Source organism: Canis aureus, chromosome 33 (genome assembly GCF_053574225.1).
Source record: "Canis aureus isolate CA01 chromosome 33, VMU_Caureus_v.1.0, whole genome shotgun sequence".
Taxonomy (NCBI): domain Eukaryota; kingdom Metazoa; phylum Chordata; class Mammalia; order Carnivora; family Canidae; genus Canis; species Canis aureus.
Window position 1 is genome coordinate 15,359,262 of NC_135643.1, and position 60,948 is coordinate 15,420,209.

General features: G+C 35.5%; 1 long non-coding RNA gene across 1 annotated transcript; it reads left to right on the forward strand.

The window, feature by feature from the left end:
* Nucleotides 1-53,331: 53,331 nt before the first annotated feature.
* LOC144304353 (uncharacterized) lies at nucleotides 53,332-54,519 on the forward strand. Its single transcript, XR_013371253.1, has 2 exons — nucleotides 53,332-53,391; nucleotides 54,256-54,519. It is a non-coding gene; the product is annotated as an uncharacterized LOC144304353 (long non-coding RNA).
* The last annotated feature ends 6,429 nt before the right edge of the window (nucleotides 54,520-60,948 follow it).

A 60,948-nucleotide genomic window follows, 5' to 3' on the forward strand; every position in this document is an offset into this window, starting at 1 on the left:
TTCAATAAATGGTGCTGGGAAAATTGGGCATCCACATGCAGAAAAATGAAACTAGACCACTCTCTTGCACCAGACACAAAGATAAACTCAAAATGGATGAAAGATCTAAATGTGAGACAAGAGTCCATCAAAATCCTAGAGGAGAACACAGGCAACACCCTTTTTTGAACTCAGCCACAGTAACTTCTTGCAAGATACATCCACGAAGGCAAAAGAAACAAAAGCAAAAATGAACTATTGGGACTTCATCAAGATAAGAAGCTTCTGCACAGCAAAGGATACAGTCAACAAAACTCAAAGACAACCTACAGAATGGGAGAAGGTATTTGCAAATGACGTATCAGATAAAGGGCTAGTTTCCAAGATCTATAAAGAACTTCTTAAACTCAACAGCAAAGAAACAAACAATCCAATCATGAATTGGGCCAAAGACGTGAAGAGAAATCTCACAGAGGAAGACATAGACATGGCCAACACGCACATGAGAAAATGCTCTGCGTCACTTGCCATCAGGGAAATACAAATCAAAATCACGATGAGGTACCACCTCACACCAGTGAGAATGGGGAAAATTTACAAGGCAGGAAACCACAAATGTTGGAGAGGATGCGGAGAAAAGGGAACCCTCTTGCACTGTTGGTGGGAATGTGAACTGGTGCAGCCACTCTGGAAAACTGTGTGGAGGTTCCTCAAAGAGTTAAAAATAGACCTGCCCTATGACCCAGCAATTGCACTGTTGGGGATTTACCCCAAAGATGCAGATGCAATGAAATTCCAGGACACCTGCACCCCAATGTTTATAGCAGCAATGGCCACAATAGCCAAACTGTGGAAGGAGCCTCGGTGTGCATCGAAAGATGAATGGATAAAGAAGATGTGTTTTATGTATACAATGGAATATTACTCAGCCATTAGAAATGACAAATACCCACCATTTGCTTCAATGTGGATGGAATTGGAGGGTATTATGCTGAGTGAAGTAAGTCAATCGGAGAAGGACAAACATTGTATGTTCTCATTCATTTGGGGAATATAAATAATAGTGAAAGGAATATAAGGGAAGGGAGAAGAAATGTGTGGGAAATATCAGAAAGGGAGACAGAACATAAAGACTCCTAACTCTGGGAAACGAACTATGGGTGATGGTAGGGGAGGAGGGCAGGGGGTGGGGGTGAATGGGTGATGGGCACTGAGGGGGGCACTTGACGGAATGAGTACTGGGTGTTATTCTGTATGTTGGTAAATTGAACACCAATAAAAAATAAATTTATTATTTAAAAACATAAACTAAAGATGGAGTGACATCAGCAAGATGGCAAAACAGACTGCCTCTGACTTCAGATTCCTACACTGAAAAAGCAACTAACAACTAATTATCTATAGACAAGAAACCTCTGTAAAGATCCCAGAACCTGGAAGTAAGGCTAAAATACCCTGTTGAACCACGGAAGTTGTGGGGGGTAAAACACATAGGAAGGGTGAAAGGGACAGTTTTACTTGGACTGCATCACCCCTAAGGGTGCCATGCTGTACTGGGGATCTATAGTTTCTCCATTGGAAAAAGGGGAGCCCAAAGTGGATATACAGCTTCCTCAGCATTATAGGATGGTTTCAGGAAGCCTACTTTGGTATTGCTTCATGGGAATCACTGGGAGAATCAGCCAGAGACAGAGAAGGGAGGCAGGGCTCATAGCAAAGAGTTTGCAAATCTTGGCAGACTGAATTCCAGCTGGTAATAATGTCCAAGCAGAGACCCAACTCATGGCTATCTTCATCTACAGAGTGGAGCTGATGGCTTCACCTGGCCAATAAGTTTGGTCAGCAGTTCTTAGTTCTGCTCAGTTTTGGGAGGCCATCCCAGCCATGGAGCCCATTCTAGAGCTTTGCTGGACAGAGAAGCAAGTCACTAGCTTAATTCAACCAGGAAGTATGGCCAGAGTTATTAGGCAGCTTTGGAGCACATCCTACAGCCCACCAGGGCAGAAAAGCAAGTCAGCAGTCCCTCCTGACTGCTTAAAAACACTAGAACATGAGACTGCTTCCTCAAAGCACAAATATCAATTCAAGGAAATGAAATAATCATCTCGAATAGAATCTACACCTCCATGTTCACTGCAGCAGTATTCCTAATAGTGAAGATGTGGAAATAACCTAATGGATATAGAAATGAGTCCATGAATGAATGGATAAAAAAAAATGTGTGTGTGTATATATACATACACACATGTACCACATCTACAATGAAATATTTCTCATCCATATAAAAGGGCGAATCCTGCCTTTTGAGAAAACATGATGAACCCTGAGGCCATCAAGCTAAGTGGAATAAATCAAAGAGAGAAATACAAATACTTTATATCATTTACATATGGAACCTAAAATTCATAAAAAGAAGACAATTGATCAGAGTTTGCCAGGAGCTGGGGGATGGGGAAAATAGTGAAATGATGTCAAAAAATATATACTTCCAGTTGTAAGATGAATAAGTTCTGGAATTATAATATATAATATAGTGACTATAGATAACAGTACTGTATTGTATGCTTGAAAGTTGCTAAGAGCGTAGCGGCCAATGTCAGGCCACCCCAAAATATGCCACTTTGGCATACTGATTGTTTTAAATGAAAGTTTCTTAAGAAATAGCCAGTGTAAGGACAAGCAGATCCTCATCTGTCTTCTGAAAGCAGGAAACAAATCTCCCACATAAAAAAATATCCTCCCAGGGCACCTGGGTGGCTCAGTTGGTTAAGGTGTCAACTCCAGCCCACCCTGTTGGGCTCCAAGTTGAGCAAGGAATCAGCTTTAGGATTCTCTCTTGTGCTGCCCCTCTCCCAACTTATACTTACTTGCTCTCTCTCTAAAATTCATAAACGAATAAATCTTTTAAAAAATATATCCTCTCTACACTATGAGGAGAAAATACATCCTTATCACCAATGACAGGAACTATAAAGCCAAGAAATGTGTGGAAACAAACTTTGATACTTCTTTTCTAATCTATTACCTCAACCTAAATTCTGCTTAGAATTTCCTACTAATTAAAACCCTCAAACACCTGTTTTCTTTATCCTGTTAATTCTGAACAAATTCATTGTTTCGATCTAAAACGTATAAAAACTATTTGCATTGGTCTTTACTTTAGGTCTCACTTTCACTATTGAATCTCCATGTGCATTTAATAAAACTTTGGGTTTTTTTTCTCCTGCTAATATGTTCATTTAAATTTAATTCTTAATACAGCTGGAAGATCTTGAAGGGTAGAAGAAGAATTTTTCTTTCCCTGCAAGAGTAAATCTTAAATTTTCTCACCACAATAAGAAAAAAACAAATGGATAACCATGTAAGGTGAAGGTATAAACTTATTGTGGTAATCGTTTTACAATATGTACGCCATCATATTGTACCACTTAGAGTTATACAATGTTATATGTCAGTGATATCTCAATATACCTAAAAACACAAAACAGAGAAGGAAAAATGTCTTGTTCTCACCTGCCAAAGATTATCATGTTGGGTTCAGGAATACGTATTTTTTTTTTGTAAATAAATTTGATAATTATGGTGAATATATATCAACAGACACTTATAAGAATTGTCTTAAATCATTGATGCAAGAACAGAATTTTTCTTTAGAAAGTCTAAGGTTTTATGGTAAACTAAACAAAGATATTTGTTAAGAACATGTCAATAGGAAATGTCTGCCCTTCAGAGAGTTCAAATTTAATCTGGCAAGCAGAAAGATAGGATACTGTAGGTCTAGGATATTCCCATCTTCAAGGCAGTTTAGTTATCCTATAGATAGATCTACTTTGTGTTTTGTTTTTTTTTTAAGATTTTATTTATTCATTTATGAGAGAGAGAGAGAGGCAGAGACATAGACAGAAGGAGACGCAGGCTCCTCGCAGGGAGCGCGACGTGGGACTCGACCCCCAGATCCGGGATCGTGGCCTGAGCTAAAGGCAGATGCTCAACCGCTGAGCCCCCCAGGCGTCCCTACTTTGTGTTTAATTAACAAGTGGTGTATCTTGATAGTAATGGGCTTCAATAAATTATAGTTCCTATAACAGAACCGGCATTTAATCCTTGGCAGTCTAGGTCCAAAGTTCATGCTCTAAATAAATATACTATTTTGACATGAATGGATTGAATAATCACAGAAAGCACCCAAACTAGATGATAAAAACTTCCAATAAGAAAAAATCTGGACCCTAGGAAACAAACTGAGGGTTGTTGGAGGGAAGTTAGGTGGAGGAGGGAGGGTAATTTGGTGATGGACATTAAGGAGGGCTCCTGATGTAATGAATACTGGGTGTCATATGCAATTGAAGAATCACTAAATTCTACCCCTGAAACAAATAACACAGTATATATCAACTAAATTGAATTTAAGTAAAGAATCTTAAAAAGGAAGAAAATGAAAAAAAGAAAATACCATATGATTTCACTTATATGTGGAATCTAAAAAACAAAACAAATAAAACAGACGCACAGATACAAAGAATCAACTAATAGCTGCCAGAGAGGAGTTGAGGAAATGGACAAGATAGGAAAAGAGGATTAAGAGTACAAACTACCAGTTATGAAATAAGTAAGTCATAGGATGGATGTAATGTACAGCATAGAGAAGATATTCAATAATATTGTAATAATTTTGTATAATGACAGCTAATAAATATATTAAGGTAATCATTTCATAATGTATAAAAAATCAGTTTTCTATGTTGTACACCTAAAACTAATATTATATATCATCTGTAAATCAGTTTTCAAAAAGAAGAAAGAATACAGAAACAAAAAAAAAGTTGTACATAAGGTGGCAAGAATAATCTGGATTTACTCCTTACTTTAAAATAATTGGGGTATCTGGGCGGCTCCATGGTTGAGCATCTGCCTTTGGCTCAGGTCATGATCCTGGGGTCCTAGGACGGAGTCCTGCATCAGGCTCCTCACAGGGAGCCTGCTTCTCTCTGCCTTTGTCTCTGCCTCTCTCTGTGTGTCTCTCATGAATAAGTAAAATCTTTAAAAAATAAAAATAAATTTTAAAAACCTTATTTTCTTTTTTGAATACTAAATGTTATTTCTAAAGGCTTGTTTTCTTTGCTGCAGTAGAGATAAAATATCTTTGGATATTAAAGAAAAAAACAAGTTTTAGTGAAGGAAAAATGATGTGGCATTTTTCAACTCTAATTCAAATTTGTTAAAATGTTATACACCATCAAGTAAAGATGAAATTTTCAAAGACTCTTATTATTCATTTGCTATTATTCTCTTTGGTAAGTAATTATGGATTGTATAAATGTATTCTAATACTCGTAATCAAATTGCCAAAAATGAAGAACTAGCACAAGATAATTAAATGACTTGAACTGGATTAGAAGTCATCTCAGTACTACTAAAAAAACACTAGGAAACATTTAATATTATGAGACCTGAAGCAAAGGAGAACAGAAGGATAATAAGTATCTACAAAAATTGAGAATCAATGAATACAATGAAGTAGAGTTTTGGTTTGTTTGTTTGTTTGTTTGTTTTCAGTAAAAGTGTGGTAATAAATAGAGCAATAACAAAAAAATAGTATTCAGAGAAATAACTGGCAAGAAAATTTTAGCCAGAGGGGTGCCCTTGTGGCTCAGTTGGTTAAGTGTCTGCCTTCAGCTCTGGTCATGATCCCAAGGGCATGAGATCGGGCCCCGCATCAGGCTCTCTGCTCAGCGGGAAGTATGCTTCTCACTCTCACTCTCTCTCAAATAAATAAATAAAATCTTTCAAAAAAATTTGGCCAGAGAAGAACGCCTAAAGTAAATATTTTTAAAGACATATTACTATAAAGTCATCACTCTTTTTCAAATATAGATATCCCTAACCATGATGCAAAATAGGATCTCTGTGTTGCAGGATCCTCATAATAAGTGACACAAATATAAATACTGAGGGGAAAAAATTCTCTATAATATGCCACAATATTTTTTTCTTCATGAAAAATTTTCCCCCGTATTTTTTAATTAAAATTTGTTGATCAATGACAGTGCACCTGGCTGTAGACAATCTATGCAAGGGTTTACATAAAATACATGATAGCCAGTCCCCATTTGTTTTGGTTTACAATTTACAATATGAAGAAAAATCAAACTTACAAACATCACAAATGTTTTAAGTGAGAGCACCAATGAGATGCACTCATAAAGGATTGCTGAAGAATGGTTACAACTAATAGGGCTAGAGATACCTTCTAAATTGCTTTTTCTAGCAGTAACATATGGTTTGAAAACTCAGCAAGCATCTTTGAGTATGTTGACTAGATGCCAAATTAAGAATGGAAAAAGAAAATACTCCCAATCTATATCTTGTATTTTTAATTTTCAATTCTTGCATTGCTTAAAATAAAACTTTTAATAAAAAACTAAATTAACTTAAAAATAGGAAGTATTGATCTCTTATTGACTGTCAGTAATCTGGGCACCTATAGCAGAAGACTATAAGGACCGATGGTCTTTCTCAAGAGTGTCACATTCTGTTGCTAGATGGCAATAAGGATTAACATGACATGATTTAGATGAAAAAAAAAAAGAGAGAGAGAGAGAAACCAAAAGAAAATGGAGCAAAAATCAGGTGCCAGAGGCAATTTCTGATGAACAAACAAGTTCAATTCAATCACCAGTGAAAAATCAATGAAGTGAAAATGAACTGCTAAATCACACTCTGGCCATTTTAAAATGTCCCCAACAACACTTGGAATCCCTATCCATTATCTCTATCTCTCCAGGGAGATCTCTCTTCCTCCCCCACAGACTTGATGCTACAATACAGTATTTCAGACTATCTAAAGGCCTACAAAGTTTTATGGTTCATGTTCCTACATTAGACCTGTACATGTTCTACAAGACTTCTAAAATGCGCAGCCCTCCTCCCTTCTATCTAAAAGAAAAAGGAAGGGATGCCTGGGTGGCTCAGTGGTTTAGTCCCTGCCTTTGGCTCAGGGTGTGATCCTGGAATCCCGGGATTGAGTCCCACATCGTGCTCCCTACATGGAGTCTGCTTCTCTCTCTGCCTGTCTCTGCCTCTCTCTGTGTGTCTCTCACGAATAAATAAATAAAATCTTAAAAAAAAATATATATATATATTCATATATATATTCATATTCATATATATATGAAAAAGGAAAAATCCTCAAAGCCATTCCTAAATAACATCTGACTTTCTGGCATTTACTTGAGTATTCAATCCCGAAACATTCTCAAATTCACAAGAAAATTTTTACCTTTGAATTTAACCAGAGAACCAGAACTATTTTTTTATTACAGATCACTTCAAGGGGCTTGTAAAGCTTGGACTCCTTTTCAGAATAATGCTTTTAAATGAATAAACTACATAGAGTTAAATACAAACCAAATTATATTGAAATATAGTTTTAAAAATATTAAAAACAAAATTACATTGATTATTAATATCTAAAATAGTAAGTTCCACTGGTATGCCTAATAACTATAATAATTTTGGAATATAAATGAAAATAAGCTATATTTTAAACTATCTGCAGTAAGTGCTTTATGATATATAAAATGTCTGATTTCTACTAGTGACAAAGTCACATGCACAGCTGATAATACAGTGATGTATATTAATTTTTACCTCTTATAATTCATAATTCTCATACTTCTGTATATGGACCCCTGAATTCTATCCACAGACCCGGGAGTCGATAAACCTCAGATTAAGAATCCCTCTTTTTGTAAGAGAGGCATAAATTGTCACCTTAAAGAGCTACTTTGCACATTCTTTCCTGGAAAGCTCATAATGATTTGAGCATTGTCTGATATTACTCTGCAGATTAATATCCAAATTCTCCCATAAGGTACCTCTTCTCTGTAAACATTAGTGGCACATTCTATTTATAAGATCTTTGAAAAAATCTAGGAAGAAAGACTATCACTATTAGGTTCCTGTTCTCTTGTTGGGAATATGACCCTATATACATTGTTTGGTGGGCTTAAGGTGTTAATAGAAATAATGTGTTTGTTCATTTTTATTACCTACCTCATGAGCCACTACCCACATGTATGGAGATTGATTGGCATCATTTTATTAATAACAAGAAGGAGACTAGTGATTCTTATGCCGCATTGCTTATACCTATTATGTAATGTATTACTATAATTGATACTCTGGTAATTTGTGTCTCTCTGTGAATCCTAAAAGTGCCTTTTTGGAAAAGTTATCACCTAAAACATTTAAATCTGTGGACTAAAGATGCTATAAAATGCTATTCTTCTCACTGAAAGCAGACAACTGCCAAATATAATAATGATAGAAATAGCTACAAATGTAGCAAATTCATTCCTATGTATGCCCCTATTATTCATGTAGCAATTAATTTTTGCAAAGCACTAAATAGAAACATATTAATGGAAAATATCTATCTATATGAAACAGCTAGGAATATATTAGAAGATGCTAGCTGCATTAGAAACAGAATGTGTATCAAGAAAGGCATCCTTGCTCCCTCTTTAAAGGAGCTTCTTAGTCATTCACTAGATAACCTGTGAATGATCACTTGATTATGGAGAATAAAATAGATGAATGGGGATCCCTGGGTGGCGCAGCAGTTTGGCGCCTGCCTTTGGCCCGGGGCACGATCCTGGAGACCCGGGATCGAATCCCACATCGGGCTCCCGGTTCATGGAGCCTGCTTCTCCCTCTGCCTGTGTCTCTGCCTCTCTGTCTCTCTCTGTGTGACTATCATGAATAAATATATAAAATCTTAAAAAAAGAATGGATGAATGCTTTTATTGAATTGCAACCATGAGATTCCCATAACTAAGTTGTCCTCAGTTTTGGTCTTTTATTTACTTTAGGATTTCTCACTGAAGAATAAAAGATGGGAAGAAGTACTTGCCACTTATTCCTTCTCTGCTTCTGTCACAACTTTCTTTTAGGTGATAGAAACAAATAACTATATATTTTGCTATAGTTATTTTAAAATTTACTCCATTTTAAATTAAATACATACATATCAGTCTTGAAATTTAAGTCATTTTATAATCTTTAAAAAACACAGGGGCGCCTGAGTGGCTCATTTGGTTAAGTGTGTCTTCAGCTCAGGGCATGATCCCAGAGTCCTGGGATCAAGGTCCCCATCAGCTGCCTGCTCAACAGGGAGCCTGCTTCTCCCTTTCCCTCTGTCTGCCACTCCCCCTGCTTGTGCTTTCTCCTCTCTCCCTCTCTCTCTCTCTCTCTCTCTCTCTCTCTCAAATAAATAAATAAATAAATAAGTCTTAAGGAAAAAAACAGTAGATACATGCCCCACTCCTCATTCACTTTACTAAGTTATTAATATTAGAAAGACAATAATTTGCAATGTTTCAAAATGATTCTTCTTCTGATGTCTCTGCATTTGTAGCTAATATACATTTGTTGCCACTTCCTGATGTTTGAGTTCTGAATATAACATTTCCACAATTGGAACATGAAAATTTAGATCTCTCATATACAATATTCTCCACTCATACTCACACCTTTCTTCTTCATTCCGTTCTAATATAGAAGCATCCAAATTTCAAGGATTGGTATTTAGGACACACAATATTATAACTTGCCACCACTAAGGATTTAATATTCAACAAATAAATATCAATGACTATACAATTTTTAATTTTACTGGAACAATTAAATTTCTTGGTTTATTTTCCACTTTTCCATTCATCACCCACAGAAACATAAACCTCCTCTCCATGTTGTAATTCACATATAATATGTATTTATATGTAAATGTTTATTATATATAAGTATACATATAACTATATAAACATATTTTTTAAGTTTATTTATTGTTTTTTGTTTGTTTTGTCTTCTGAAAACACTCCCTCCCAGACTAATTTTCTTCTTATACCAGTGGCTGGTTGCTCTCCAGGTATGCTGCTTAGCTGTCATCCTGGGATTTCTCTTCATGTTTATCTAGAGCATCACTTTTACCTATAAGGTGTTTTCCATTTTCTGTATTCTAAATTCTATATAACCTTCTTTTTTTTTTTTAATGATCTTCTTTCTTGATTTAGTCATCATTTTGTGGAGCTTATCCTCTAGTAGCTAGTGAATTGAGTGAGTTTTAAAATTACTTCATGGAGGAGGGGCAAGATGGCAGAAGAGTAGGGCCCCCAAGTCACCTGTCCCCACCAAATTACCTATATAACCTTCAAATCATCCTGAAAATCTACGAATTTGGGCTGAGATTTAAAGAGAGACCAGCTGGAATGCTACAGTGAGAAGAGTTCGCGCTTCTATCCAGGTAGGAAGACGGGGGAAAAGAAATAAAGAAACAAAAGGCCTCCAAGGGGGAGAGGCCCCACGAGGAGCCGGGCTGAGGCCGGGGCGAGTGTCCCCAGGACAGGAGAGCCCCGTCCCGGAGGAGCAGGAGCTGCACCGACCTTCCCGGGGGAAAGGGGCTCGCAGGGAGGTGAGCAGGACCCAGGAGGGCGGGGATGCCCTCGGGCTCCCGGGGACACTGACAGACACCTGCGCCCCGGGAGAGTGCGCCGAGCTCCCTAAGGGCTGCAGCGCACGGGGGACCCCGAGCAGCTCGCGGGGCTCAGGGGCGGCTCCGCGGAGGGGGCTGCGGGGCGGGAGCAGCTCGGAGAGGCTCCGGCTCTTTATCTCTCCTTCCATTCTGAATGAGAGCCTCGCTGGATAAAGTATTCTTGGTTGCATGCTTTTCTCATTTAGGACCCTGAATATATCCTTCAGCCCTTTCTGGCCTGCCAGGTCTCTGTGGAGAGGTCTGCTGTTACCCTAATACTTTCCCCCATAAAAGTCAGGGATTTCTTGTCTCTTGCTGCTTTCAGGATTTTCTCTTTATCTTTGGAATTTACAAGTTTCACTATTAAATGTCGAGGTGTTGAACAGTTTTTATTGATTTTAGTGGGGGATCTCTCTATTTCCTGGATCTGAAAACCTCCCAAGACACAAAAGTCCAGGGCCAGATGGCTTCCCTGGGGAATTCTATCAAACGTTTAAAGGCGAAACCATACCTATTCTCCTAAAGCTGTTTGGAAAGATAGAAAGAGATGGAGTACTTCCAAATTCGTTCTATGAGGCCAGCATCACCTTAGTTCCGAAACCAGACAAAGACGCCACCAAAAAGGAGAATTACAGATCAATATACCTGATGAACATGGATGCAAAAATTCTCAACAAGATACTAGCCAATATTATCCAACAGTACATTAAGAAAATTATTCACCATGACCAAGTAGGATTTATTCCCCGGACACAAGGCTGGTTCAACACTCGTAAAACAATCAATGTGATCCATGATATCAGCAAGAGAAAACCCAAGAACCATATGATCCTCTCATTAGATGCAGAGAAAGCATTTGACAAAATACAGCATCCATTCTTGATCAAAACTCTTCAGAGTGTAGGGATAGAGGGAACATTCCTCGACATCTTAAAAGCCATCTACGAAAAGCAAATATAAATCTCAATGGAGAAACACTGGGAGCCTTTCCCCTAAGATCGGGAACAAGACAGGGATGTCCACTCTCACCACTGCTATTCAACATAGTATTGGAAGTCCTAGCCTCAGCAATCAGACAACAAAAAGACATTAAAGGCATTCAAATTGGCAAAGAAGAAATGTAACTCTCTCTCTCTTTGCCGATGACATGGTACTCTACATAGAAAACCCAAAAGACGTCACCCCAAGATTGCTAGAACTCATACAGCAATTTGGCAGTGTGGCAGGATACAAAATCAATGCCCAGAAGTCAGGCATTTCTATACACTAACAATGAGACTGAAGAAAGAGAAATTAAGGAGTCAATCCCATTTACAATTGCACCCAAAAGCATAAGATACCTAGGAATAAACCTAACCAAAGAGGTAAAGGATCTATACCCTAAAAACTACAGAACATTTCTGAAAGAAATTGAGGAAGACACAAAGAGATGGAAAAATATTCCATGTCCATGGATTGGCAGAATTAATATTGTGAAAATGTCAATGTTACCCAGGGCAATTTACACGTTTAATGCAATCCCTATCAAAATATCATGGACTTTCTTCAGAGAGTTGGAACAAATTATTTTAAGATTTGTGTGGAATCAGAAAAGACCCCGAATAGCCATGGGAACTTTAAAAAAGAAAACCATATCTGGGGGCATCACAATGCCAGATTTCAGGTTGTACTACAAAGCTGTGGTCATCAAGACAGTGTGGTACTGGCACAAAAACAGACACATAGATCAATGGAACAGAATAGAGAATCCAGAAGTGGACCCTCAACTTTATGGTCAACTAATATTCGACAAAGGAGGAAAGATTATCCACTGGAAGAAAGACAGTCTCTTCAATAAGTGGTGCTGGAAAATTGGACATCCACATGCAGAAGAATGAAACTAGACCACTCTCTTGCACCAGACACAAAGATAAACTCAAAATGGATGAAAGATCTAAATGTGAGACAAGAGTCCATCAAAATCCTAGAGGAGAACACAGGCAACACCCTTTTTGATCTCAGCCACAGTAACTTCTTGCAAGATACATCCACGAAGGCAAAAGAAACAAAAGCAAAAATGAACTCTTGGGACTTCATCAAGATAAGAAGCTTTTGCACAGCAAAGGATACAGTCAACAAAACTAAAAGACAACCTACAGAATGGGAGAAGATATTTGCAAATGATGTATCAGATAAAAGGGCTAGTTTCCAAGATCTATAAAGAACTTCTTAAACTCAACAGCAAAGAAACAAACAATCCAATCATGAAATGGGCAAAAGACATGAAGAGAAATCTCACAGAGGAAGACATAGACATGGCCAACATGCACCTGAGAAAATGCTCTGCATCACTTGCCATCAGGGAAATACAAATCAAAACCACAATGAGATACCACCTCACACCAGTGAGAAAGGAGGAAAATTAACAAGGCAGGAAACCACAAATGTTGGAGAGGATGTGGAGAAAAGGGAACCCTCTTACACTGTTGGTGGGAATGTGAACTGGTGCAGCCACTCTGGAAAACTGCGTGGAGGTTCCTCAAAGAGTTAAAGATAGACCTGCCCTACGACCCAGCAATTGCACTGTTGGGGATTTACCCCAAAGATACAGATGCAATGAAACAGAGGACACCTGCACCCCGATGTTTCTAGCAGCAATGTCCACAATAGCCAAACTGTGGAAGGAGCCTCGGTGTCCATCGAAAGATGAATGGATAAAGAAGATGTGGTTTATGTATACAATGGAATATTACTCAGCTATTAGAAACGACAAATACCCACCATTTGCTTCAATGTGGATGGAACTGGATGGTATTATGCTGAGTGAAATGAGTCAATCGGAGAAGGACAAACATTATATCGTCTCATTCATTTGGGGAATATAAATAATAGTGAAAAGGAATATAAGGGAAGGAGAAGAAATGGGTAGGAAATATCAGAAAGTGAGAGAGAACATGAAGACTCCTAACTCTGAGAAATGAACTAGGGGTGGTGGAAGGAGAGGAGTTCGGGGGGTGGGGGTGAATGGGTGACATGCACTCTGTGAGGCACTTGACGGGATGAGCACTGGGTGTTATTCTGTATGTTGGCAAATTGAACACCAATAAAAAATAAATTTATAAAAAAAGAAAAAGAAAAAGAAAAAAGAAAAAAAGAAACCTAAAAAAAAAAAAAAAGAGATACTTCATGTCTGAAAGTATCATTATTCTCTCCCTCATATTCCTTTTTGACTGAGTATAGAATTCCACTTTAGAAATGTGGAGCAAGAAATTTTGAAGACTAAACACTAATCTGTAGATCTACTGTAAGGTATTCCACACCTTTGGGTGATATGTTTTTATTTCTCAGTAGTTTTAAGAATCCCTACTTATCCATCCCTCTGAAATTCTATGATGAATTATAATTTTATATGGGAACTTTTTTCATTTAATTGATTATTTTGTGAGACCTTTAGTTCTTAAAGCTTATTTTCTTATTTATTTGATAAGGTTTTTACCTCTTCTTTTATGGGTTTTTTTCCTTTATGCAATTCTTTTAGAGGATTTCCCAGACAGACTGTCCAATTCTGTATCTTTTTGTCTTTTCTTGTAATTTGAGATATTTCCTTATATATTTCCTTGGAGCTTTCTGAATATTTCAGCCAATTTTCATATATTTCAATTTTTAAAATATTTTTATTTAATATATTACCTGGGAATTTCAAGTTTGCTGATTTTTAAGTACATTATCTGGATAATTCAATTTTGCTGATATTAAGATATCTATGATTTCATGCCCCTGTCTTAATGTTTACCCATTTAATTAGAGTCTAGGTAATTTTTTATATAGCCTTACTATAAAATATAATGTATTTTATATATGTAATATGTATAGTAATAAAGTATGTATATTTGTACCTAACAAAAAATTATTGATTTTTCTCATTAATCAACTTTAAAACTTTATATAAGGTGAGTTACTTTTATTGAAAGGACCAATTTATCACTTAAGTGTATGGTTATCATTTTATCAGAAATGATGAGTCTACAGATAGGATGTGGAGACCCTGAAATAACTATAAGCCACATAATCACTGTTCTACATATTACTTTTCTTCTCTCTTAACCCTAACATCTAACCCAGGAGACCGTTTCACCACATCACAATACACACAGAGACATATGCACATGTGAAAATGTCCATGTACTTTTTTTTCAGGGAAGATACAAATTTTTTAATAATTTTCTTCTTGTTTTTAAAAGTGAATATGAGAGAGAAGCACTTCTGTAATAGCAGAATCAATGTCTACTAACTGATGAATGGATAAGTTAAATGTCTAATATTATTTGATCATAAAAGAATAAAGTGCTGATACAAACAGCATGAATGACCCTTGAGGACTTTATTCTAAATTACAGAAAACTGTCACAAAAATACCACATATTATATGATTTCATTCATATGAAATGTATAGAAAAGGCAAGTGTAGAGACAGAGGGTCAATTAGTGCTTGAGAGGGCTGTTGGGCAGAGAGGAAACAGTGATTAACTGCTAATGGGTGTTCTGTCTGCTTGGGGTGTGATGAAAATATTCTAAAATTAGACCATAACAATGCTTATGCAAATTTGTGAATATACCAAAAATCACTGAGGTGTAAACTTTAGGTGAATTTTATGGTATATGAATTATTTCTCAATAAATTTTATGGTTCATAAATTATTTTTCAATAAAGGTTTAAAAAAAAAAAGATTGATTTGGGAGGGTTGGACAGAAGGAGAGGGGAGAGCTCTGAACTGAGGTGGGGTTTGATCCCATGACCCTTAGATCATGACCTGAGCAGAAAGGAGTGAGGCTTAACCAACTGTGCCACCCAGAAGAACCATTCAATGAAGCTTCTTAATATGTAAATATGTTTATTACAGAAAATGAAAAAAGTTACATAGCTAAAAGGAAAAAGAGTCCCTTACATAGCTCCTTATGCAATATAGCACTGTTAACATGTCTAAGAGCTTATATCTTTGTGTTCGCATTTTACTTGTGTTCACATTGTGTTAATGTTGTATTCTAACTTTACAGATTAAACACTAAAATTTTTCCAGCCAAGGGATGTTGTTAATATATTGACTTACTACTCCATGAATTAAACATTTGATCATTTGACTAACCAAGTCAATTGGGGCATTTTTGGCTCTCTGTACTAACTATAGAAGATACCCTAGAACTTCAGGGTATCTAAGAAATTCATATGATAGTGTTCTTTAGAAATTCACTATGCAAATTCAAGAGTTATTTGACACTGAAATTAACTTAATTGAATAGACTTGGCTGACCCTTTCTATGGTCAATTTCTCCATTTCTCAGAGTCCATGTTTTTACAGTTATTTCTAGACAACAATTTCTTCTCATCCCACACTTTACAAGTATTTATCAAGTTTATGCAAAACTGGGCAGCCCTGGTGGCGCAGCGGTTTACCGCCGCCTGCAGCCCAGGGTGTGATCCTGGGAACCCAGGATCGAGTCTCACGTGGGGCTCCCTGCGTGGAGCCTGCTTCTCCCTCTGCGTGTGTCTCTGTCTCTCTCTCTCTCCGTGTCTCTCATGAATAAATAAATAAAATCTTAAAAAAAAAGTTTATACAAAACTATTCTGTCACATATATTATTCTTAGTTCTCTCAGCAATCTTTCTTTTTTAGTTATCAAAAAGGCATTTCAGATACATGGACACAAATCCATGTGTGGAATGAATACAAATCAGACACATGGACATGCACAAAAAAACCTACAGTATCAAGACAATGTGATATAGGCAAAATAAAAGACAAATAGATCAATGGAACAGAATAGAGAACTAGAAATAGACCCAAACAAATATACTTAACTGATATTTGACAAAGGAAGAAAATCAAATGAGGAAAGGAAGTATTTTTTTTTTAACAAATGGAACAATTGGTATGTAATTAAACCAACTAGATATCTAGTTGCAAAAACATGAACCTAGACACTGACCTTACACTTCCACAAAAATTAACTCAAATATAGGTCTAAATATAAAGTGTAAAATTCTAAAACTTCTAGATGATACCATAGGAGAAAATCTAGATGACCTTGGGTTTCACAATGAATTTTTTAGATACAACACCAAGAGCATAGTCCATGAAAGAAAAAATTAATAAGCTGCACTTCACTGAAATTAAAAACTTTTGCACTATGAAAGATATTATTAAGGGAAGGAAAAGCCAAACCACAGACTTGGAGAAAATATTTGCAAAAAATATATCTGATAAAATTCTTGCATCCTAAATATGCAAAGAACTTAAAACTGAACATTAAAAAAGCAACCCAATGAAATAATGGGTAAAAGATCTAAATGGACACCTCAACAAAGAAGATACATGGATAGCAAAGAAATACATTAAAAGATGCTCAACATTATATGTCACTGAGGATTAATTACAATTAAAATTAAATATTACCACACATCTATCAGAATGACTCAAATCTAAGACATGGACAAAACCAAATACTGGCAAGGATGTGGAACAAGACATCTCACTGTTGCTGGTGGGAATGTAAAATGGTATAGCCACTTTAGAAACCGTGTTTCTAACAAACCTAAGCATACTTTTACTATATGATCCAGCAATCACATTCTTTGGTATTTACCCAAAGTTGTTGAAAACTTATATCCACACAAAACCTGCTCACAAATGATTATAGCAGTTTTTGTAACTGACAAAAATGGAAAGAAACCAAGATGTCCTTCAATAGGTGAATAGAAAAGGCACTTTTCTAACAGAATGTGATTCAAATAAAAAGAAACGGCTGCCATCAAGCCACAAAAAGACACAGAGCACCCTTAAGTGCATATTGTTAAGTGAAAGAAATCAGTCTAAAATGCTACATACTGTATAATTCTAACTATATTATATTCTGGAAAAAGCAAAACTAGAAGACGGCAAAAAAAAAGTCAGTGGTTGTCATGGGCTACTTTGAGGAAAGAAGTCAGAAGAACAGATGAATAGGTGAAGCACAAGGCACACAGTGAAGCTATTCTGTATGACACTATAAAATTATTGCTATATGACATCTCATATATTTGGCAAAACCTGTAGAACTGTACAACATGAAGAATGAAACTTAATCTAAACTATGGATGTTAATCAATGATAACATGTCAATATTGGTTCATCAATTGTAACAAATACACCACATTATTTTTTTAAGATTTTATTTATTTATTTGAGAAAGAGTAAGAGAGAGAGAGAGAGAGAGAAAGAGAGAAAACACAAGTGGGGGGAAGGGCAGAGGGAAAAGAAGAAGTAGACTCCCTGACAAGCAGGCAGCTCAATGTGAGGCTCAATCCCCAGACTCCAGGATCATGACCTGAACTGAAGACAGACACTTAACTGTATGAGCCACCCAGGTGCCCCCAAATATGCCACATTAAGAATTTTAATTATAGGGGAAGATGAGGGGTAGGAAGAGGAAGATTGGAACTCTATACTTTCTGTTCAACTTTTTCTGTAACTTTGACATTTTTATTAAAAAATAGCCTATTGCTTTTAAAGATTGGAAAATAAATCAGTTTTTGCACTTAAAATTATCTTTATGATTTTGCAGAGGATTCCTGGAAAATCACAAAGGATTTATTTTTTCATTTTGTAAAAAAAAGAGGGGTGCCAGAAATAATTAGGTTTGTTTAATATGTTACTATTGATGAAGTGAGTGGACAGAAATGTCAAATCAGGAGAGACATTTAGATTTCCATGGGCTAAATTTGTATCGATAAAGCAATATTAACACAGAAAATATATGCTATATGGGAAATTCATCAAGATCTTTCATTGTCCTTGCTATCCATAACATGTTTATATTTATTAGAATCTTTTGGTAGCTACTTTTCTTATATTAGACAAAGTACAGTCTTTCAGTCACAAATTTTCAGTTAACTTTTAATACATTTTTAAAATGTTAACCTGGTTTTCACTTCTTTTATTTAAATATAGCATCATATCATTGGTTTCAATTTAAAATTTGTATCACTTAACTATAACATTTTATTAACATGGACCTTTCCAGAATTATAGAATTTCTTTACCTTATAGTCTTTATATATTCTTGATATATTCTAACTATATGTTTGGCATATTTGTGGTACTTTATGAAAGTGTATTTATAGGTTATATCCAAAGTTTTTCCCTGTAAATGTTATGTTTTTCACTTTTATAAATTAGATATAATATATACTATTTTTAAGTAGGTTTAATAATGTTTTATAAATATTCTGTCCAAAAATCTGAGGGGTTGACTTTTTCTTGTTTTGCATACCATAGCAACAACCAAATTTCCTTTGTTATTAATTTTTTTAAAGATTTTATTTATTTATTCATGAGGCAGAGAGAGAGAGAGATGCAGAGACACAGGCAGAGGGAGAAGCAGACTCTATCCATGAAGGGAGCCCGATGTGGAACTCGATCCCAGGACCCCAGCATCATGCCCTGGGCTGAAGGCAGGCACTAAACTGCTGAGCCACCCCGGTGTCCCTGTTATTATTCTTAGAATGAATTTTTGACCAATATTTCAAGTTTTGAAAATTCTCAATATTAAGTTAGCCACAACCTTTTAAAATCTTTTGTTATCACTTTTGCTTTGTTCTGCTGTTGCCCTGAAAGCACCTGCAACTAGCTACAAACCAAAATCCTTCACCTTTAACAAAGAACAGTGCCAGAGATCCATGGAAAAGGACTATACAAGGTATTTTTTAGTGCAGTCTTCTAATAGCAGTGTTTAAAAAGCTTAAATCCATTTCATCAGACTGAGTCAGAACTTCTAAAGCTTCAAGTAAGAAACAGAAAGTTCATGAGATGCTAACCCAAGAAAGCCCACTAAAAGGATTAACTACGTAAGACTGAGTGAATTGATGGGAGATGATTACAGAATATGTTTGAAATATTTCATGGTTTAATGTGCTAGTTTTCTGGACATGTAAGGAATCTCTGTATTTTCTCTTAAGCTATCTATAATTAATGATAATTTAGTAAATTATTCTTTTGTAAACTGAAATATTTACAAATGGTATTTTTCCTTCTGCCTGATTCAGAAAATCTTACTAAATATACTTATTTTTATGGAAATATGATTATTATTACACAATCAGAATCTGGGCTCCCTAATCAACTACCCTAGAAACTCATCAATAAGAAACCATCATTACCCTGAACCCTGGTTAAATGGAAAACAACCCCTCCTGACTTTCTCCTTATTCTTCATAGAATAATGTTCCTCTTCTTTGTCTGTTGGACTAGCCCATAGTTTGTGCTCTAGCTTTCCTGTCAAATCCATTTTTGCTAGTAATAAAGATGTAACAAAGATTATAATTTTATATAAAGATTATATAATTTTTATATAAAGATTATAACAATAATCTTTCTTGTTAGTAGGACATAACTGGAAACATGTGTGACCAAGTCCTTGCCTGGAATATCATATTTGATATGTTCAATTAATCAGATATGACTAGACAGTTTTAAGGAACTAAGGTTTAATTTTATGAAGCCAATGACCACAAAACTTTCTTGGGAAAATTGTCCTGGTACCTGGCTTCTAGGATTCCCAGACATAAAGATGAGAAAGGAAGTTTACTTCCTGTCAAGTCTAGGAAACTTGGTACATTTGAGGACTATAAGAAGAGACATATTTACCCAAATTTATTTGTGTTTCAGGTGATGGCCAGGTAATATAATTTTTTATTGCTACTATAACAAATTACCATGAATTTTTAAAACAGCACGGATCTATTATCTTACAGTTCTATATAATTCAGAGGCTAAAATGGATTTTCCTAGGTTAAAATTAAGGTATTGGCAGGTCTACATTTCTTTCTGAAGGATCTAGAGAAAAACCTATTTCCTTACCCTGTAGAGTTTCTCAAAGACACCCACATTCCTTCATTTCTTGGCTGGTGAGCACCCGCCTCTATCCACAAAACCAGCCAGTAGAGGTCAATTTATTTCCTTCATTCCTTCTTCTTAAATTAAATAATAATAATAATTGTAGTAAAATATATAATATGTGTATTTTACCAAATTACCATTTTTAGTGTTAGGTGTGTTCACATTATTGTGCAATCAATCTCAAGAACAGTATAGGTTGTAAAGCCAAAAGGATATGAGAACTTTATTATTGGTATGCTTTTATTTCATAATTTTAACAATATTATAGTACTTTAAGTTTTTTTTAATTTCTTTCTTCTAATTCATGGCTTGTGGGAGTTGTTTTGGGTATTCTTTCCCTTTTTTCCCCAGATTTATTGAGATATAATTAACAAAATGATATATATTTAAAATATACATTGTGATGTGATTGATATGCATATACATTGTGAAATGATTACCACAATAAAATTAACATACCCATCACTTCATGTAGTTACATTTCGTGTATGTAGTAAGAATGCCTAAGATGTACACTCTTAGCAAATTTAAAGTATACAATATTATCTATGGTCATCATGCTATTCATTAGATTCTTAGAACTTATACTTCTTATTACTGAAAGCTGTATTGTGTTTGCCACCCTAAAGTTAGTTAACATATCATTCATCTCATATAATTACCAATTTTTGTGTTATGGTGAGCTATTAAAGCTCTCTTCTTACTTTCAAGTGTATAATATAGCATTATTATTTTTTAAAGATTATTTATTTATTTATTTATTCATGAGAGACAGAGAGAGAGAGGCAGAGACAGAGGCAGAGAGGGAAGCAAGCACCATGCAGGGAGCCTGACGCGGGACTCGATCCCAGGTCTCCAGGATCACACTCTGGAACGAAGGTGGCGCCAAACCACTACACCACCCGGGCTGCCCCACTACAGTATTATTAAGCACAGTTGCCATGTTGTACCTTAGATGCCCAGTATTTATAACTGGAAGTTTGTACCTTTTGACTAATATTTTTCCATTTCCCCTACCTCCAGCTCCTGGCTCTTTTGTCATGTAATTGATGGATCTACTCTGTTTCTGTAAATTTGGCTGTTTTAAGATTTCACATATAAGTGATATCATATAGTATTTGTCATTCTCTGACTTATTTCACTTAGCATAATGCCCTCAACATTCATCTGTGTATTCCAAATGGCAGGAGTTCCTTCTTTCTTATGACTGAATGATATTCCTTTCTGTATCTATACCTACAAATATATACTACATTTTCCTCATCCATTTATCTATCAGTGGATTCTCAGGTATAAATTTAGTCTGTTTGAGTTCTTTTACTTTTTTAAAAAATACTTTACAATTTTGTCAATTATACCTCAATAAATCCAGAAAAAAACTTTATTTGGTAAATTCTTAGGAGAATTAATTAAGAATAAAAATCTCATGATGCCTGCTACTTAATCTCAAGTGATTTAGGTAAAAATGGAAATTATGGAGACAGAGAAGGAAAATGGGAAGAGGAGGGTAGAAGGAATAAAAACAGAATGCAACCACTGAACCATTGACATTAGTGCTAGCTCAAAAATACACAGGAATTCATTGTATCATTCTTCCAGCTTTTCTGTAAAGATGATTCCAGATGATCACATTGAAATTGAGTGCTCTATAATCTTACCCAAAGTTGTAACATTTTATGCTATTTTGGATCAGTGATTTTAATACATTAGCTTTAGTTTATACCAGCCTGTTTTAAAATTTCAAAGTTCGAAACACTGGTATAGATAAACACATTTAGAACCATTTACAGTTGTAAACATAATTGGAAAAAAAAAAAGATTGTCAACAAAGGAAATAAATATTCTACATAATAAAGTAAAAAAAAAACTAAATCTGCCATTTATCAGCTGTGAGCTTTTGGATAATTTACTCAGCATCTCTGGTTCTCAATTTCTTCATCTATAAAGAGGGAATAGTAAAGACACCTACATTATAGGATTATGGTGAAGATTAAATTAGATAATCCATGTAACACACATAGCAATTTCTGACGCATCGTAAACATTTAAAATAATGATAGCCTATGGCAGGAAAAAATATCTCTGGGCAAAAGTCATCCTTCTGCATTCTGCACTTTTCAGAATAAATCTGTAATAACATCCACCCTACCCCCAGTTCTTTGTTGTTGTTGTTGTTGTTTTTAATGTAGGCATTTATTGTCATAAACTTCCTTTTTAGAACTGCTTTTGTTTCATCCCATAGATTTTGGCTGTTGTACTTCGACAGAAATGGCTATTGGTTACCTTAGTGACAAAACCTGCCTGTGCCCTCTGCTGCTGCTGAGGCCCATGCTGACAAACACTATGAAGCCCTCTGCTGTGAAAGCTTCAGGGAATCTGTGACTTGCACAGGGCCTGTTCAGGTCCTTAGTAACAATGTTGCAGGGGTCCTGCCCCCACCTGCTGCATGGTTGATCCTGATAATTCCTGTTCTTCATTGTCCCTCACTGTCTGCAGTCATCTCAGCTAAACCAAGGCCCCTAGAAATCTTTCCTGTGCAGTTACCCCGTTTTTTGCTCCACTATATTGCTATAGATTCATAAATGTTCTTGTATTATTTTCCTGATTTCATAAAATTATTTATTGGTTTTCTTGTAGCTCTCTGAGAACTTAGAGGACAACTGTTTTGAATTTTTTGTCACGTAATTGATGAATCTAAATTTCTATAGAGTCACTTACTGGAAGTTTTCTGCCTTCATTTAGTAGTCTCATGTTTCCCTGTTTCTTCCTGATCCCTGTAGCCTTGAATGTGTGTCTTTTAGGTAGAAACTAAATATGAGCAATGGAAGGAACTCCCTAAGGCAGAGTCCCAAGTTCTTGAGGGAGGAATGATAGAGACATGAGCTAAGGCAAGAATGGTAAATAAATAAACTACACATTAAAAGCCTGGGGGCAAAACTATCCTTACCTTGTGGCTTCTAAGGCCACAGGGCTTGGAAGGGTCTGATATAGATCAAGAGCCACAGGTGGAGAGCATGCCTTTTCCTCTTCCACCTCCACCTCAGGGTAACTCCTAGACTCATTACAATGTATTTGCATTGCTGGTAGAGCGCCCCCCCTCCCACAATGGAGAAAGACTGCCATGAGTGTTCAAGTACAAACCTTATAAGGTCAAAAACTTCTCTCCCAACCTGTGGGAGGAGTTTCCCAAATAACTGGAGGCTGCCCCCGTTAGAGATCAACCCACTGTACTTCACAGCTTCTCCCAGCCAAGAGACACTAAACAATATCCAATCCCAAAACAATCTAGGGGCCAGTTCACTTTGCAGAACCTGCCTGTTATCCCACCTTGAGAATGTATTTTGCTTTAATAAAGTCTAGCCTAGTGATGCACGACACCAAGTATAGAGGCATGTTGAGGTTGAAGGGTATGTGGTGTCTTGTTGGCTCAGGCATCTGGAGTCTACAACATGGACAATTCTGTGATCTTTAGTGAGAGCTATAGGGGCTTACATTAGATCCACAGGCTGTTGGGGTCTTCAGCAATGCCTTCAAGTCCGGCTGCTAGGGATCAGAGTAGGCTGTAATGGTGGCCAGAGCTGGTTCTAGGCACACACATGGCTGTGGGAGCTGGCTGCCTATGCCTTCATGGTGGTTGCAGCAAGCATCCATAGTAAGAGCTGAGGCCAACTGCAAGCACACAAGCAGCTGCTGGGGCACGGGCTGTCCATGTGTACTTGAGTTAGAGCCAGTAGTATGCAGGTGCCTGAGTACAGGGGCTAGCAGCAGGCCTATTCAGCAGTGAAGGCCAGTCTCTGGAGTAGGGATCCAGATCCATTGCAACTGTGGGTTTCTCGGCTCTCCATTCCCAGTTGGGTGACTATAGATGTTAACTTCCAGCCTGTGCACAATGGGGGTGGGGGGTGGGCAGTTGTTGGAACCTATGCAACCATATTATACCTGCACAGGTGCAGAGGCTGGGGCTTGTCTTTAGGTATATGGATCCTATACTCTAGCAGAAGGTGGGAGGGATAAAGAAGGGATAAAGAAGGATAAACTCAGGCATCTAGCTTCTGCTAATGCAAAAACCTGTGACTTGAACACCTTAGCAGTGAAACATACAGAGGGTCCCCAGTACTGTACTGGTTTTTGGTTTCCTTAGTGGTAAAAAGCTGTCAGGGTCCTCTGCAGAGCAGATTATTGGGGTCCAAGAGGAAGTGGTCAGTGATGAAAGCTGAGGGATCTGATGAAAGCATCCAAAAGGGCTATTGTAGTCCTCAGTAGTGAAGGCTGCTGTGATTCGTGGCATTGCAGACCACTGGGACCCCTGGGAACCATGTTAATCCCCACCACCTGGCTGATACTGGTAATGTGAAAGAAGATTCCAAATTGAAGTAAGAATTGCAAAGACAGTCATTTAAAACAGGGTGAAGGAAATTAAGAAAGCAAGGCCTATACTTGTTTCCTGTTTCAATTTTTGGAATACCATGGACTTTGAACTTTGTCAATTGCAATTAGTTGCATCTGGACCACGTTTTGTAACACATTTTTCTACTTTGGATTGAAATGGAGACACAATATCTAACTAAATAGCTGATCATTTATTAGGTAGCCAGCTCAACTGGGTCAACATCCATCACAATTCCTTCAATATAAGTTATGTAAATTTGTTTTTTACCTTTCTAAATCTACAGTCCACTTGCAATTTGGAAAATACCTTCGAGGGATCCCTGGGTGGCGCAGCAGTTTGGCGCCTGCCTTTGGCCCAGGGCGCGATCCTGGAGACCCGGGATCGAATCCCACGTCGGGCTCCCGGTGCATGGAGCCTGCTTCTCCTTCTGCCTATGTCTCTGCCTCTCTCTCTCTCTCTCTCTCTCTCTATCTCTCTCTCTCTCTCTCTCTGTGTGACTATCATAAATAAATAAAAATTAAAAAAAAAAAAAAGGGAAAATACCTTCGATTTCAGTCCACTGAAAATGTGATCCCTAAGACTGCAAATAAATGCTTTTGTTTGCCTTATAGCTTCTTGTTGGTGGACAATAGCCTCTGCCTTTTTTCCTTATTCCTAGCCATCTCTAGATATCTCAGCTTTGCTAATCTTTGAGTAGGGGGAAACAGAAGCAGATCCTTCATGCAGTGCCCCAAAATGCTGGGGAAGCCAGTTGCTCACTTCATTCTTTTCCCTGAGGGGAACTTGTGGCTCTGAGCAGTACCTGGAGGATGGAATGATGCAGGCAAAGTAAAACTGTTCTTCCTACCCTTTTGTGTGGTTATTTAGGATTTTTGTTCCACCGTGTTGCTGAACCTTGTTGAGCAAATATTTGAGCTCTCTCAGAGCTTTTTTTTTTTTTTTTTTTTTTTTTGTGCATAGCTAATTGTTCTTTGTTGGGAGATTAGAGGCTGGGTTCTCCTATTCCATCACCTTAGTGACATTTTATAGGTTCTTTTTTTTTTTTTTCTATACGTTCTTAATTAGACTCATGAGCATCTTCAGGTCTATTTTCATTTATGACTTGCTGTCTAAGTCCTGTTTTTTGTGGAGAGATAAAGGTTAATATCTTATACTCCACCATCTTACTGATGTCACCCGCAGTTTGATTTCTTATCACATCGTATGACTTGGATACTTTATTCTTCTTTCTTCTACATGAAACTTTTGATTATATTGGACCTACCTAGATAATTTAAGATAAAGTCACTATTTTATAGTCAGTTGATTACAACCTTAATTCCATCTGAAATCATAATTCCCCTTTCTCATGTAAAGGAACAGATTCACAGACTTCAAGGATTAGGATGTAAATATCTTTTGGCAGGAGTGGGGCATTATTCTTACTACCACATCAGTACTTGGCTTTACTTTTAGACTTACGAGGCTTTTAAAAATACAATCTGAGATTATTTTTAATGAAAACATCCAGCACACCAAATTTATGAAGGTCAATATGGTAAATTGCTATTGCTTTCCTCTTGGAAATAATCCCAATCAAATGAGTCCTCTCTTATTTTGTAATCAAGAATAATATTTCTTGGAATGCCTGTGTGGCTCAGTGGTTAAGCATCTGCCTTCAGCTAGGAGCATGATCCCAGGGTCGGGGATGGTGTCCTGCATTGGGCTCCCTGCGAGGAGTCTGCTTCTCCCTCTGCCTGTGTCTCTGCCTCTCTCTCTGTGTCTCTCATGAATAAATAAGTAAAATCTTTAAAGAAAAGAAGAAGAAGGAGGAGGAGGAAGAGGAGGAGGAGGAGAAGAAGGAGGAGGAGGAGGAGGGGAAGGAGGAGGAGATTATTTCTTTGGGTTCCTGAATGGCTCAATCAGTTGAGCTTCTTTCTGACTGTTGGTTTCAGCCCAGGTCATGGTCTCATGAGTCATGAGATTGAGCCCCACAGCAGGCTCTGTGATCATAGGGAGTCTGCTTGAAAATTCTCTCCCTCTGCCCCTCCCCACAATCATTTTCTTTATCTGTCAAGTGAATAAATAAATAAATAAATCTTCAACAAAGAAGAAGAAAAAGAATCTTTCTTTGAGATTCCTTTTGACCAAAAGAGAGGTTACCCTTCAGAGAAATTTTGTGTTTCATTAGTAAACTACACACCACCTATAGCACCCCCTTCTGGGTTGTCAGATCCTAATCCTGGTCTGTTGTCTTTTGAGATATTTTATACTTTGTTCTAAATTTCAGGTAATTAATGGACATGTAAATTGCCTCATCTAGTGGAGACACAGTTGACTTCCATCAGTTTCAGTACCTACTGGTAAATTGGACTGGATCTAATTAATCACTTTGTCCAAAGGGTCAATCCCTAACAAAACTACAATTTTACCAAGTTTCTCTAATACTGTCTATAATCCCCCAAACTTACTTTGCCAATAGTTCTCTCTCCTGTCAGACTTAGTGTAACAGAGAAGTAAAACGTGACTGCCCAGATCACTATCATAACTCTGGGTTGCCTTGGGGCTAGCCCTTTTCCTCAGGATCTAAAAAAATTTTGCAAGCTAAAGCCCAACTATTTGATATAAATCTTAAAGGATTCACTACTGCCAACAGACCATGCATGGGCCAGAATTCTTCTTGGACAAGCTGTTGTCTGGACCATAAAGAAGTCTGACAAAATACTAATAAGTTCATGCAAGTAAGAAGTAACCAAGGCTGTAGTCAACATCAAGAACATAATGTTATAAAGAGCTTCAAGAATTGAACTAATACGGCTGAATAACCACTAACAACCTCTTGGAATCTTCTAGAATGGTTAACCTTAGGTTTTAACTCCAGACACTTTACTCTAAAATAGTCTATATTAGTATTCCTATTTCATTTTAGGCCTCCGTCTTATAAGATGCCTGACTTCTCAGACAACAAACCATTGTCAGCACATATGTTCTCAACTTTGAACCATTCATCAGATAATGGAACTAATTCTACAGAAAAAAACACCAATAAGAATCATCCAGAGACTATTTCTTAAATGCTGCTTCACTTCATTCAGGAAGTTTATGATCAATTCAGAGTTGTTCATCAATTAACAATATTTGTTTTAAACAAAAGAAAAGGTTGACATGATGAACTCTATCACGACTTCGATAGAACTCACAGATGATTTGCTTCTTATGTGTCTCTATAAAACTCCAGGTCTTTTCCTTTTATTTGAGACATTCCTCATTAATTAATGTTTCCCTAACACTTTAGCCTAAATAAAATACAATTGCTACACTTTGTCTTTTACAATGTAAACTCTTTAAAGTACACTTTTTCACAAATGGATAATTATGTAATAATATAAATATGACATTGAAAGTGATAGAAATAATGACAATTATGAGATAACGATGACAATGACAATGATGATGAAGGAATCAAGTTATCATATAGTTCTAGAGCTCAGATATCCCAGACCATGCTCATGGAGGAGAAATCACAAATTAGAAAAGCTACATTCCTTTTCGGGCAGAGAAGGACAACAGAGAATTTGGACAGGACAACAACAAACAAAACAGAGAATTTGTTTTCTTGCCTTTCCTGGATTGTAAAATTCCCTGGCTCCTGTCCTCTTCCTCCATCTGCAAAGTACATCAACCCATCCTGCTTCCTTCAGCACTGTTTTTTTCCTACTCCAACCTTCCTGCCTCCCTTTTAAAATGACATTTGTGATTCCCCAACTGGATAATCTAGGATATTCCCCTGACTTGAAGATCTTTAATCACATAATGCAAAGTATCTTTTGTTATACAAGGCAACATATTCAGACCTGGGACTAGGATATGGACAACTTGGAAGGGGAGCATTATTAAATCTACCATAATATCTTGTTAAACTACATATAAGTCGGGACACCTGAGTGGCTCAGCTGTTAACTGTCTGCCTTCAGCCCAGGAAGTGATCCTGGAGTTCCGGGATCTAGTCCCACATCGGGCTCACTGCAGGGGGCCTGCTTCTCCCTCTGCCTGTGTCTCTGCCTCTCTCTGTGTGTCTCTCATGAATAAATAAATAAAATCTTTAAAAAAAAACAAAACTACATTTAAGTCAGTTAATATAGGCAAAATTCAATTTTATCTAAATTGTCTAGCTACTCTTTTACCTTCCTAATTCTTAGAAGTAGACACCTAGAGACACAGACCAGATATGACGGGAAGGGCCAATGATTCCATTTTTCATTGCTTCTCATTCTTAACACTTTGTACCAACAACCTTACTCATAAAAAATAAAGTTCAAGGCAGTAATGGATTGAGCGCTTTCACTTTAGTGTTTAGCATTATTCAAGTATCTATTCCTTAAAACTCTACTATGAAGTTAGTATATGTCAGACTCAGGACTGGGGCTGAGAAGGCAAATATAAAAGATATAGTACTGCATTCAAGACACACATGGCCAAATGAAGACTGAAGAATTTAGACCAAAGTTATGCTGCAATGTAATTAATACTATAAGTATAAACAAGCTCATTTGTTAGCCTATTAGTTATGGGGTTTTTTTCCTCCTTTTCATTTTGAATCTTTGTTTTCAGTAAACTGAGTATTTTCTTTTGATATTAATATTTGTTTAAGTGTTTCATATTGAAAATTTATCTTATTTATATAAAAATAGTATGTATAGGGCACCTGGGTGGCTCAGCAGTTGAGCGTCTTACTTTGGATCAGGTCATGATCCCTGGATCCTGGGATCAAGTTCTACATCAGGCTCCCCACAGGGAGTCTGCTTCTCCCTCTGCCTATGTCTCTGCCTCTCTCTGTGTGTCTCTCATGAATAAATAAATAACATATTAAAAATAAATAAAAATAATATGTATAAATAAGAAACAAACATTTATTTATCTTAGCATAAAACTTAAATCTGCCTCTTGTTCACTAGATGCATGGTGGGAGTTATTACATCCATCTTCTATTGTGCATCATCAGTGCTACCCCTGAGATAATAGTAGCTCATAGAGTCAGATATCTAGGACATACTAAGAAAGTAGGAGTACTACAGGGAAAGTTAACAGCTTATGTGTATTTAACTCTCACAGTCAACTCAGAAGATTGTTGAGTTCCAAACAACTATACATTTTGCCGAACTGTGCAAACATCTGTCCCAGTTTCAGTCACCCCTGCTGAGTGTGCCCATGCTTGAGCCACTTCACGGATTAATTATTGCAGTATCTTAATGTTTTGTCTCCAAAAACAAGCCTTAAGGATAATGCAAATTTAAACAAATCCAAGCATTATAGTGAGGTAACTAAAATATGTATAGAAATACATTGAAAATCTAAACTTTTATTTAAAATCAAATAAGTCAGAAAGCAGCATCATTAGTTACTACTATCAGTTGAGATTAATTTGATTGCAAGAAGTAGAAACTCACTCTGTCTAAATCGAGCAAAATGGGCTCTATTAGAAAGACATTTGAAACACAGAATCCAAGGTACGCTAAAAAATTAGACTTAAAATTATAGACACTACAGTATCTCTTGAGTCCAGAAAATAGAAACAGAATAACATTCCTATAACAAGATGATTATGGTCAATTTTATCCCCTTGGCATGACTAGAAATATATCCATTTTAATTCCCATTTTCCTTCTGCTCACAATCCAATTTTCAGCAAGTAACAATATATTAGTCTAGCCTAGGAAACATGCCATTGGTTAGTGGACATGGAGAAAAAGAAAATTTCTCTAAATGAGAAGTGGAATACAAGTATTGAAAAAAGTCATGTATTTACCACCTACAATGCATGTTTCTATTTCCCTATTACATAAAGATACTAAAGAAAGATTCTATTTGTCTGTAACAGTAAGTGATGCTTAATTATTTATATAATATGTATAAGTTTTAAGATATCCTAACATGACTTCCAGTTTAGAGATGCAATGAACTGAAAAAGTTTCCACCCTTAGAAGAAAAAACTGGACATGCAGAAAATTATGTGTGCAGAAAATTATGTGAAACCATCAAATAATAGATGTCACAAGACAAATGGCTATCCCAAAGGGATACACTTGCAGGGAGAGATAGGAGCCAAGTATTTGTGTATCTGTGGAAGAAACCGCTGGACACCATATAATCTTAAACTAGAAATTTTCAGAATATGAGCTAGTAACAGAGTAAAAATTTCCTGGCGGATGTAGTATAGGGGAATTCCTATTCTTTTACAGATTTTTTTGTTCAGGAACTCTAATGAAGATTCCTGAGAAAGCTCATCTATTGAGAATAGAGACCAAGAACCATCTTCCCAAACAAGGAGAAAGAATAGATTCTGAGAACACATGCAAAAATCCATCTCAGTTGGAGAAGGGAACTCCATCCAGTCAATCTCCCTGTTTTGATTTGTTAAGGCTATCAACAAAATACCATAGACTGGGTGCCATAAGCAAAATAAAATAACTTTATTGTCTCACACTTCTGGAGACTAAAATTCCAAGACCAAAGTGTCAGAAAAAAATAATTTCTTCTAAGGTCTCTCCCTTTGTCTTGTAGATGGCTACCTTTGTTGCTGTGTCCTCAGTTGGTTTTTCCTCTGTGCACCTGTATCCCCAGAGTCCCTTTGTGTGTTCAAATTTCCTCTTCATAAAGACGTTCTAGTCAGATTGGATTAAGGCCCACCAGAATAACCTGATTTGTAATCTAACCACTCTTTTAAAGGCCCAAAGTCCAAATACAATGTTCTGAGATACTGGAGTTTAGGGATTCAACATATGAATTTGGGGTGTGGGGAGAGGGAAAGAAACACAGTTCATTCAGCCCATAACTCTATGTCATCTAAGAGAAAAAAATAGTCTTAATCTGCAAAGAAGAGTACCCCAAGGACCAAGACTAAAAACTGGAGGATATCCACTATAGCTCAAATGGAAATGGGGAGAAAAACAATCAATAGAATTATGGAGGAAGGACAAATACATTTGTGAAGGTCATACGCCCAAGAAATGAGCCTACTGTGTACTCCAAAGACTAAGACTCACTCAGCTCCTTTGCATATGCTTCCCTGTCCTACATTCTACCACTACACTAACACACTTGCAATAATACTAGTGTAATAATACTATTATTACAATACTATTGTAATAATAATAATTACAGCTGGGATATATTTTTCTTTTCTTTCTTTCTTTTTTTCAGCTGGGAGATCTGTAGAAGACAGATTCTCTCTGAGGAACATCTCAGATAGGGGAGACTTGAGCCAAGAGTAGAGAAAAAAACAAGGTCACTAGAGGAATCTGAGCCTTCTACTGCCCCCGCAACAACAACATACTTCAAACAGCACAGCTTCTGACTAGATGAACTTATGTACTGACTTTACATACCTATTACCTCAGTATCTATGGCCCTATATAACCTGCCCAGCTATAAACAAAATTTTGCAAAAGATTATAAAAAGCAAGAAAAGAAAGCAGTATGAAAATACAAGCAGTATGAAAATACAATTATCAGAACCAGGCTCATATATAACAGTATACCAATATTATCAGACAGATTTTATTATTATTATTATTATTAATTTTTATTTATTTTTTTAAATTGGATATCAGATTTTAAGATAACCATAATTAATATGTTGAAGACTCTAATGGAAAAGATACTCAAATGTGCTAGATCAGGTAGGTTATTTCAGTACAAAGATGGTATATATTAGAAATAATCAAATAGAAATAGTAGAAATTAAAAACACATTAACAGAGAAGGACCAATACCATATGATTTCACTTACATAGAATCTAAAAAATAAAACAAATTAACAAACAAAAAGCAGAAACATATCCATAAATACAGAAAACAAACATTATTACCAGAGGGGAAAGGGGGGGAAGAGGGACAAAATGGGTGAAGGGGAGTGGGAAATATAGGCTTCCAATTATAGAATGAATAAATCATGGCATTAAAAGATACAGCACAGGGAATATAGCCAATAGTATTGTAATAGTGTTGTATTGTGACAGATGATAACTGCACTTACAGTGAGCATTGCACAAATACAAACTTTCAATCACTATTGTACACCTGAAATTAACATTGTGTGGCAACAACACTTCAACAAAAACTATATAAAACATACATATATAAAGAGTAACAGAAATGAAAAATACCTTCGATGTGCTTATTAGATTCAAACAGCCAAAGAAAGTATAAGTTACACGCAAGTGATAAATTATTGAACACTACATCTGAAACTAAGTATGTACTTACTATATGTTGGCTAATTGAATTTAAATTTAAAAAAGTGTAAGTGAACTTGAAAATAGGGCAATAAAAATAGAAATTATACAAATTGAGATAAAAAGAGGGAAAAAAAGTAAAAAAAAAAAAAACCTAGAAACAAAGCATACATGTCCTGCAATGTATAAAAAGTGTAGCACATGTGTAACTGGAATATCAGAAGGAAATAAAAGTGAAAACAAAGCAAAATAAATATTTGAAAAAATAATGGCTTTAAAATTTCCAAAATCAGTGACAGAAATCAAACCATACACCCAAGTCACTCATGGACACCAAACCACAGAGAACATCAGGAAGAATAATAGTGACACAACAAACAAACTAAGCATATCATACTCAAATTGAAAAAAAAAATCTCAGAAAATTTTGAAGGCAACCTGGGTGGGCTAGAAAAGGAAGGTCACCTTACATACAAAGGAAAAAAGACAATGGTTGTGTATGGTTTCTATTAAAAACCATGCAAAAAAAAGTAGATGATAGAATGAGATCTTAAAAGTTTTTAAAGTCAAAAATGAACTACTGGGAGTTCATCAAGATAAAAAGTTTCTGCACAGCAAAAGAAACAATCAACAAAACTAAAAAGCAAACAACTGAATGGGAGAAGATATTTGCAAATGACTTTAGATAAAGGGCTAGTATCTAAGATCTATAAAGAACTTATCAAACTCAACACCCAAAAAATTAAAAAAAAAAAGCCTAGTTAAGAAATGGGCAGAAGACATAAACAGGCATTTCTCCAAAGAAGACATACAGGAAAGATGTTCAACATGACTTATCATCAGGGAAATACAAATCAGAACCACAATACCACATCACATCAGCCAGAATGGCTAAAATTAACAACTCAGGAAAAACAGATATTGGCGAGGATGGGGAAAAAGGGGAACACTTTTACACCATGGGTGGGAATGCAAACTGGTGTAGCCACTCTGTAAAACAGTTTTTCAAAAAGTTTAAAATAGAACTAACCCTATGACCCAGCAATTGCATTATTAGGTGTTTACCCAAAGGATATAAAAATAGTGATTCGAAGGGGCAGATACACACAAATGTTTACATCAGCACTATCCACAATAGCCAAAATATGGAAAGAGCCCAAATGTCCATTGACTAATGAATAGGTAAAGATGTGGTGTGTGTGTGTGTGTGTGTGTGTGTGTGTGTGAGTATAATTGATTTTATATATAATGGAATATTAATCATCAAGAAGAATGAAATCTTACCATTTGCAATACCATGCATGGAACTAGAGGGTATTATGCTAAGCGAAATAAGTCAGGCAGAGAAAAACAAATACCATATGATTTCACTCATATGTAGAATTTAAGAAACAAAACAGATGAACATAAAGGAAGGGAAGGAAAAGCAAAATAAGATAAAAATGTAGAGTGAATAAGCCATAAGACACTCTTAACTATAAGAAACAAATAGGGTTTCTGTGGCAGGTAGAGGGGGAAGGTGGGAAGATGGGCTAAATGGGTGACAAGCATTAAGGTGAATACTAGGTGTTATATGCAAAAGATGAATCACCAAATTCTACCCTTGAAACTAATACTAGACTATATGTGAACTCACTTAATTTTAAATAAAATCTTGTAAGAAAAACAAGTTTTTAAAGAAAAAATAACCTGCCAACTCAGAATTCTATATCCAGAAAAGTTGTCCCTAAAGATGAAGAAGAAACAAAGACTTCTTAGGAAAAACAAAACAACACAGAAACTGGTATAAGTTTATAGCCAGCAGAACTATCTTATAAGATTGTTTATAAGAAGTTATTCAGTCTGATGTGATAAAATAAGGTCAGAAATCTATACACAATATTTAAAGAGCATCAAAATTCGATGAATGAATGTAAAACAATTTTTTTCTTTATCTTATTGTAATTGCTGTAAATGGTAGCTGACTAGTGAGGGCGATAACAGCACAATGTGTGTTAGTTTATAGCATATGTTAAAACTTTATTAACAGAGAATTTTTAACTATGACCTAAATTTTGATGCTGTGACTACCTACAGGTATCCCTCAAATGCCAACAATGAAATATATTTCCTTGATTACTTAAAATAAATTTATTATCTGCTTTGGATTGATTTTAAAGCTTTATCCCATTAGTTCCTTCCCATAGCATGTTATCATTCTAACTAGGTCTTTCACAACGTGCATTCACAAGTATGACACTCTAAAAACACCACATTCCCACTTGGTCACAGCAAACATTTTTGACATGCCATAATTAACAGAGGGTTTCTTAAAAAGCAACTCTTTGAATTTCTATATAACGCTTAGTAAGAGCAGTTTAGCCATCTCTATCAGTCAAATGAATAGAACAACAGAATATTTCTATTATGTAAAAAAAAAAAAGCCTTGTGAGATAAAATTACAAAAGGGAACATTATACAATACAGGTGTTAGATTTATTTTTTCTTTTTTTTTATGTATTTATGATAGTCACAGAGAGAGAGAGAGAGAGGCAAAGACACAGGCAGAGGGAGAAGCAGGCTCCATGCACTGGGAGCCCGATGTGGGATTCGATCCCGGGTCTCCAGAATCGCGCCCTGTGCCAAAGGCAGGCCCCAAACCACTGCGCCACCCACGGATCCCACAATACAGGTTTTAAACATAGTTTCATTATTATGTTGATCAATTGGAAATGGTTGAAGTCCTCTATACAATTAGCATACATCTTGATTAATTTGCACTTTATTGAAAACATAATTATAAAGTAATTAGGAAATCTTAAAATGTCATTAACTTTGTCCTCCATGGATTTAGCAGCCCAGAAAGATCCATCTAAAATTTTGGAATTTCCCTTTAAAAATCAGCCAACATATAAATGAAAATAAAATTTGTATATATAATAAGTAGCATTTGTTCTTAAAATCATTTCCCCAAAAGTATCTTGTTTATTGGGTTTCACTTTTTCATGTTTCTCCCATTGCCAGTTTTCTTTTAAATTTTATTAGGTTTCCATTAAGCATCTGATCTGAATTTTTTCTTTATGTTACCCTAAGTTTTCTATGTATAGGAATAAATATATAGTATATATAATAGTATGTATAAATATCATATATTAATAGCATATATAATATTTATAACTAATAAATATTAAACATTAATAAAATCAGCATAACAGTACATATAAATATATGGTATACATAAATATATGGTATATATAAATATATGGTATATATGCATATACAGCATTTAGAGTATATATTATATATACCATATATATGGCAAATGTATAATATACATAGGCACAATTTACACACCATAATTTGCTGTGGAATTACTGTCCTGAAGGGAAATATTTGCAACCATTGAGAGAAAAAATAAACCACAGATATAAAAACTTGTAGAATACACTTATTCCTCATAGATAATACTATTGGATCTGATTTCAAGTTTTGGACTCTCTTGCTTTTTTCTCCTCAGGAATTTTAACTTATTCACCCTTTATAGGAAGGAAAGAGAATCAATGCAACTCTAAAGGAAAAAAATAATAGTTTTTCTTTTAATACTGTTTTAATCTGTGGAAATAAATGATGTAGGACTTCAGTTTAATTATAGGTATTAAAGTTCTTTTTTTTTTTTTTTTTTTTTTTTTTTTTTTTTTGGTATTAAAGTTCTTTGTTTGCTTCTGGTCTCCAAAAGGAGAAAAAAAGGAGAAAAGATTATCTTTGTGGAAACAAACTGTCATGAAAGCATGATCTGTGATATTACCTTGCAAATAACTTAAATATAGACAAAAGCAAGGGATCTGCTGAGAAAAAGACAAAATGTTGTGCAATTGTAGAAAATGGATGCTTTTAAATCACAGGCATTATACTTTTAAAGAGCCTATAGTATCAAGATCAACATCTGGGAACATTTGAACATACTAGGTGTTTGCATACACTTATTACACAAAACAAAACTACGACATTCACGTATGGTATTTTTATGTCTGTGGCAAATTTTACTGAGGTATGGAAAGAGAAGATCTACTTTTCAAAATGCAAACATCTTTATGATTTTTAAAAATATATCCCAAAATTGAATCCTTTAATTACCTTCCTAGTTTCATGCCCCTTTGCTTTTTCCCAATTTCATTAATTCTGTTTCCTAGAGTTTTTCACTATTCTTTGCCCGAGATTCTCCTTTTAATATGCAAGTAATTCATTGCTTCAAACATGGGCCATTTACATCAGCCTTTTCTACTCATGCTCTCGTGAGGTGTCTCTGTAATAAGTGCAATAACTAATAAGGGCATCAACTGTATATCATTTCATGGCAAAATGATCACTAACATTCTTTAGTACCTACTATATGCTAATACTCTATAAAGATCTTAATATTTTAATCCTCACAATAGTCTTACAGGGTATGTATTTTTATCTCTAATTTTGGAAATAAATGAGAGGTCAGAGAGTAAATTATCCAAAGTCACAGATTCAGTAACTGGAGGCACCTGATATTAAACCTGTCTAAACATCATGCCTGCGCTTCTATTAATTACATTTATCTGACTGATTCCAGGTCATCAAAGAACAGTCAGACTATACTTAATTCCTGTTGTTTAATAAGGCCCAGAAGTATGTACCTAATTTTAAAGTGATATAAACCAAAAATAGTTAAAATAATTGCTGTACTCAATGAGGTAAATGTCAATTATCTATATATTTCTTTTAGGTGGAAAAGCTCTTCTCTAACAATGGCAGATGAAAGAAGTATCTCTACACTTTATTGTCTGTTTACTTCTGCTTTGGTGCATATTTTTGATCTTCCACCAGCATTCCTTATTTGTTTTATTTTCATTTACTAATGAAGCCTTTAGCTTATGTTAGAACATCAAACATTTAAAAGCTCATGGTAATCTGCTTCACACTGAAATCTGTCCACGTTATCATCTTAAGGTGGTATCATTAACATTGCTACAGCATGATATCTGCTCAGACTGGTATTAAATCTGCACATGCTCGGAAATGCTTTCGTTTTGGATGGATCTTGAAAGGTATTTTGGTTTTGGCTTTACAAAGTACTTTCTGGCGTACCTTTTGTCTTCCTAGTCACATTCATCTCAGCCAGACTTTCAAGCTACTAAACTCTTCCCTAGGCAGTTTTTGTTTAAATTAACCCACATTTTATTACATTTCATCTCTCAAAACTAAGATTCAAGATTCTTTGCAATATTAGATAAAACGTGTTTTTCCTCATAAGCCAATTTTTTCTGTCAGTATTTGAAATGGTTAATTTTTATCACAGGATATAGTGACTTTGTTAAGTAGTATATAGTGACTTTGTTTTTTGCAATTCTGTTATTTTCTTTCTTTCTCTTGATTTTCCTTTCTCCATCATCTTTATACTTTAGCATTAGAATCAATGTATGCTGATTTAAACAACCATACCAAAAGTGATGATAATTGAAAAACTAACTGCTAAAGTTAAAGATTGGAAAGTGCTAGATATTTTGAAAACAGGCTTTTAAGCTAAATAAATAGGTATTTATATAGTTTCATTTCTAGCACTTTTCTCCAACATTTTCTGAATGCATTTCATTATTACTTGACATTAGCATTTAAAAATATTTTCAGTATAAACAATTATAATTGTACAGAAGACATCAAAAGCAAATTTTATCTACTTAGGACATAACCAAGATGCTAATTGGTAGTGTTTGAGGAATATATTGAATTTAGCATTATAAGCAGATATTATTAATTTCCTGGAGGTTTGCCCACACTTTACAGTTATATCTGATTCTAAATTTCAATTAGTGCCTGTCTATAATTGAGGCTATATGAGGCATCAGAAAAATAGTAATAGGTTCACGAGTTTTGAAGTCATATATGTCTGCTTTCAAATTATAATTAGTCATCCATTTAACTTTGACCTGTTATACAAACTCTAAGATCCTCAATTTCTTCAACTGTAATATAAAATGTTAATTTTTTGAAAAATCTTTTAAAAATTCCATGAGCTTTTTAAAAAGTACTTACCAAAGTAACAAGTTATGTGAATGACAAGTGGATACCATTCCTATAATTTGCTGAGGTAAAAATATTTGCATTTTTATTAAAGGAAAAGAAAGGTGGGCAGCCCGAGTGGCTCAGCGGTTTAGCGCCGCATTCAGCCCGGGGCATGGTCCTGGAGACCCCGGATCGAGTCCCACGTCAGGCTTCCTGCATGGAGCCTGCTTCTCCCTCTACCTATGTCTCTGCCTCTCTCTCTCTCTCTCTCTCTCTGTCTCTCATGAATAAATAAAATCTTTAAAAAAAAGAAAAGAAAAGAAAGAAAACAAAGAGCAAGGGAAGGAAAGAGAAAGCAAAGGATTTCCAAAATACTGGAATCTTTGAATAAATTTTAAGATGATTCAAGTTTTCTAACAACTTTTTTATGACATTACTTTCAACACAGTAGGTTCCTTATGTTTTCTTGTAAAATAAGTTTAAAAAATGTTTGGCAGACAGAGTATATATCTATATTCAGCAATATTTCTTGAGGACTAACTATGCACTCTGCTATTTGGGGTGATAGGACAGTGCATGGGGCACCCTCGCTCCCTCCTTGTTGTTAAGCAGGAGAAAGCTGTATTGCATTAAGTTGGGTACATGTGCTTCAACAAGTCAGAATCCTAGCTTAACGTCAAGCCGGTGCCAAACAATTCCTGACATGTTGACATCATTGCTTAAAGAGTATATAAAAGTACATGCTCAAGGCAAAACAGCGCCGATTATGACCTACTAAATCATAAAAAAGTGAATAGGCGTTGGTACAGAATTTGCAAATTAAGGCCGAATTGGGGTTTTGTTTTGAATTTTGAATCCCTTCAAGTGTAGTGCCAAAAAATATAGCATAGAAACTTAACAAATCACAAACTTAAAGTTAGGAACTTTCATAAATATAAACAGTACTCCAGAGTAAAACCTTTTGACATTTTGCCAACAGGTAAAGGAAGTTCTAACAGAAAAATGTAGCCATGTTCATTTTATTATGTTTGCTCTTTTTTGTACTTTGTGCTGATTGTCATTATGAAACATAACATATTTATGTTACGCACTAAATAATTAAAACATTGAAAGCATCTAGTAAAATGATGCATAGATTATAATGGGAAATGGAGGTTCATATCAGTGTTATGCTTATCACTGAGTCCCTTAAGCAGTTTTCAACAGGTTCTGTCTGTCCAACTTATATCTAGAGGCAAATCTTTCCCTTTATGCCACCAACACCAAGATGTGGGTGTTCCTTGTTTTCTGTTAGATGGCTTATGCAGGTCTAATCTCTTTTATACAGTAGGTTATCTGCAGGTGATGGGCTTTGAAGGGAAAGGTTTAAGCAAGATGGCTTTAACTTTCCCCATTTCTAAGATGGCCTAAACTTTTGACTGTTTTTCCTAACTATAGACTCCTGAATTTCCTCTTAGAAAACTTGCAACTGTAAATTCTTTCCCCACTCCTTTGAGATATAAATTTTCTTCCAGCCTCTTGCCAACCTTACAACCCAGGAATGTCTGTTTCAAGGACCTGGAAGCCATCTCCTTTAAATGTAATCATCAATGGGCTGCCTGGGAGCCTCAATCAGTTCAGGGTCCACCTCTTGATTTTGGTTTGGAGCATGATCTTGGGGATGTGAGGCTGAGCCCCACATCTGGCTCCATGCCCAGCATGGAGCCTGCTTGAGATTCTCTCTCTCCTTCTGCCCCTCCCCCTACTCTCTCTTTCTGAAAAAAAAAAAAAATAGGAAAGGAAAGGAGAAAGGAAAGAAGAAGGAAAAAGCTCCTATCTTCCAGTCTTTGTGAGAGGGTAGGATACTAACTAACTTCAATGGGTGCCGATTAACAATGATGGCCTAATCACATTGACCAAGGTACCATAATGTCCTTCATTACCTTTCTATCAACTCACTTCAGTGCTTAAAATTCTCTGCCTTCTATTTCAGCAGAGTTGAGTTCAGTCTCCCTTATTGTAACAGTCTTTAACCCTATTTCAATAGTTTTGAATAAAATCTCTCTTACCTGTTTAACTTGTCTGGTGCAACTGGACAGGTTATCCAGCCTCTAGGGCAATAATGGTCCATATTTTAAACTCCATGTTTTGTAAATGTAATAGTTGGTAGATGGTGTTTTCTGAAATGTGATCAGAAGCATAGCTTAAAGCTGAGACATTCTTCTCATAGCTACCTGTTATTTTTAATTAAAGGCTCTTCTTTCAGAACTGTATTTCACTCAGCCTTGTCTTTTTTGGTTTCAAATCAAAATCTGTTCTGGCTTCAGGAAATTGACAATAATCTTTCCAGGTATGAGTTCCAATCTTTTCTCTGACCCTTAGTAAGTAACTACCCTCCTCTCCTGCTACTACAGTTTTTGAAGAGATTGAATCATCCCTATCAGAGTCAAATTGGAGATAGGACACTGCTGTGAGAGTACAAGAGAAAAAGCCTTAGGAGCTGCAAATAGACATAATACTTTGAGATATAAAACTCCCCTCAGAGGAAGGGGAAAGTCAATGTGATAAGAAAATGAATAATGTCTAGTACAGTAGGAATGATTTTAAAAGACAAAAGAAAAGTAAGCAATTGTGAAAAGCATAATCTTAGCATTCGGTGATAATTATCAAGAGATGAGAAAAAAAAATCTGATTTACTCCATTGAGCACTCCAGCTCCAACAGTCCCTTAACCCCCAGAGCTGGGAACAGTATCACCTTGATCTTAGTATTTCACTGGTCCTCAAAGGCTTCTTGTCTTCATTTCCTACATTACCAAACCTTAAATGTCTGATTATCATAATCATCACTTTCTTGAAATTACCATAAACTCTTCTGCTTATTTATCATTCTGTCCTCTCCTGACAAAAATCAACTCTAGGTAAAACAATTCTTTGCTGCTCTTACCTGCACCCACATAGGTGAACTCTTTGGATAAAAACTCATAACCATGCTAATTGGTTGTACTTTAAATTCATGATCATTAACCTCAGGTGAACCCTGACTGCTCCACAGCTGTCCTACCATATTTTCTTAGTCCTTTAACTCTCCCACCCTTTTTTTTTTCCCAAATCAGTGCCTCTCAAACTTAAATCTCGTTTTATAAATCATCTCAGGATCTTGTTAAAAACAGATCCTGATTCAGTAGGTCTAAGGTGGAATCTGAAAATCTGCATTTTAAGTGATGAATGTGCTGCTGATCTGGGGCTCCCATGTCAAGAAATCTCTCAGGACAACTTCTCTTTTTCAAACCATTAACACCTCTTCCTTCTTATCACCTTAACTTGAAAATCTCTTTCATATTTCACTGAGAATCAGACAGAACTTATTTCTGTAGAGTTATCAACCTAGTTGCATCTGTGTTCACATATTCTATTTTCCCCTTCTAGGAATTAGCCTTTGTACTATTTTTGAGGCCAAACCCACCATTCATTCACTAGATCCAATTCCTTTTCATGGACTCGAGTCCACTGTTTCACTAACTCACCTCTTTTATCCTTAAATCATTATTTTTTTCACTATATGTACAGAATCATTCTTAAATACAGAGTAAACATGAGGTATCCTTTTGAAAAGAATCATTCTTAATCCCACAATCTCACCAGTGACTAGACCTATTCCTCTGCTCTCCCCTTTAGAGAAAAACTCCTTAAAAGGTTATCTGTATACCCTTTTTCTAATTCCCTTGCTTCCTTTTACTCTTTTTTTTTATTAAAGTATAATTGACATACAATATCCTATTGGTTTCAGGTGTGCATCATAGTGATTCAATATTTTTATACATTATGAAATAATTCCCATGATATGTCTAGTTACCATCTGTCACCATACAAAGTTATTACAGTATTATTGACTATATTCCCTGTGTTGTACATTACATCCCCATGACTTATTTATTTTGCAGCAGGAAGTTTGTACCTTTTAATCCCCTTCACCTGCCTATTTCACTGCCTCCTCCATCCTTCCCCTCCCTGGTAACCAAGGGCAACACAACTAAAACAAACGGGATTACACAAACTAAAAAGTTGTTGAATAGCGAAGGAAATCTCTGTTTTCTCTTGAACCACTGAAGCATCTTTTATACATTTACAAATGACAGCCAAATTATTAAATTGAATAACCAAGCTTTAGTACTTATTTTACTTGGCCTATAGATAGCACTTGTTACAATTGATAACTCCCTCCTTCTTCAATTTCTTCAATTAACTTCTAGGAAAAACACTCCTTCTATCTCTTTCTCTCTGATTCTCATTCCTTCTCATCTCTACAACCTTCAAATAATTCTCAACATTAGCTACGCACTAAGGTTATTGATAGATTTTTTAAGTAGATATATGAGCCTTTTCTCCAAGGATCTGGTAAAATTAGTTTGGCATGGTATCTGGCATGGTACCGGGGTGATGGCAGTCGTTTCATCTCTCCAGGTGTTTCTGTCATACAGCCAGGATCAAGAACCAGTGCCCAACCTCAGGTTGGACTTCTCCATCTAGATTTGCTCCTAGAGGATGCAATTTTGAAAAAACAAAAAAAGTGTACAAGGGAGTCAGATATCAAGAGAACTGACTACTTACCAAATAAAAAACAGAGAAATATGAAGGTGGAAAAAAGATACAAATTAATCCTGGGGACTCAGTTTACATTAGTCTGCTCTTGGAAGCAGGAAGATAATAACTTTTTCTTTCTTTTTTTTTTTTTAAGATTTTATTTATTTATTCATGAGAATACACAGAGAGGAGAGAGAGGCGCAGAGACACAGGCAGAGGGAGAAGCAGGCTCCATGCAGGGAGCCTGATGTGGAACTCGATCCTGGGTCTCCAGGATCACGCTCTGAGCTGTAGGCGGCGCTAAACCGCTGAGCTACCCCGGCTGCCCCTAATAACTTTTTCTAATTGTTATATTCACAAAAATCATGCATATCTTCAGATATCAATATATCATAGTTCAGGGATGATTATCTTTGTTATAAAGCCCAGGTTTAAAGCAATATTCAAGATTCTATTATTTTCAGGAATTGGAAACAATTAAAGAAATCTTAGTTTGCTTTAATCTCAGAATATAAAATGTTTATTTTCAACTGCTATATGAAGTACTTAATTAGAATGGAAGCAGGGAAAAGCATCAGTTTTTCATTAAGTCTCATAACTTTAAATATTATCTATACATAAGATGCTCAACCTGTACCTCCAACATACACAACTCTAAACTCTGATTTGCATGCCCAATTGCCTATTCACCATTTACTACTGAATGTCTAATTGTCATTCCAAATTTCACATGTCCAAAACTAATATCTGCCCCCAACCTATTTTTCTGTGGTTGTCCTTAAATCAATAAATGCAACTCGATCTTTCCAAGTGATAGGCTAAAAATTTTTTTGGGAGTCTTTAACATTTCTCTTTTTCTTATATCCCACATGTAATCTATCAGACAAATCTTATTGTTTTAATTTTTCAAATACGAGCAAAATCCCTTCATTTCTCACCACTTTTTTTTAAGATTTTATTTATTTATTCATGAGAGACAGAGAGAGAGAGAGAGAGACATAGGCAGAGGGAGAAGCAGGCTCCATGCAGGGAGCCCGACGTGGACTCACTCCTTGGTCTCCAGGATCATGCCCTGGGCTGAAGGCAGCACTAAACTGCTGAGCTACCCGGGCTGCCCACTTCTCACCACTTTTACTGCCACCACCTTAACATTACATCTCATACCTAAATTAAGAATTTAGTGCCTCCTATGTTTTTACCTACTTCTATCCCTGCTCCCTCAGACTATTTTCAAAGAATAATAGAGCAATAGTTTAAAAATGTAAATCAGACCACATCATTCTTATGTGAATATATCACTTTCTTATCTCAGAGCACTCATGGTCTTTATTTCTGACCTATCTTCTCCACCCTTCCCATTGCTCACTGCAGTGATATTCCTCTTTTATGTTCCTTAATCACCCTGAGCACAACTCCTATTGTACTTTAATGCTCAATGTTCTCTCCAGGTAAATACTCAAGATATGCATATGGTTTTCCCTCTCATCTCCTTATTCCATTGTCCCTTCTGTTCTGAAGAAAAGATTCACAGCAGCTATACTCTCAATTTCCTTGTTCCATTGTTCCATTGTCCCTTCTGTTCTGAAGAAAAGATTCACAGCAGCTATACTCTCAATTTCAAAGGGAAGAAAATACATTATTTATAATATAAAAATCTAATAGAAACAGAAAGAAGGCAGGGGAAATCTACATAGATGAGGGCAATAGTAAGAAGTAAAGGAAAATAAGACAGAGTTACATCGAATTGGGTATTTACAATATCTAACTTCATTAGCTGGGGAAGCCCCATGGAGACAGCCAGACTTGGAGTCCCAGTCATTGAGAGGCCTGAGCAGAGCATCCTCCCCTCAGGTAAGACTTCCAACTGATCATCCCCATAAGGGCCATATTTATAGAGCAATGATGGGATCCAAAGTTAAACATTTGTTTGCCTATGTGCAGTTTGGAGCAAGCTTCATTCCTATATTATCATGTCTTTGTATATTCAAGGAGCCTGGGCAAAGTGTGCTTGTCTCCCTTCCAGATTCCATTCTGGGGGATGAGCCCAGCCTGGAGCTGGAGGAGAGATATGAGGCAAGATTTACAGCTCTTGGCATCCAGGCCAGAAGGGCCAATTCTGATGTGGAAGCCGGCTAATGTCAATTAATAAGGCTCCCAAGGTCACTTATGCAGCACAAGTCACACAAACAACATTCTTTAGGCTGCCTGTGTACCTGCAGGTAGGGGTAGTCAGTTATGCAGGATAAATCTCAGAAACCTCCATCCATATAATACACCTTTTCAGCAAGGCCCTTCTTAAGAAATATATTTAAAAATCACAACCCATTTCCCCCATCCCTGCTATCCTCATCTTTCTTCCTCATTTTGCCCCCATAGCATGCATTACCATCATTTTTAGATTTGTTTATTTTTTGTCCAAACAAAATAAATTTGTTTGTTATTTCTGTCCATTGCCCACACTGGAATGGAAGCTCCATTGAGGTCAGGGACTTTGATTTGTTCATGGCAAAATAGTACCTAGATTAGTACCTAGCACATTGTAGGGTCTCAAATAAATATTTATTAAATGAATGATTACAAGGAGAGATTAGTCCCAACCTCAAATACTGTGAATCCATACTAATTCACAGGAAAGAGAATTTCTGTTGGTTTTGATTTTTTTGTTGTTGTTTTATTGAATTGAACTGCTATGTGCAAGATAATATAAAGAATACTTAAATCAGTGATCTTCTCCCCCCAAATATCAATCTCAACTTTTTTACCGCAGGCAAATTATTTATCTTTTACAAATCACAAAAATACTCAACCGTCTTCCTCTCTCCCCCTCCCCATCATACTTCTGGAAACAAAGAGCTCTCAATATTTTTGGCAGAGATGTACAATGAATAATCAGATACAGAAGAATAGGGGGATCCCTGGGTGGCTCAGTGGTTTGGCGCCTGCCTTCGGCCCAGGGTGTGATCCTGGGGACCTGGAACCATGTCCTCGGGTTCCCTGCATGGAGCATGCTTCTCCCTCTACTTGTGTCTCTGCCTGTTTCTCTCTCTCTCTCTTTCTCTCTCTGTCTCTCATGAATAAATAAAATCTTTAAAAAAAAAAAGATACAGAAGAATATACTGCAGAGAAGAGCAACACCAATGTCTGGGAGTTTCTTCCCCTTTAGTGTTCTTTCATTTACTAACCCTCAACACACTAATTCTAAGGCCATCATATTCCATCCCATTTAACATTGTCCTAAAAACTCTTTCTTTAGTTATGTATTGGAAATGTTCCTTAAACACAAAAGGACTAGAAATCCTGTGATCCACCCTATCTGGTTCTTCTTAGCATTTTGGGGACTCCTGTATTAGAGGTGTGCTGCTGCTCTGCACTATGCTGGAACTGGCAAAACTTGTCTGTTAAATGGAGCATTTGCCTGGCCAAATAGCTAAGGGGGACATAGTTCTGCTGTTGAAGGAATAAAGGAAATATCATGGAAAACTATCAGGGTTTATGTTCAGGCCAGGAATCCCTATGGTCTGTCTGCCTGATTTAAATTTGTCTCAACAGAACTGGAGCAGCACTGATGCCATTATACATGCTAAAGTTGTGTGGTGACTGAAAGAAAAATTTGTTCTGTTTAACCAAAAATATTCCCCAGCGATTGTGGCAGCAGTTGGCTCTGTTGGTGGTGGAGTTTCCAACTGTGAAGTCAAGGATCTACCAGACAGAGTGAGTCAACTCTTGCCTATCTGGTGCTCTGGGGCAAGAGAAAGGGTGCAAAGTGTGCCACTGTCTTCCCTAGAAGGTAATTTATTTTGCTGCCTTAGAGCCTGCTCCACTTCCTGAAGGTTAGGAAAATCAAGCTCATTGATATTCCTGCCCACAGTACTGGCTGTTATGCCCATGTGGTTAGCTGGCATCCAACTGTCTCCTAGAGAAAACAAAAGACTAAAGTGGTTGTTCTGTTAAAACTACCTCTCTTGTCTATTTTATTTAGCTTGTCAGGCTCTTTATTTTATCCTTGTTTCTCATGCATGTGGCTATATTTCCATTTATCTAAGAGAGATTTCAGAGTCATTAAAATTCATCTTTTGAAGGTCACAAACCTGCACTGTCAAATTTGAAGTTATGGAGGAGTCAGCCTTTAACCTTTCTAATAGATATTCCATAAAATCTATAATGGCACATAGTAGAGAGGAAATGCTTTATTCAGCTATATCTTTGAAAAGCAATAATCACTACTTGCACTGTTGCTATTCCATCATAAGAGATATTTTTCTAGGAGTGATTAATTCTATCTAGTAATTTAAATATGGCTCATATTCGGGATAACTGATAAAGATTAAGTGAATGCTATGTAACATTTTGTAAAATATTTATCTTTTGTTCTAATCACATTATCTGAGTGTGCATTCATCAAAAATTAAAACAAAACAAAACGAAAGATATTACCATTCTCAGATGTGGATCCATCTATATTTCTACAAGCATTTTATCCAGAAATTTTTTAAAAATTATATACATGAAAAGCAAATGCAACTGAATACCTAGCATCATTCTGGAAGCCAAAAAAGCCATATGTATGTGCTATTGAAATTAGAAAATTATATTTTAACCTCTAATGTATTTTTAAACATAGCTAACATAAGAAACCAGCTGGGTTTATTATAGGTCCAGAACCTTTGGAATTAAACAGTACGTGCTATAAAAAGGAATCTAATCACACAGAGACAGGTTTTTTTTCCTTTAACCTTATTTAGTAATATTTAATTTCCAACAAATACAGATTGCCAGCTGTTAACATCCTCTTTTGCAAAATGAGGATAAGAAATTTAATGCCGATAGTTTTGTGTTTATGACTGTTGCCCGTAAATTACACACTGGGTACAGTTGAGTATTTGTTTGCATTTTTCTTCCACTTGAAATTTATTTCAAATATGACAAACTGTCTAATTCCTTGTGAAATAGCATTAGTTGTTACTTTGAGAAATTACTCAGTTTCTTCAAATACCCTCTGGAGTTTCCATAACTAAGTAAAACTAGACTTTGGACATTAGGATAGGAAGGACTCTATGACTCTTAAAGCATGCTATCTTATTCCATTGTGGTCAAATATAAACTAGAGATAAAAGAATGGGATATTTTTAAGTTAATTATCAGAGTAATAGTGTGTTTTGTTAATTTAGGTAAATAAAAAAGGAATGTTATCATTAATTAATTTGAGACAACAGTGTAAAACAGAAACTGACTTGGGGAAGAAAAAGAATGAATAATCATCTTAGACAAAATCAAAATGTTGTAAATTAGTAGCCTGTAAATTTCTTAAATTGCAAAAATTTGTTATATTTTGCGTGAGATTTCCTAATAAATAATTTTAATTATAATCTCACATAATATAAGACATATCACCCTAATTAAAATAAACAACTGAACCAATAGCAAGAAATGCTTGCCTTTCTGAATGGACTTCAAGAAAAGAAAAACTGTATATGAGATACTTCTGATATCTCTTTTGGTTGAGGGAAAGATGGAACAATGGAAAACAGTTTTGTGTGAAATAGGGAGTAGACAATTATTAGGTAGTGAAGACATTACTGAATTATAAATTATATAAATCATTTTTATTCTTTTTGATAAAGGTTCTAAAAATCTTGAATGATAGTTATGTTTATAAGGAAAGTTGAGCAATATAGTTGTAAAATATAGCATGACAATTTAAGAGAATAGATCCTTATATATCAGAATTAGACATATAGAAAGCATTTAGGGGCAACAGTCCATGTCATCCAGTATTCATTCAGAACCACTAGGAATAATGTAGAATAAAAGATGCATAGAATGATGCAATCTTACAAGATTGTAGGAGTTGGTAAAGTAATCTCAGTTCAGCTATTTCTTTTTAACCTGGTGTTGATTGTGAAGTCACTGGACAGGCAATTGGAAGGAAATGTGTGGGAGAGCAGTGACCTGGAGACCCAAGGAACAAGCTGGAACTGTATACATCTTATTAGAACCCATGATGACCTCCAGTGGTGCTCTTGCCTCATCACACTAGGATTTGGAGAAGCTCAAGGAAGAAATCCCATGGGAACTTGGTTGTTGCCCAGATCAGCAAGTGAACCTGTATATCCACAAAGACATGCATGATCAACTTTAAACTGCCAAGAACAAACATGTCCACCATCTCACTTCTGCCTTTCAAATCTTGCACACTTTTGCCTTGTGGCTGATCTTAACCAGAAACAGTCAAGGAAAGGAATAATATGAAACAGCTCAGTTTAGCCAAATTGATAACAATAGAAAGCCACCACACTGACAAAAGCCTCAACAAGAATTGCAACCTTCTAAGTAAACTTTCACCTAAAAGTCTCTTAGTTTCGTCCTGCGCAATAACAGAATTGGAATCTATTGTGAGGTTCAGATCATGATTCTGGATTCAAATTGTTTTTAAGGTCATTAGTAGCTTTCATTATAATGAGTTCAAAGGTCTTAATTGGCCTGGCGGGGGGGGGGGGGGTGGGGGGGGGAATGCTTCAGAACCACCAGGAAAGAGGGCCCAATACTTGTGTATTTTTGAGTTCAGTCTCAACTGAAAAAAAACCCTTGCTTCCTGTCTCTTTTTTCAGAGAATCAAGATCCAAATGTATGGATTTGCTAGTGTTTTTATGAGAAAAAGAATCAGGAAAGCTTATTTTTTAGATGGCACATATATTACCCTTAGCTTTTTGCTTTTCCTTTGGGTATTTTCTTTTTGTTGTTTTCCTGTTGGTGCCTAATTTTTTATTTATTTCCAAAAAGGAAGGAAAAATTTAAAAAGCTAAAAACTACAGGATCTTTCTACAATGTAGCCATCATTGTTCAGATCTGACTATATCATACTTTTCTCTCATAAAAATCCAAATTTTTCTCCATTCCCAAGGAGACCAACAACTTTTAGCAATGCATCTTCAGCCTTTCTCAGTTTCCAATAAGGTCTCCACTGTAGGTATACTATTTTAACAAAACTTTAGATTGCTTCACTGATTGAACTTGCTTCTTTAACCTGTTACAGACTTCTAAACAAATGAAACAAAGATTCGCCTAAGAGAGAATCAGTATAGAGAGAGACAGGGATTTCTTCTTTCCTTCTCACTTTACAGCAGCCAACACTAGGGCTATAAATGAGGATGGTTACACTGAGCAGCATGTGGCCAAGATAGCAGGTCTGTACCAAATGGGCAGGATGAGCTAACCCACTGCTCCCATTAGGACCAAATGGCTTTCTACCAAGACACCGTTATGGGTAAGCCAAGATTCTTTCCAAGGTCACTTCCTGCTATTGACATACTTGGAAAAGGATTTGGAATACTTAAATTTGCTCAATCTACTCTCTCATTAAAAAGACAAAGTGGCAAAGGTGAATTCACACCAAGGTTACCAACGAAACTCATAATGAGACATGAAAATCTCACTCCTGCTTCCTAATAAGCAATTTGATCTGAAAGAATTCTGCAGTTAATATCAACTGAAAAAATTATAGATCTTAAAAACCTTTTCCAAAGGAGCTAAACTATGTCCCTCAAGAAATGCCTGCCGATGTTGTACCAGATACCCACATAGCCGTATTATAGAGAAGGGATCAGGTTAAAATGACAAGGAAAGTTCTATGGACTTTTTTGTTTTAAAAGAATAGAAAAACCTGTGCTAGTGGACAGTTCAGAAATTAATTTCCTTCCTCTACTAAAAATTGATTCAAATATAATAGGAAAGTTTTATGGTAACTTTTGAAAAAAATAGAAATTATATAGTAAGTTTATGAAATATATTGTACAAATAATTGATTTTTATGTCACTTTATGTGCATTACAAGGGAAGTCATTTTTCTAGGAACTTAATCTACTTTTCTTGAATCTTTACATGAATATTTTTCTTATTCTCAATATTTTCTTCTTTCATACATATTTTCCTCTCTTCTACGTATCAATATTTCTTCATTCCATTTTGATAGCAACGTGAATGAATTTTACCTCTTAGAATATATTTTTTCTTTTTTTGCCAATACAGAAGGCATTCTCTATTTTAGTACACTTCAAGGTCTACTATTATATGACAATTTCCTTTCCCTCCTGTTCCCTATTCCCAACATATAAGACAGTAATTCTGGCACAGATATAAAATTAGTTTTGCTCAATGGATTTCTTGTCATGCATGTGCACAAAGCTTCATTTACCTTCAATTTAGATTTTTGTTTTCCTCTGGTGACTCATTTTGCTGCATCTGTGTTTATTCTATAACCTGTGGATAAGGCATGTTTTTCTGGCTGAGAGCTGGCTGAGCATTTGCTGTTAGCTGCCATGTGTTAGCAATTCCTGAATGCAGTGCGGGGATACTCTATCTACTGCATCAGATATTACTGCTCTTTATACATTTCCTATGTGGTAATCAGCTTAGATCCTGTTTGTTTATGTCAGGATTTGTTGTTGTTTTTGCTGTTGTTGATTTACTTAGTGTATCACAGATGCTTTTGTTGTATTTCCCGGTAAAAAATACATACAAGTCTTACTGATTCTGGTGATCTATGTCTGATATTTAGCCTTGGTTGATGCTTTGCTCCTGTTTGAATGTTAAATGTAATCACAATGCTTTGTTCTTTCTAAAATTTACTCCATTCATTTCAGTCTTTCTCACATAACAATGCAATCTCATTCCAGCCACAAGCATTTTCATACACAATTCACAAGCTATTGTTTGCAAACATGTTTGTCATTTGTGGATTTGCACTCAAAGTATTTGAGCTTTTTTTCCTTCTAAACTTATTAATAATAATAAATTATTTTTAAAAGATTGACTTATTTGAGATAGAGAGATTGTGTACACTCAAGCCAGGGTAGAGGCTGAGGGAGAGACACTCAAGCAGATTCCCTGCTGAGCTCAGAGGCTGGACTAGAGGCTCTATCCCAGGACCCTGAGATCATGATCTGAGCTGAAATCAAGCCTCAGATGCTTAACAAACTGAACCATCCTAAATTACTGGATTATTTAACCTGTTTTATAAATTAGTAGAATCCTTTTTTTCCTACTTTTTAGCAAATGGATCTTGTTTCTGAGTTTATTTGGTTAAGGTGTGGGCTAAGGAGGAAGAAGGAAAAGAAAAGTTTGCACAGGAAAGAGTTACTGAATAATTTTGTGATATGCTTAAATCTTATGTTCCTTGTGTTTGGGAGAGGAAAGTGATTTCAAAGTAATTAGTTTTAATTTCTGTATTTAAGCATAGATAATAACTAAACAAGACCTTTTGCATACATAGAGAGAGATTTACTGTCAATTCATGCAGATTGTGTAACAAATAACTCTTTCTTGGCAAAGTTATTTGATTCTGAAATAAAACAGATGATCACAAATTTTCCATTCCTTGGAAATACCTAAAAACAATTGTAGGGGAGGAAAGTTGCTTCAGTTGTGAAACTGAAGAATTGGTCCATTCCCACTGTGACCTCTATTTCCAATTCGAAGGCTTATACATCCTAGCATAAGAATAATAATAATTTTTTGAAATCCTACTATGTTAGAATCATGGCCCTTCCTTCTGTATCAGGTGATACTAACCACTATCCTGAAAAAACTGACAAAAGCCCATAGTGGCTTAAATATTATATCAGTGTCCTAGTGCTGCTATATCAAAGTGCTACAAACTAAGAAACATCAGAAATGTATTTCCTCACAGTTCTGGAATCTGGAATTTCAGAATCAAGGTATTAGGAGGACAATTCTATTTCCAAAGTTCCTAGGAGAGGATCCTTCCTTTCTTCCAGCTTCTGATAGTGCCATGTATTACAGGTATTCCTTAGTTTGTGGCAGCATTACTCTTGTCCCTGCCTCTGTACTCACATGACCAATTTCCATCTGGGTTTGTCTGTCTCTGTCTTCATATGATGTCCTTTTTTGTGTGCCTGTCTCTTTGCCCCAAATCCCCAATTCTTATAAGGATACCAGTCATAGTGGATTAAGGACCTACCATACTCAAGTATAATCTCATCTTAACTAATGACATCTGTAATAACTCTATTTCCAAATAGGTCACATTCTGGGTTACTGAGGGTTAGAATGTCAACATATGGGGGGGGGGGGGCTAAAATTGAACTCATAGCAAATAGTAAAAAGTTGATTTCTTGCAAAGTTAATGTGCTGAATAGGTAAAGGGTTTAGAAGAATAATTCTATATGCAGTCATTCAAGATCCAGCTTGATAAAAAGCTCTATCATCTTCAAAATATGGTTTCCAGCATGATCCTAGAAGTTATGGCCATGTCAGATATCAGCAATAAAGGACATAAAGGACAAGAGTGAAAGGTATTTATAGGCCAGATGAGGAAATGGCACCTTTAACTCCTGCTTATATTCCAAGGACTAGCATGATGAAGAAGCCTGGCAAATGTGGTCTAGCTATATGTACAGGAGGAAAGGAAGAGTATGGATATTTCTGAGCAAAAAGGAATTTCTGCCATTCCTCTATACAGTAGCACCCTAAGCATTTAATGAGACTGGGTATGTTTTCCTATGTGATTAAAGTTACCATACCTTCTGGTTCTTATAGGACTACCTTAGTTTATGCCTGTCTCAGAAAAAAATGTTAATTTCATTTCCTCTCCCTCTCAAAAATGAACTGATTTTTAAAAAAGATTTATTTATTTATTTATGATAGACATAAAGAAGAGAGAGAGAGGCAGAGACACAGGAAGAGGGAGAAGCAGGCTCTATGCCGGGAGCCCGACGTGGGACTCGATCCTGAGACTCCAGGATCGCGCCCTGGGCCAAAGGCAGGCGCTAAACCGCTGAGCCACCCAGGGATCCCCAATAATAATTTATAATAATAATTTATATGGTCATTCTATCAATGAAAATAAAATCCAAAGGATAAGGGACAGTAAAGGGGAGAATCCCCAATACATACCTTTTGGTAAAAGAATATATCAATTTGCCGTGCTCCTCAAGGAAAAACATTTCATTTAATATGTTTCCAAGTCTACCAAAATGATTCTTGACAAGATTCTGGATCATACATCTTTAACATCCTATAAACCAGAATGATTGTAAAGGTATTTAAGACATTTTAATAAAGTTTAAGTGTATTCCTGTCTAGAAAATATGCCCTTAAAAATGTTATTTCTGACTTACATGAGAAAAATAGATTTGGACGCACCTATATGATAGTCTTATCTGCACTTAAAATAAATATATTTTGGGCACATTCCAAATGAAAGTTTTTGCTGAGTGATCATTGTAATGAATATATAATCCAGGAAAGAGTTGCCTAACACAGAGCTGGTACCAGGTCCCTGAACTATTGTAATTCTGCTTATCTGAGTTGAATATAACTTTACTTTGCTTGTAAAAGCACATTAAAATATTCTTAAGATTGTCCTTGAGATTTCTTCACTCTTCTTGGAATTCCTCATCGTAATGAAATGTTCCATTCACTGTGTGTACTAGACTTAAGAAACAAAGTACCCTCTCATTTTTTAAATTAGTCAAAATATAAAGAGAACTCAAACTCAAAAGAACTCATTTATCTTTTGCTACACTTCTATGGAGTGTTTCCACAGCTCCTCTGCCAATCCTTTGGTATAAAAGAATTCACAAATCCTCAAATTTGAACTTTAATTCACTTGTAGATAATTCAGAGAAGCCTGCTAAAATCCCTATAATGGGTAATAAGATTTAACTTAGCTTTTATAAAAGAATCAGTTAAAGTAATCAACTCTATATATACATTCGTGCCTTTTATAAGTAGTAATTCATAAAAGAATTCAAGTCTATATGTGAAAAAGCATGATTGAGAACATGTTTCCCATTAAACATTTTATGAAGGTCAATGCATTTTTTTTTAAATCACAATCTGCTTTCTCAGGAGTTACATGTAAAGTTTTATAGTCATTGCACATTCCTGCCAATATCTGTCAACTCACAATGAAATACAGCTGAAAAGGCTTTGGACTATTCACTGGCCACAAACAGAAATTTTCTGAACATCCTTCTGAGACTTATATAAGTCTCCTGTGGTACTATGCTGGAAGAAAAATCTTACTCCAATCTCACTATTACCTGAAAATTCAAAATAGTTTGACTATCCTTGATAGCTAGCTATAAAAATGGAGACAGTATTTTGCATAGTAATAATAATACTGTCAGTGGTTTCAAATGTAACACACTCAAAAATAACTCTTCAATTACAATCATAAATATATTATCCACTTAAAATCCTATAAATTTGGATCATAAAAGTATGCTCAATACACATGCCACACTTTTTCCTTTAGAAAGCACTTAGACAATTCTTGATTAAAAAATGAGGAAAGAAACAAGGAAAGGGAGAGAGAAAACATGACTAATTGAGGGTAACACTAGGTTTTATACTTTTGCTTTTAGCTCTGTGCAAAAAGCTAGAATATTACACCAGAAAAAGTGAATTTATATCAATAATTTGGCTGACATATGCCTTATATCTACTGTAACAGCAATTAACATTTCTTCCAGTGACATAATTTTCAAGAGTTTTTGAGTCATTGAGATGGATAATTAGTACTTGATATTAATAGAGATATTTATAGTCTAGATATTAATAATTACAGCATTAACTTATTTAATAATCACTTCATTCTGCACAAGTCTTCAGATTTTCTGAGCCCATACTTTGGAAGAATATTTTAGAAAATAAATTTCTCTTTTTTAGTAGCTTAAGTTAACTCTCGCTGAGGTGCAATTTTTTTTCTAAGGATGTAAATAGAATCAATTAAAATGTGCATAATGAGTAATGTGTATGATTTGAGTTTCAATAAAGCATGAAAATAAAGCAATATTGGACACTTGTTTGATAAATGTCTCATAAACAAATTTTAGACATCTTATATTTTTAAAAAGAAAACACATTATTAAGTGAAGAATTTTTTTAAAAGTCTGTTTGCAAGACTTTAAGGAAGAAAAAGTATCACCTTCTAAACTTTCTTTTCAGATTCTCTGAGTATGAATCACTGTTGAATTTTGGACACCAAGATCTCATGAGCAAAATTGGTTATAAATTTTATCTTGTTTTTGTTGTATTTCAATTGTGCTCCAGAAAATATTTTCAATCTTCTCTCCACATATTCCTGTCTAAATCCACCATCCCTTATATATATATTCTGCCTAATAAAAACAAAATCATAAATATAGATGCCAAATAATGACATTCATATTTTTTTATTTCAATTTTATTTTATGTTACTCATTTATTTTATTTTATTTAACTTTTGACCTGCTTTATTTTTAACGACTCCGCCCTAATCAGTACTAAAATTGTGTTATGTTCCCCGATTGGGAAGCTGTTTGGTATTATTGACACAGTTAATATTTTTAAGCATCATTATTTTTTTTAAGATTTTATTTATTTATTCATGACAGTCACAGAGAGAAAGAGAGAGAGAGAGAGGCAGAGACAAAGGCAGAGGGAGAAGCAGGCTCCATGCAGATAGCCCCATGCAGGACTCCAGGATCACGCCCTGGGCGGAAGGCAGGAGCAAAACCACTGAGCCACCCAGGGATCCCCTTAAGCATCATTATTGTCCAAACACTGTGCTGGGTGCAGAAATGTGTGGAGGAAAGATCCTGGGCTTTCTCAGTCAGATATACTTGGATTTCATAGTTAGCTCCTTTGTTTGCTTAATTTGTGTGTGCTCTGAGTAAATCCCTAAAATTTCCCAGACTGTTTTCTCTGAACCCAAATTTCCTTATCTTTGTTATATTTAAATTTTCATATAGATTGAATACCTGAAAATAAATGAAGCATCATACTTGAAATGTTGTAAAGAAAGTTAACACTTGGGACGCCTGGGCAGCTCAGAGGTTTAGCGCTTGCCTTTGGCCCAGGGTGTGATCCCGGGGTCCCGGGATCAAGTCCCACATCAGGCTCCCTACATGGTGCCTGCTTCTCCCTCTGCTTGTGTCTCTGCCTCTCTCTGTCTCTGTGTGTGTGTCTCATGAATAAATAAATACTTTTTTAAAAGAAAGTAAGCATTCAAGTATTAGTCCCATCCATTCTTGCTTTCTGCTCTTGTGCATTTCATTCGCTTCTTTTCTTTTTTTTTTTTTTTTTAAATTTTTATTTATTTATGATAGTCACAGAGAGAGAGAGAGAGAGGCAGAGACACAGGCAGAGGGAGAAGCAGGCTCCATGCACCGGGAGCCCGATGTGGGACTCGATCCAGGGTCTCCAGGATCGCGCCCTGGGCCAAAGGCAGGCGCCAAACCGCTGCGCCACCCAGGGATCCCTTCTTTTCTTTTTATGATTACATTGCAGAGGTTTATAGATTTTATCCCTATTTACTCATTCTATTTTTATAAGAACTCGAGAGGAACCAGAGGATGTTCATTCTATTTCAAGGACTTTACTATCAAAGAAATGTCTACGTTTTCTCCTGAATTGCTACTACTGTGCTTCTGTGGTTTACATTCATTGTATTTTATCTTTTTTTTTTTTTTAATTTTGTGCTGTCCCGATTCCATTTGCTGCTTTGTAGTAGAAATTTTGCTCATACTGCTTTTAGTCTGTGCTCTGGATTATTGTGAATCGGGCTTTTTTTTTTTTTTTTTTTTTTTTCAGTGCTCAGCCTCTACTTATTCATATGTTTCGGGTCATCTAATGTTTTAAAGGAAAATGTGGCTTCTCCTCCTATAGTTGCTCTTGTGTTCTACTTGTTTTCTTGACCACACAAGACTGTTTTGACATCTTCCTAGTCATTTTTGTGGTATTCAAGTACTAGTTTCTTTTTAGAACATTTTTTCATGGAATAACATAGTAAACATTTGGGAGCATTGTACAATGTTCTTATAGTACATACATATGATGTGTACTATATCTAAGACCATATTGGTATTCATTTTCACTGTCATAAACAACTGAAGCTAAATTTTGTACATATTTAAGAACATTGCTTGTCAGTTGAAAAAGTTCTCTTTTATTAAGAATTTCCATGTTCTGTTTCTCCATTTTTTCTTGTGCCAGTTTTTTTTTTGTGCCAGTTTTATATAATTTAATTATCATGTGTATGTGTGTGGTGTATCACAATAAACAAACAAAAAGCCTACACATATTTTCTAGATGTATGAGTACGTTACTGACCTTTCCATGCCTCAGACTTTTCATCTAGAAAGGGGCTTCTAAAAAGTACATAACTCAAAGGATCATTAAGCAAAGCACATACAGTGGTATGTCAGTAATTGTTATCTAGGTCGTTGATATCTCCTTAATATTTTTAGGAAAGCATTGGCTATTTATATTGTCTATTGAATTGTCCATTTGGATTAATTAAATATTTTTATTTCAAAAGGTGGAAACCCAACTCTCATGATCTCCATCCCAAACCTCCTGGAAAACGGGATCTGTAGCATCTTTAGTAAGATGTTGATGTATTATGTTCAGATGAGAAAGATCATAAATCAACCTAGTAGCTGTTATTGTAGCCATATTCTATTGGCTTTTAAAATTCATATATGTAATTTATATGTATAATATTTGAATAATATATTATTTTCAGCTTTTTTACTTTTCCTTGAGTTTACACTGTGCCTTTTTTCTAATCTAATGATCTGAATGCTCAGCTAATTTATTTTAGTTATTTCAACATTATAAGTATTTAAAGTTACAATTTTTGTTTTTCTGAATATGGGTATTTGGACAACTCATACATGTAGACATGAAGAGTTCTCAAAAGCATTATTACATAAATAAAATGAAATTGAAGATTCAAGTGTCTTTTCAAAGAAAGGTAGTTTGAAGTACAGCTTTTTAAAATTCTTAAGGCATTTAAAAATAATTACTTATTTCAAATTTTATTAGATTTCTGTCAGAGATTTTGTCTATAGTATCAATTTCTGAAAATGTACTGAGATATTGTAGCATGATCAGTTGGTTTCCAATGTTCCATCTACAAATATCTTTCAAAATTTGTTATTTTACATTTTTAATTTAAAAATTTTAATAAACTTCCTTATCCTTGTATCTTTTTCCTTCAAAGAAAATGTCAACATTTTTAACATGATAAAATCTGCCTTAAATGGCCATTCACTAAGCTACACAGAAAATGGCCATTATAAGTTGTATTGCTTCCATTTCATGACTAAACCTACAAGTCTTTTGTAATTGTATATAAAGTAATAATAATAAATGGCTATAAGGTTTGAGCCATAAAATTTGTCACTTTTTTAATCCTCATACATATTTCTCTTAACAACAGATTGAAGTCCATATTATCATATAGTCATCATTTCACAACTGCAATAATCACAACCCAAAGAAATTAAGTAACTAATAAGTAGCAGATCGTTTATTGGAAACAGGTCTGACAATAAATTCCATAATCCTATTACTAATAAAAATATGATTTAACTTCAACAAATAGGATATAACCATAATAAAGTGGTAAAACTCAGTATTATGAGTAATAATGTGTACTACTTCCATAATTTTAACCAGGATATTTATATTCATCCCCAGTCTAACAATACAGCTTGTGGCTCAGAAAACAAAAACGAAAAACATGTAGTAGCTAATTCTATAGTCTGCCTTTTCCAAAAATGAAACTAGAAAGTTTAAAATAGATAAATTTGCCCAAAGAAAAATACTGTTGATATCTTGGTCTAAATGAGTATTTTTTTTTAACCATAAGTTTTTTGTTACTACAAAGTCTAAAATTACAAATCCTGGGGTGAAGAATTCAGTCTTTTTCTTAATTTTAACAATTCCTCAAGAATACCACTGTTTTCATCAAAGAGTAGTTCTCCAGTTTGGTGGTCTTTGAAAAATCACTGTAAATTATTCAATATTATCTGATTTAATATTTCAGTGGTTTTGTGATTTAATATTTTGAGCAGTTAAAAATTATGGATAGGGGCAGCCCAGGTGGCTCAGCGGTTTAGCGCCGCCTTCAGCCCAGGGCCTGATCCTGGAGACCCAGGATTGAGTCCCACGTCGGGTTCCCTGCATAGAGCCTGCTTCTGCCCCTCTCTCTGTCTCTCATGAATAAATAAATAAATAGTCTTTTTAAAAATTATGGATAGCAATCAACTAATAAACAAAGTGCTTTTAGACAGATATTGACATTCTAAAGCTGGGTGTCCAGTTATAAAGTTTGTCTAGTTCACTCTTTATGTACTACTCCGTGTTTTTTGTTTATGTCTCTATTTTTTTCTCTTTCACTCTCATTCTTCCTTGTCTTTTACCTCTTTTTCTCCTTCTATTCTTCCTTAATTGGAATTCTAAGGAAATGAAGTATATAGTTACAGTTTGATGTCATTACTGAGTATAAAGTGTTATGTCTTCTATTATTTATTTTTAAAAATAAGTAAGTGGAAGTTGATATTT